Source organism: Cyprinus carpio, chromosome A5 (genome assembly GCF_018340385.1).
Source record: "Cyprinus carpio isolate SPL01 chromosome A5, ASM1834038v1, whole genome shotgun sequence".
Lineage (NCBI taxonomy): Eukaryota > Metazoa > Chordata > Actinopteri > Cypriniformes > Cyprinidae > Cyprinus > Cyprinus carpio.
In genome coordinates, this window is record NC_056576.1 from 4,963,807 (window position 1) to 5,027,373 (window position 63,567).

Genomic DNA, 63,567 nt, shown 5'->3' on the forward strand with positions numbered 1-63,567 from the left:
GCCCATTCACGAATGATTCATTCTTTTGAGTCAATTCTGTTTAAAGGCTTGATCAAACCAGTTGGTAAACCAGTGAATTGGTTCGCGAATCAGTTTGAATGATTCGTTCAGTTCCCTGCCGCACGCACTGAGCGTCTAAAGCGGTTCACTCAGAGTTGTAACAGAAAGTTTAAGAACATCAAGAGCGTTGAAGACCTGGCTTTGGATCTACAGGCAATTGAAAGCAAATCTGCAAAGGCTATTGTTTTCTAGAGATGAAGATCTTTATTAGATGAACACAGTGTGTGCTGTCTACGGTTCAACAGGTATAACATAGGCTACATTCGATTACAGTACACGGTACCACTATGACATTACCAGTTTGTTGTACGTTTAACTTATACATTAAATACAATGTATAATTTTTACATTAAATAAGCTCTCACAGAGTATGAAATGAATACCCTCTAAACCCGCGTTAGCTCTGTTCCAGGAGAAATGCCTTCGCCTAGACACAGTTAATATTGATTAGATTAGATTAGATTAGATTAGATTCAACTTTATTGTCACTGCACATGTAAGGTACAAGGCAGCGAAATGCAGTTAGCATCTAACCAGAAGTGCAATAAGCAGTAAGTACAGAATATACAAGGTCTACAATATGTACAATAACTATACAGATAAGTATTATGGACAAAACTTACAGATTTTAAATACTATCAGCATGATATACAGATAGGTGTACTATGAACATACTATACAGATGAAATATGTGAAGTGTATGTACACTATAGGCAGAACTATGAACATATGAACAATTTACACTATTGCAATGGAAGTAAAGTGCATAGAAAATATTTCAGTATGTAAATGGGTTAATCATTGTTCCTGGATGAACAGACAGTAGTGCAAGTAATAGCAAGTTTGCTGTTTTTGCTTGTTGTAAATAAATAAATAAATAAATCGGTCAGATGTAGTGATGAAGTGGGGGAGGAGTCTGTGTGTATGGTGTGGGGGGTGTTAGAGGGCAGAGTTCAGTAAGGAGACAGCTGTAGGGAAAAAGCTGTTCCTGGATCTGCTGGTCCTTGTCCGGAGGCTCCTGAAGCGCCTTCCGGAGGGCAGGAAGTTAAACAGTCCATGGTCAGGGTGAGAGGAGTCCTTAAGAATGCTGCGAGCTCGACGTAGACAGCGTTTCCTCTGGATGTCCTCAATAGCAGGAAGTGGTGTCCCTGTGATGCGTTGGGCAGTTTTCACCACCCTCTGCAGTGCTTTGCGGTCAGCCACATCAATATGATATTCATATTGATATTCGTTATGTTCAGATATTCGGTAACTTAGCCGTCGTGTGAGGAGTTTTCGCTCTTCTCCATGTCAGAGGTTATTTATACATATATAATACATAATTAATATACTTTAAAATATAATTTAATTCAGTGATGCAAATCAGAATTTTCATCAGCTGTTACTTCAGTTTTCAGAGTCATATGATCCTTCAGAGATCATTCTAATATATTGATTTATTACCAGTGCTGGAAACAGTTTTGATGCTTAATATTTTTTGGAACCTTTGACAGTTTGTTTAGGATTCTTTGATGAATATAAAGCTTAAAAGAATGTCACTGATAGTAAATTAACATATCTGAATGATTTCTGAAGGATTATGTGACACTGAAGACTGGGGTAAAGGCTGATGAAAAAAAAAATAATAATACACACACACACATTACATAAATTGTATCTATATATCAAAATAAAAATAGACTATAGACTATAGTATATACAAAGTACTATGATCCATCCGAAGTTTAGTCTACTCAAGTAACTATTCAGACTATTCCGATACTTTTATTTGACCTCCTTCCAACAGAAACCTAAGATGGATCATCACTATTCAGACATATTGCTACAACGACGCGGTTGCAGACTTTTACTTTTATTTGAGCCACCCAAATATTGTCAAGCTCTTGTTCTCTCCCAGTGGACTTTTATGCTCTTTACTTGATGTACTACAAGTTTTTTGGGTACTCAGCCACCTCTGCCCACAGCCAAAACCAGCCAGGGTGAGCCCAACAGTCTACTCACTGATGCTTGCCTAGCCCCCCCTTAAAGGAATAGTTCACACCCACTAAAGAATCAAAAAATTTCAAAATCACTCTCACGGACTGTTTATCTGCTGACTCCCAGGACTTTATCATTTTTAAAAAAGATGTAAAGACTGACTTTGTTTGCACTTAACAATAGACTAGTATTATCTTTTCTTTTGATTGTCTTTATCAAAAAAAAAAAAAAAAAAAACTGGTACAGTTCCGTACTAGCACTGTCTGTCAGTCGTACCAATGCTCGTTGATCTGATGGTTACTGTTCTCATTTGAATCGCTTTGGAGCGTGTCTGCTAAACATAAATGTAACCGTAAATGTAAATTTGAGTAAATATTTCTATAAGTACTTTTACTTTTACTTGAGTACAGTTTTTGGGTACTCTACCCACCTCTGCCCACAGCAAAACCACCTGAGCCCAACAGTCTACTCATCACTTTTTATTAACCAAAAATGAAATATTTGATTTTTATCTGCACCCCCAGGACATCCCAAGATGTAGGTGACTTTGTGTCTTTAGTAGAAGACAAACATTAATTTTTTTTATAGGTCCGTTGCAAGTCTGACACTGTACAAGCTTGGCAAGTACAGAATCTATGAGATCAAATTTTTTAAACCCTGTGGCTCGTCGAGACATTGTAAAGATACAAAACGATCGGTCCGAGACACTGAACAGTAGAACTCTTGATTCAATGCGCATTCACTCTTGTCAATGCGAACTGTTAGAACTCTTGTCAATGCGCATTCACTTATGGTGGAACGCAGACTTATAAGTGCATTACCACCACCTATCACTCAAGTGAACCATTGACACTCCTAATTGAGATTGTAGATAGAGTGTTAATGGTCCATTTGAGAGATAGGTGGTGGTGCACCCTGTGCATACTTTTAATGGAAGTCAATGGAAGATTATGACTAGTCGTAATAGCTATGTAGATATCTGGAATGTGTATTATGACTAGTCAAAATGACATTGTAGATATCTTCAATGCATATTATGACTAGTCATAATCACATTGTAGATATCTTAATTCCAATTACGACGAGTCATAATTGCAATAGAGATATCTGGGATTACAATTGTGACTATCCGAAATTATATTTATGAATAGTCAAAACAAAGTTTTAAATGTTAAAACGGCTTGCCATATACGTTTGTCTGTGTGTTTGTTTCAACATTTTTGCACACCAGTTTACATTTATCCGTCATCATAGCGGTAACAAACTTTACTATGGTAAACTGCGTTGTCGTTTCAAACGACTTTTGTCAGCTTATTGAATTACTGAATTAAAATTACTTTTAATGAGCAACGCTTATCTTGTATTAACATTAAGTTAACTAATGTTAAATTTTGTTCAGCTGTTAGTAGTTAATGTTGGCCAGTAGCCTATTGAGAAAATAAAATCGTATGTTAGCTAGGTTAAACAAGTTTTATGGCTAGCTGCCTTTCTAGTTTTAGAATTTTTTTGTAATAATTTTTAATGGAATTTAAGATTTACTGCATTTTTTGTATTTGTGTTTGAAAGGCAACTGCAATGAAGCATTAAGAAAGAGATGAGCAGGTAAGCAGCCATGATGATGATGATTATTCATGGTAGGAGAACTTTTGTTTTTTTGAATTTTTTTATTATATATGGGGTTTGCCTTTTAAAAGTGTGCCATTTCTACTTGTTTTTCAGAAAAGACATTTCTGTCACTAACAAAGTGGATGGGGAGCAAAGGTGGTGGCCATGTTTTGGAGCAGCACCTGGGTTTTGCAGATGGCTATGTATTCTTTGGGTGCTTATCTTTTTCCCCCATTATGTTTCTGTTGCCTAAAGATTCTTTGTTAGGATAAATCCAGATGATACAACATAATGCACTGCAAAATGTCCTAAGACAGAAGAAATGAAGATGCACTGTTCCAGCATTGGAAGACTTTATTTATAAGTGTTATACATGCAATGTTTTAAATAAAGAATTAGATATTTTGTAATTATTGTGTCTGTTTTAATTGAATGCCAGTAGTACCTATGTAAGGTAAAAATAAAATGAATTCTATATAAAAATGATAAAGTCTAATGAATTAATTACAGTGGTAATAAATTAAATACTAAATTAAATACTGATGAATTGGATTTATTACAATAATTTACTGTAAAAAGTACAGTTTGCAACTGTAAACCAAATACAGTTTGTGTAATGATTGCTCTGAGGCTGTGTGAGAATCCATTAGCAGAAGTTTATTGAGGGGACTTAGAGCAATCAGTAACGTGAGTTCAGGCAAGGGGTCAGAATCAAAGTAGCAGTCCGATCCGTCATCAAACACAGGGTTAAACCAAAAGGCAAAGGTGAGTAGACAAGCGAGAGGTCGAAGCACAAACATCAGTCCGATCAGGCAGTCAAGGCAAAAGGACAAATCCAGGAAACCAGTAGTCAACAAACAGGCAGAGTCATAAACAGAACAGGCAAACAGAAAACAATGGGAAACTTGGTAGCTTGGTAAGGCAGATGGGTGGGAGTCCCGTCAATATCTAAATGTGGTGGTGGCTCTAGAATGTTGGCTCCGGGGTCAGCATCCAGGTGGACCGGTTTGAGGAGAGAGACATGAAAGGAGGGAGAAATGCGCTAGTTAGTTGGGAGCTCTAGCTGGTAAGTGACCTCATTTATTCTTCTAAGAATCTTAAAAGGGCCAACATACCTTGGCCTGAGCTTTTTGCTGGGTGGCCGCAGCTTGAGGTCCCTTGTGGAGAACCAGACCCATTGTCCAGGTTGGTAAGGAGGATGTGGATGCAGTCGTCTGTTAGTTTGGAACTCCTGTGTCCTGACTGCTTGTTGAAGGCAAATGTGCGCGCTGTCCCACACCGTCTCGCTACGCTTGATCCAATCGTCCATGGCTGGGACTGAAGAAGGTTCACCTGACCACGGAAACAATGGGGGATGGAATCCCAGGACACACTTGAAGGGGGTCAGGCCTGTGGATGTATGTGTAATGGAATTTTGTGCATAATCTGCCCAGGGTAAGAACTCGGACCATCGAAACTGTTCACAACTGCAGTAGGTCCATAGGTACCTGCCGATTTCTTGGTTGAGGCGTTCAACCTGGCCGTTGGCTTGAGGATGATAACCTGATGTTAGGCTTACATTAATGTCCAAATGTTTGCAGAATGCCCTTCAGACCTGAGATGTGAACTGGGTGACACGATCGCTGACAATGTCCTCTAGTAGTCCATAAACTCGGAAGACTTGGTGGAATAGGGCTAGGGCTGTTTCCATTGCTGTGGGCAGTCCCTGAAGTGGTACCAGATGACAGGATTGGAGAATCGATCAATTATGACCAAAATGGTGGTAAAGCCATCAGAGGGGGGCAGATCTGTCACAAAGTCGATGTAGAGATGGGATCAAGGGCACTGAGGAATAGGCAGTGGGTGGAGAAGGCCTGGTGGCAGTTCTTATGGGGCTTTAGATTGTGCACAAACTTGACATGACTTGACAAAGGAGGTAGCGTTCTGGCTGGCCTCCAGAATGAATTTTGGAGCAGGCGTAGAGTGTGAGAGATTCCAGGATGGCCGGCACTTAATGGACGTGTGGACCCACTGCATAATCCATTGACGTAAATTGTTAGGCATGTACTGTTTGTTTGGGGGGGCAATAAGTAGGTGGAGGATCGTGTTGTTGTTCCCGTTGTAGTTCTTCCATGATGTCCCAGGTTACTGAAGCAATGATGACTGAGGGGGGTTGGGGGAGGATGGGCTCTGGCATGAGGTCTTTGGTAGAGGGATCATAAAGTCTAGACATAGCATCTGCCTTGCTGTTCTTACCACCTGGTATATATGTGATGGTAAACTGGAAGTGGGTGAAGAATAGTGACCAGCGAGTTTGGCGTGGATTGAGACGTTTAGCACTTTTGATGTATTCTAGGTTTTTGTGATCAATGATGACTTGACTTGAAATGGATGGACGGCCCCTTCTAGCCAATGTCTCCATTCCCCGATGGCAGCTTTCATGGAAAGGAGCTCCTTGTTACCCAGGTCGTAATTATGTCCCGCTGTGGTCAGTTTTCTTGAGAAGGCGGCACATGGAAATAGTTTGCCAGGTTGGCCGTGGCATTCCAAGAACACAGCTCTGATTCCGCAATCAGAAGTGTCCACCTCCACTACAAAAGGTAAATTGGGTTCAGGATGTTTTAGGATCGGTGCTATGGTGAATCTTTCCTTTAGAGTGGAGAAGGCAGTGTTTGTCCCCTCCGTCCATCTTAATTTCAAGGGTTTGCCCTTGAGGAGGGATGTCAGTGGGGCGGAGACCATGCTGTAGTTATGGATAAACCTTCTGTAAAAGTTGGCAAAACCCAGGAATCGTTGAAGTTCCTTGACTGTAGTTGATCGGCGCCATTCAGTGACAGCTTGAACCTTTTTTTCATCCATTCTCACTCCCTCATGACTGACATGATATCCCAGAAAACATTTCTCCACCTTGACATATAGCTGGTTTCCGAGTAGTCTGGATAGAACTGTTCGCACATGGTTGATATGTTTACGAGTTGTCCGGGTTGACATATCTCTTCTTTCAGATTTGTCTGGTTTTTGATGTTTTCGTATTGTTGATACTTGGAGTAGATTAGGTTTCCGAGTAGTCGTAGCGGAACTGACTGTGACGTCTCCGTCTTGGGATTTGGATTGTTTTAGAGTAGTCTGGATGTAAGTGTTTGTACATGGTTTAATTTCATTCATAAAGGACTGGAAGACGGCTGGCGAGTTGGCAAGGCCATAAGGCATGACCTGATATTCGTAGTTTCATTAATGAATGGATGGAGGATGGCTGGTTGGTTGGGAAATAAGTAATGAATTGATTTTTGTTGTTAGTGCCCCGGATTTTCTAGTCATGATGAAAGCTGTTTTTCCACTCATCTAGTCGTGATGAAAGCTGTTTTGCCACTCATCTCCCTCCTTTATCCAAATTAGGTTGTATGCACTTCTTAGGTCAAGCATAGTGTATTTGTGTTTGTTGGGGAACCAGTGGAAGTAAGGAGATTATATTTTCAACGGCTCTTACTGTAGCGGAACTGTTTGCAAGAGAGATGTGGTGACGGTGTGGTGAGTCCCCAATGAGTAATTGACCCTTAGAGCGGCTTGTGAGTTCAGGCAACTGCGGTGGGTCAGAACGTAACAAAGTAGCAGTCCGATCCATCTATTTGCAAACACAGGGATGTAATCCAATGAAAAGGCAAAGGTAGGTAAAGTAGACACTGGATTCGTAGATGGTCGAGGCTGTGTGAGCACAGAAAACATCAGTCCGATCAGGGGCAGTCAAGGCAAATCAGGTCAACAAAGGACAAATCCAGGAAACCAGTAGTCAACAAACAGGCAGAGTCATAAACAGAACAGGCAAACAGAAGCGCTTGGAAAGGCAGATGTTGTCAATAAGTTACAGTAAAAGACTTTGAAATGTCTAACAGTGTTGTATATACTGCAGTGCTATTTATAATGCAGTCTGTACCGGAAAGAGAATTGATAAGTTCAACTCTCGAGTCTAACGTTTGAGTCGTTCGTTCTTCACGTGATCGCTTCTCTGCTCAACAGAAACACATTACATTAGTATATTATTAACTGTATGTTGTTATTATATGTAGGTATCTTATTTGCTTTATCAGTGTGATTTTCCATGTAATTCTGATAAAGTTTGAAGCAACCCCTTCACACAACATTCAGTGTTATAGAAAATAACAATCATGACAGAAATTCACAAATGTAAAAATTGTAAGAAATAAAACGCTACAGTTTGAGACCAGAAATGCATAGCATAACTGATTAACTCATTTCTGTATACTATACTGCTGTTACGTCATGTGACAAAAGAACGAACAACTCAGACCCGAAGACTCAGAGGTGAACTAATCATTTCTGCATCTGGTACAGACTGCATTATTCACTGGATGAAGAACAACTCGAACACGAACCCGAAGTCTCGATGGGTGAACTTTTCAATTCTGTTTCCTGTAAAGAACCTATAGGATGTTGCGCATGTGGGTAAACCCAAAATGAACGAATCATTCGATGAGACGACTCGATTTTCCCAAGTCATATGAAAGATACATTCAAACTGACTCTTGCAAATTGTATGGCAAGGGGAAAAAGTCTAGATATTTATACTGTAGATATTGCTATTTTAACTATAGGCTGATATGTGATATGCCCATCCCCGATACAACCCCGCCCACGTCCGAGTGTGACGTCGAAAGCCACGCCCATATCAAATACGTCACCTCTTGTGATTTCCCCACCCCATACTGGGAAACCCGGAAGTATGTCGAAGCAATTTATGGAAGTTTAGGGGATCTAAATAAAATAATATTGTCCTTCCTTTTACTAATACACGTTTTATTATTTTTGTAAAGGATGTCTAGGCTAAAATGGCACAACTTAAATCTACTATATATTTAATATGTCTAATATACGGAGCTGATTTCGTCATCATAACAACCTCTTAAACGCATGCATTGATTAAAGTAGGCTAATTGTTAATTAAAACTTTTAAACCTTACCTTGTTCATTTATGTAATGAGATAAATTCACATTTATTATGATCGATTTTGACCTACCCGAGGCAAAATTGAAATGTATCAAATTTAAAGGGGACAGTTAGATTTTGGTATTGTAAAAGTATGCAAAATTATTGTAAAAGTTAGTATTGTATAACTGTCATTTAACTTTCTAGAGATGTAGTCCACTTATTATAAATAATAATATAATATAAATATACATAATATAACATAAAATAATATAAAGTATTCCACATACTTAAAGATGAATGAAAAAGACATCCATTGTTTCATTGGGTATTTTATATTTATTATTTTACAAAAATAATAAAATGTGAAATTTTATTTAAAAAAAAAAATACACCACCTGTCTAAAAATTTTTAAAAGTAAGATTTTTATTATTTTTTTAAGAAGTCTCTTCTCGTCACCAAGCCAGCATTTATTTGATCCAAAATACAGCAAAAACAGTAATATTGTGAAATATTTTTACAATTTAAAAGAACTGCTTTCTATTTGCATGTATTTTAAAACACAGTTTATTCCTGTGATCAAAGCTTAATTTTCTGCATCATTACTCTAGTCTTCAATGTATTAACATAATGATAATAATAATAAAATGTTTTTTTGAGTATCAAATCAGCATATTAGAATGATTTCTGAAGGATCATGTGACTGGAGTAAGTCACCTTTGAAATCACAGGAATAAATTACATTTTAATAGAAATATAGAAAATTGTTTCAAATATAAAACAGTTATTTTAAATAGCAAAAATATTATACAAATATTTTAAAATTGGACTGTTTTTGCTGTACTTTGGATTAAATAAATGCAGGCTTGGTGAGCAGAAGAGATTTCCCTGTCATCTCCCCAAAGAATAACCCACGACGACTCTGTACCACGCTGGACCAATGTCCCTTACAAACTTCCACTTTATGTCCTCTTGGTGCTCCTGTTAAAAATAGAGAATACATACGTGTTGGGGGTATATGTGTCCACTAAAAAGTATTTACCTCATCATTCTACATAAAGATATTTATGATTTTAAACCACAAAAAATCAATATCTTAAGAAATGCTCTCCCCATACCTCCATGCACCACTGCATGGCTTATGTGGTCTTCCAAGTGAACTGTAACAAGTAATTTTCTTTACTGGTGAAACTGCAGCAGGGACCCCTTAACCCGGGAGGAACTGCCCTGCATCAGGCTTGGACTGAAAATGTGTAGAATGCTGTAAAACATGACAAACAAACATGGATAAACATTATGTGATCTTTCCATTAATATAGAAGAATACAAAGATAATGTGTGACATACACAGAGTTATCCAGCAAAACATAGTGAAATGATGCGGTTACTGTGCATGGGTACTGTGTATATGATACAGGGTATATGATTAAAGATGTCATATGTATGTGAGTGTTTTGTGTGAGTGTGGAGTGGGGGGATGGGGGGGCAGGTAAGTACATATGTGTGAGAGGGATGAAGTGTGTGTGTGTCTGAGTGGGTGAGATGAGTGTTATGTGTGGGGGACAGGGTTTAAAAAAAATGCACATTGATTCAGAATTAATTTTATGTTGTAAGACTTGTGCCTTCTATCTATCTATCTATCTATCTATCTATCTATCTATCTATCTATCTATCTATCTATCTACACACATGCATGTATATATCTATGTATTTGCACACATTCTTAAAGTTATCAACGTTTTAAGTCTTGGTAAAGACCAAAGATATTTTTTTTTACTTACCGACACGGCAAACAACAGCTTCTTTTTTTAGCGGTTGGCAAACAATACAAATTATCGTCTTTTCGATGCTTCTTCCTGTTTCAAAATGAATGCAAATGTGACATATTTTGACATGGGCGTGTTTTGTGACATCACACTTGGATATGGGTCGGGTTGGATGTCCACCGCAGGCTGCAGCGAGACGCTCCTCGGCCGGAGTGACGAGACATAAACATTTCAACCCATTATAAATGTGATATAAACATGATTTCTATTCGTGTACTCTTTTGGAAGGCCAAACAAAGTAGTTTTGTAACAGCGTCACACACCGTGGCCTTGAGTGAGCCAAGACCGGAGGCCTAGAGTGAGCCGCGGCCGGCTTGAGTGACGCAGAGGCGTATGGCTTGAGAACGGCGTGGCCGGCGAATTCGACGAAGGAGCTTGCAGCAACCACGTGACGACCCCGGGCTGGACTCTGCTTCGTCCACGGTGAAAGCCGATTCAGCAATCCACAGTGCGAAGTTGATGTATTTCCTCAGCGACCAACACGGATCAGCTCCAGGCATGACGAAGGGGATATCGTCCTCTTTTGGAAGGCCAAACAAAGTAGTTTCGCTTTCACAGTGAAACACACAGCGTCTATACGACATGGCGGCGACAACAATACTACAGTGATAATAAAAGATGATATGAGAAATTTTAAGATTTAGCATTGTGAAGGAAGTTTTTGTTTGTTTTAATATGCACTCACGCCACACATCACATTTCTCGCGCAAAAAAAAAAATCTAATCTTGAGGCGAGAATCGCTCGTTCCTTTTCAAACTCCCCGATCATAGATGGCGCTAATAAGCGTCACTGAACCCTATGCGCTGCACCCTGAAGCTGAAGCAACACTCCAAAGTTGAGTGTGCACACTTCGAAGGCCACGGACTTCGAAGACCAGACCTCCGAAGTGCACGAAGGGTCCTCCGAAGTGCGTGAAATGCTCCGCCTTCACAGGATTTCCTAATTCCGTCACGAGGTGTTTCCGATTAGCGCTCTGTCGCAAAGCAACGGTGAGAGAAGAGCGCTGACGAGAGGACAGTCCTGCCAGGATAAGTGGAGCCAGAACTGCTCGTTTTTGTTTTTATGATTTACTCATAATGGAGGAGACAGTGATGAACCTCAGGCTTAGCCAAGACCGAGGCCAGGTAAACTACACTGGTTTGCTGCGATCTTCGTCGGATTACAACTTTAAATCCAGGTACTGGCTTGGAGCTTACTTGAATAATGTAATGATACATATAAAAAAACTACAAAATACACACATAGCAGTTCAAATGCTGACTGATATCTTACAAAGGTGCAATTTTATGTAGTTTATTGTCTTGACCATATGTAGACAGGTTTGCAACCCGTATTTTTTTAGTTTTCTGGTTGAATGTTCAGCTCAAGTCTAGAAGGCCCTACAAGTCTTGATGCCAAACATGAACCAGAATTAGTTCAGGTATTGCACATGGGTGCAAGTGTTCTTTAGCAGACCACCCAAAAATCCACTAGAATGCAGGAAATCACATCTACTTAATTCAAAATGTCCTGGGATTGGACCTTCAGCTATGTTTGCTTCACAGAATGTAACCAATATTGTCTATCTCTAATAAGCTGCCCCTAGCTTTGGACCCCCCACAAACCACCAGAATGCCGAGGACCGAGGACCATTACGTAGGGACAACGAGCAGCCAGTGGCCCATTGGTTTGTCTTCTGTATTGACAGTGTAAACCTCCAATCACAATGTGCTATAGACGGAGCGACCAAGTATTTTGCTATATAAAGGTCGCTTCACCCTAACTTCTTCCTCGTTGGCTTTTCCCATGTTTTCACAGAAGATTTATCAAGAACAGGCTTGCTCTACAGTTAGTGATGCAGGCCAAAGAGCCAGGCAGGAGGAGGAGAGGAGAAAAGTTGAATCGGTAAAGTGCTTGATAGGGACTAGCAACGGAGGCATGCATCTAACCTATCCTAATATGTGCTCGCGCCATGATTGTAGAATACGTCAACTATTTTTAATAAAACATTAATTTGTCCCGTGAGATTTTTTTTGGCCAAGTCAAGTCAAATGTGTTCATAGAGGTTTCCATTGGCTAATACAAATAAATCTTGATTAAAATTAAAAAATACACGATATTGTCAGACCTGATGTTTTATTCGTATCCAAAACAAGATGTGATATGAGTGTGATACATAGGCTACATACATAGCCTACACTACCAGTCAAAATTTTTTGAACAGTAAGAAAGATCCAATAAAAAAGATCCAAAGATCAGCATTTATCTGAAATAAAAAGCTCTTGTAACATTATAGGCTACATATACCATTCAGAAGTTTGGAGTCAGTATATATATATATATGTATATATATATATATTAATATATATATATATATATATATATATATATATATATATATAATATATATATATATAGGTAAATGATAGAAATTAATACTTTTATTTAGCAAGAATGCTTTAAATTGATCAAAAGTTACGATAAAGACATTTATAATGTTACAAAAAATATATTTCAGATAAATGCTGTTCTTCTGAACTTTCTATTCATCAAAGACACCTGAAAACATTCTACTTAGCTGTTTTCAACATAATAATAATAATAATAATAAATGTTTTTGAGCAGCAAATCAGAATATTTGAATGATTTCTGAAGGATCATGTGACTGGAGTAGTGATGCTAAAAAATCAGCTTTGAAATTGCAGGAATAAATTACATTTTAAAATATATTCAAATAGAAAACTATTTTAAATATGAAAAATATTTCACAATATAACTGTTTTTGCATCAAATAAATGCAGGCTTGGTGAGGAGAAGAGAATTCGTAAAAAAAAAAATCTTACTGTTCAAAACCTTTTGACTAGTATAGTGTGTGTGTGTGTGTGTGTGTGTGTGTGTGTGTGTGTGTGTGTGTGTGTGTATATATATATATATATATATCTCGAAGTGGTGGTGGGCTGCCTGGACTAAAAAAATGCCACGGCCGATTTTTTGTCTCAGTCCAGCCCTGTCCCACATAGTGACGTAGAGATGTGGGGGCGTGTTAGAACGAGCCGTTTTAGGGGGTGTGGTTGACTCTTAACTTTGATAAAGAATATCTCTTTGGATTTGAGACTTTAGTTTTTGCAACTTTACAGATCTTCTTTATGCACCAAGAGCTTGTAATACTCCAAAGAGAAAGGAAAAAAATGAAATCGCATCATAATGTGTAATACTGCGATACTTTAATACTCACATTCATGGGTGTTTGTATTTTCTGCCATGGTTAGCACTGCAGATGTGAAAGGGGAGCGTGCATCACCTTTAGTCACTATAGTTTTGTATGTTAACTTAGCTGAGTATTAGACTGCTAGCAACTGTTAGGCTATCAGGAGCACCCCATTATTATTATAAGCCAGAAAACTGTATGCTAAAGGACATTATTTATGGTAAAGTTACATTAATACATTTAGCAGACAGATATTCACATGGATTTATAGTTTAGGGAGGGAGAGCAGACAGCTACACAAAAATATGAGTCAATGCAATAGTGTGTTGTGTTCAGTAGGTTATTAGGATTTTTCAATAAAGGTATTGTACTAATTTTTATAAATAGGGACTTTAAACAAATTTAATTTAATATATTTGTATGAAATATAGGTTTGTTAAATCTTGGGTATTTAAGTCATTTTAAGAGAAATAAGATTCTGTGCAAACAAATTACAATGAGGTGGTTGTTTTGCAACTAGGTGGACACAGATCTGTTCATAACAGTAGACCTGCCGGTGAAGAAGTGACAGTTACAAGAAACACACACAGACACAGACACAGACACACACAAGGGATGGACAGAGATATTGGGGAAAATTAAGAAACGGAAAATTAAAGTGAAGGTGCAGTTCAAGAACTTTTAATTATTTTGGTTAAAGGTTTAGACCTTTGTGATGGCCATCCAAGTAATAGGGTTGTCTGAGGTTTCAGAATGTGTTGTGGGTATATATTTTTTTTACGTGTATAAAGACCCACTTCTGCTGTGTGAGAAAAATGTTCATCATATTATAAGTATAAATATAAATTATTTTAACTAACTTTTTTATTGTCTTTTAAATTTCCACTGTACTAAAGCCAAAGTAAATTTAAGAAAATATTAAGTTACTTTTTTCTACCCACTTGCATAAAATAAAACACTGAATTCAGATTTATCTATAATGAATATAATTCCAAAGCAACTTGAAAGTTATTTTTTTATGCAGAGTTGGATGGATTAAGACATTGGATTAAACACCGCCTCGGTGGCATCAGGAAAATTGTGCCCAGCGGGCACATGCATTTACAGTAACTCTATGGCAGTCTGGTTTTAAGGATTCAGCAAATAAAGGGTTAATCCAAACCATCAAGACTATGAAAGGACACACACACACACAGAACAATATATAAAACTTTAGTAACACTTTTAATAAGGTTTCAGTTATTAACATTAAATATATTAATTAACATGAACAATAAGCATGTCAATGTCAGTTAATAGTCAAAACTTAAAAAAAAAATGTATCTGTTAACATTAGTTAATGCACTGTGAACTAAAATCAACAAACATTAATAAATTCTGTGAAAATATATTGTTCATGTTCATTTACTAATGTTTACAAATTACACCTTATTATAAAGTGTTACTAAAACCTTTATTGATTTACACTGTGTGCACAATTATTAGGCATGTTGATATTCTGATTTTTTTTTCCCAAGCATATTTTTCACCAATTCCCAACGACATCAATTTAATAACTACCATTAATTTTGTATTCAATCATTTATGAGTGATATATAATTGTCCCTGAAGGCTGGAAGAGAAAAACTCCTTATATTCAGGTGTGCAGAATTATTAGGCAATTCTTTTTTTTACAGATGAAATGAGCCAAAAAAGAGTTGTAACTCAGACTGAAAAGTCAAAAATAATTAAATCCCCATGATAATTATTCAAAACTAATTGCAATACAGAAATTGACAGGTGGAGAAAAGACACAAGTTAACTGCAAAAGAATTAAGAATTAAGACTTTTCAGAATAGAAGATGGAATAAAAATTAGCTTTTTAAGAGTAACTTTATGGAAACTAAAATAGACAAATATGCAACTAACCATCATAAAAAATATTACATGATGCTGTTTACACATTACTTTCACTGAAAAAAAAAAATCTACAATATATATCCATCTTTACCATAAGGAACATTCAAAAACCCTCTCTACAAAAAATAATTACTTTCATGTGATATGTTATAACATCTGCAGAACAGTATGTTATTTTTTTGGCTAATTTTATCAGTAAAAGAAAAACATGCCTAATAATTCAGCACTCCTGAATATAAGCAGTTTTTCACTTCCAGCAATAATGGACAATTATATATCACTCATAAATGATCAAATACCAAATGTATAGTAGTTATTAATACTGATGGGATGTGGAATTTGAAAAAATGTGCTTGGAAAATATCATCAGAATATCAAGTGCCTAATAATGATGCACGCCGTGCATAGCATTTTTAATGATTTTATTGATCTATAAGCATTTGTGAAATATTTTTTTGCTGGCATTACAGCTTAGTCTTCATCTGTGAGCTGAACTGTTTTACTGTTACATCACGAGTTTGTGTAAATTCAGATACATGTCATGTCACAGGATGTCATAGGTCAGTATTTAAATGAGTTTGAAATTATTATTATTATTATTATAAACCTATGCAATTATATATATATATTAGGGGTGTATTGATTCATCGATATGGATCGATGCATCGATAGCACCTAAAAAAAAACACCTAAATAACCTTTGTAAAATCAAAAACGATTAAATCTATATTTAGTTTTAAACAGCGAAGACTATGCAGTTATTTACATTTGATATATTAGGGGTGTATTGATTCATCGATATGGATCGATCGATGCATCGATAGCACACGTACAATATCGATATCTGTTATATAAATAGGCAGCTTATTTGACACTGTCTACATTTTTACATAATGTCCGTCAACGGGTGCATTCTCGTTCAAAGCTCACCGATTAGGACTCGGTATAAGGCACAAGGTGAGCATATAAAACGCCTCTGGATTGTTCGCGGAAAAGTCGAGCGCTGTGTGAGTTTTCACCGCACACATCTGAAGCGCGTGCACGCACACAGACAGCCGCACGCGCGAATACTAAACTGAGCTCTCTTCGCTTTTTTGTGCATGGATCAATAAATACATAATTACATCTAAATGCGCGTTTTGGGGAATATCCTAGTAAACACAGTCGGTTAGGCATATTTCTTAACGTTAACAGTTCAGAAAGAAAACGCATTTGTATATTAAACCCGTGATTGGTTCTTAAAGTGAAAGCAAACTAATAATAAATCTAATGCTGTCAAAGAAAAATACAAGTGCTCACTGCTTCTGACTAAATAACCTTTGTATGGAGTCAATATAATATCACATATATACGCAAAAAAATAAAGTTTTGCAAAAGAAAATAAAGTTTTGCAAACAAAAATTAAAGTATTGAGGAAAATAATTTTGATTTTTGCAAACAAAAATAAAGAATTGCAAAACATAAATGATACCGCGCGCGAAAGCAATGATTTTGCAATACATATTTTCCATGGTCATATCTACAATTTTATTGCAACACTTATTTTATTTTTGCGCGCGTCAGTCTAGTTTGAGCTTGCGCCTGCAGTTTTTCCTGTGCGCTTCATTTTTCTGCGCGTCTCGCTTTGTGGCGCTGTTTTGACGTGGGGGTGGAGTCAAGGGGCATGGGGCGGTACAACATGCCTACCCTGGAAATGACGTCATCGGACCGAGACGCAGCTCACTGATCCAGGTACTGTCATGATGAGCAGATGCATGCGAGTGGATCGCTTCCTTTTATTCACTAGCATTAAAACATGCATGGTTTCATTTTATTAACTTTATTAACAAATGTATATGTGTATTAGCAAGCGTTTGCTCTAGTTAAAGAAGTTGTTACCATGCACATCTTTTGTTTATTTCTCTCGATGTGCACTCTTTTACTGGCATAAAGTTGGCTTGACGTTGGACGTTCGATATTCGCAAATCTAGGGACCGTCTCTAAAGTTACATGCGAAACTACTATACACTTCTCTAACGTCAATAGCATGCAAGGAGAATGACTAACAGTCATGAAAACAACTGTTAACTGTTCATCCAGGTGTCAACTATAATGCACACCTTTTATATTTTTTGATAATTATTAAAATAAACTGTAAATCATATGTAAAATATTGCAACTTTTCATTACACTTTTCATTAAAGTGCACTTTAGAGGATGAATTTAACAATAATCGTATAATAATAAATACTAGAATTATAAATGAATAATTCGCTAGTTTCATTTGTAAATGAAAACACTAACAAAGAATGTTAATTAGGTAAGCAATACACGAATTAAAAGGGGAAATAAGCATAACAATAAATATAAAAATATAGCCCTATTTAATATAATATTATTATCAATTATTATATACGGTTAGCCTATATGAATAAATGAATGATGCATTTTATATAGCGTTTTATAATGTATTGTTGTACACCCAATTCGCTGTACGATCATGTGGGGGGTCTCTCCTCAACCACCAGCAGTGTGCAGCATCCACTTGGATATATTATATATATATATAATGATAAAAAATAATAAAAGCCTTATATGCACATATATTACATAAAAGACACGATCAACGGACTGTGGGATGGATAAAAATATTTGATCAATCTCTGATAATCTCAGGTTGCTATGGTCACGCGGGTTTGTTTATGCATTAAACTCGTGGCAAAATTAAACCAAAAGGATTCGAGCTTCATTTTTTTTTTTATATTACAATGACAGTCATTTATTACTTTATGCCAGGACTTATGTAAATGAAAAAAAACGAAGTCGAGATCGATATAAAAACTTGAGTCGTAGACCTCTTTAATGATGTACGTTATAGTTTTTTATGAAGTGAATTGCATAATTTTACAATTAAAACTAGCAGTAACTCTGAACTAATGTGAACAAAGAACGCTTCTGTGCGCTGGCGTCCTCCCACAGGTTCAGAGATCTTAAACAAACACTGTTAATACACATGCAGTTAACCAAATGAAACAATACACATTTAATGCTATAACAGTGTGTGACTGGCATAAAGTTGGCTTGACGTTGGACGTTCGATATTCGCAAATCTAGGGACCGTCTCTAAAGTTACATGCAAAACTACTATACACTTCTCTAACGTCAATAGCATGCAAGGAGAATGACTAACAGTCATAAAAAACAACTGTTAGCTGTTTATCTAGGTGTCAACTATAATGCACACCTTTTATATTCGTTGATAAATATTCAAATAAACTGTAAATCAAATGTAAAATATTGCTACTTTTTATTACCGGATGGGCTCAAATTTAAAATATGCCATAATTTGAAGCTCAATAGCATTTGAACAGAATGACTCACTTTCATAAAAACATACTATAAAGTGTTCATCTAGGTGTCAACTATAATGCACACCATTCATATTTTTTCATAATTATTCAAATAAACTGTAAAATCATATGTAAAATATTGCTACTTTTCATTACCGAATGCACTTAAATACAAATTTAAAGCTCAATAGCATTTGAACAGAATGACTCACTTTCATAAAACATACTGTAAAGTGTTCATCTTCGTGTCAACTATAATGCACACCGTTCATATTTTTCATAATTATTCAAATAAACTGTAAATCATATGTAAAATATTGCTATTTTTCATTTGAGCTTTTGAGCTTTAAATTAGTGTTTACGTCCATTTGGTAATGAAAAGTAGCAATATTTTACATATGATTTACAGTTTATTTTAATAATTATCAAAAAATATAAAAGGTGTGCATTATAGTTGACACCTGGATGAACAGTTAACAGTTGTTTTCATGACTGTTAGTCATTCTCCTTGCATGCTATTGACGTTAGAGAAGTGTATAGTAGTTTCGCATGTAACTTTAGAGACGTTCCCTAGATTTGCGAATATCGAACGTCCAACGTCAAGCCAACTTTATGCCAGTAAAAGAGCGCACATCGAGAGAAATAAACAATAGATGTGCATGGTAACAACTTCTTTAACTTGAGCAAACGCTGCTAATACACATATACATTTGTTAATAAAGTTAATAAAACGAAAACCATGCATGTTTAATGCTAGTGAATAAAAGGAAGCGATCCACTCGCATGCATCTGCTCATCATGACAGTACCTGGATCAGTGAGCTGCATCTCGGGCCGATGACGTCACTTCCAGGGAGGCATGTTGTACACGCCCCTGCCCCTTGACTCCACCCCCACATCAAAACAGCGTCACAAAGCGAGACGAGCAGAAAAATGAAGCGCACAGGAAAAACTGCAGCGCAAGCTCAAACTAGACTGACACGCAAAATAAAATCAGTGTTGCAAATAAAATTGTAGATATGACCATGGAAAATATGTATTGCAAAATCATTGCTTTCGCGCGGTATCATTTATGTTTTGCAATTCTTTATTTTTGTTTGCAAAAAGCAAAGTTATTTTCCTAAATACTTTAATTTTTGTTTGCAAAACTTTATTTTCCTTTGCAAAACTTTATTTTTTTGCGTATATATGTGATATTATATTGACTCCATACCTTTGTAACATCAAAAATGATTAATCTATATTTAGTTTTAAACAGTGAAGACTATGCTGTTATTTACATTTGATTTTTTTCTGATTTTTTTGGAAAAAAAACCCTATGGAGTCAATATAATATCACATTTATACGCAAAAAAATAAAGTTTTGCAAAAGAAAAATAAAGTTTTGCAAACAAAAATAAAATTTTGAGGAAAATAATTTTGCTTTTTGCAAACAAAAATAAAGAATTGCAAAACATAAATGATACCGCGCTAAAGCAATGATTTTGCAATACCGATATATTTTCCATGGTCAGTATCTACAATTTTATTTGCAACACTGATTTTATTTTGCGCGTCAGTCTAGTTTGAGCTTGCGCTGCAGTTTTTCCTGTGCGCTTCATTTTTCTGCGCGTCTCGCTTTGTGACACTGCCCTTTTGACGTGGGGGTGGAGTCAAGGGGCAGGGGCGTGTACAACATGCCTCCCTGGAAGTGACGTCATCGGCCCGAGACGCAGCTCACTGATCCAGGTACTGTCATGATGAGCAGATGCATGCGAGTGGATTCGCTTCCTTTTATTCACTAGCATTAAAACATGCATGGTTTCGTTTTATTAACTTTATTAACAAATGTATATGTGTATTAGCAGCGTTTGCTCAAGTTAAAGAAGTTGTTACCATGCACATCTGTTGTTTATTTCTCTCGATGTGCACTCTTTTACTGGCATAAAGTTGGCTTGACGTTGGACGTTCGATATTCGCAAATCTAGGGACCGTCTCTAAAGTTACATGCGAAACTACTATACACTTCTCTAACGTCAATAGCATGCAAGGAGAATGACTAACAGTCATGAAAAAACAACTGTTAACTGTTCTTCCAGGTGTCAACTATAATGCACACCTTTTATATTTTTTGAAAATTATTTAAAATAAACTGTAAATCATATGTAAAATATTGCTACTTTTCATTACACTTTTCATTTAAAGTGCACTTTAGAGGATGAATTTAACAATAACCCTATAATAATAAATACTAGAATTATAAATGAATAATTCGCTAGTTTCATTTGTAAATGAAAACACTAATTTAACAAAGAACGTTAATTAGGTAAGCAATACACGAATTAAAAGGGGAAATAAGCATAACAATAAATATAAAAATATAGCCCTATTTAATATAATATTATTATCAATTATTATATACGTTTAGCCTATATGAATAAATGAATGATGCATTTATATAGCGTTTTATAATGTATTGTTGTACACCCAATTCGCTGTACGATCATGTGGGGGGTCTCTCCTCTCACCACCAGCAGTGTGCAGCATCCACTTGGATATATTATATATATATAATGATAAAAATAATAAAAGCCTTATATGCACATATATTACATAAAAAGACACGATCAACGGACTGTGGGATGGATAAAAATATTTGATCAATCTCTGATAATCTCAGGTTGCTATGGTCACGCGGGTTTGTTTATGCATTAAACTCGTGGCAAAATTAAACCAAAAAGATTCGAGCTTCATGTTTTTTTTTATCTTACAATGACAGACATTTATTAATTTATGCCAGGAGTTATGTAAATGAAAAACGAAGTCGAGATCGATATAAAACTTGAGTCGTAGACCTCTTTAATGATGTACGTTATAGTTTATGAAGTGAATTGCATAATTTTACATTAAAACCTAGCAGTAACTCTGAACTAATGTGAACAAAGAACGCTTCTGTGCGCTGGCGTCCTCCCATAGGTTAGATCTTAAACAAACACTGTTAATGCAGTTAACCAAATGAAACAATACACATTTTAATGCTATAAAAGTGTGTTGACTGGCATAAAGTTGGACGTTCGATATTCGCAAATCTAGGGGACCGTCTCTAAAGTTACATGCGAAACTACTATACACTTCTCTAACGTCAATAGCATGCAAGGAGAATGACTAACAGTCATGAAAACAACTGTTAACTGTTCATCCAGGTGTCAACTATAATGCACACCTTTTATATTTTTTGATAATTATTAAAATAAACTGTAAATCAAATGTAAAATATTGCTACTTTTCATTACCGAATGGGCTCAAATTTAAAATATGCCATAATTTTGAAGCTCAATAGCATTTGAACAGAATGACTCAATTTCATAAAACATACTATAAAGTGTTCATCTAGGTGTCAACTATAATGCACACCATTCATATTTTTCATAATTATTCAAATAAACTGTAAATCATATGTAAAATATTGCTACTTTTCATTACCGAATGCACTTAAATACAAATTTAAGCTCAATAGCATTTGAACAGAATGACTCACTTTCATAAAACATACTGTAAAGTGTTCATCTTCGTGTCAACTATAATACACACCGTTCATATTTTTTCATAATTATTCAATAAACTGTAAATCATATGTAAAATATTGCTATTTTTCATTTGAGCTTTTGAGCTTTAAATTAGTGTTTACGTCCATTTGGTAATGAAAAGTAGCAATATTTTACATATGATTTACAGTTTATTTTAATAATTATCAAAAAATATAAAAGGTGTGCATTATAGTTGACACCTGGATGAACAGTTTAACAGTTGTTTTCATGACTGTTAGTCATTCTCCTTGCATGCTATTGACGTTAGAGAAGTGTATAGTAGTTTCGCATGTAACTTTAGAGACGGTCCCTAGATTTGCGAATATCGAACGTCCAACGTCAAGCCAACTTTATGCCAGTAAAAGAGTGCACATCGAGAGAAATAAACAACAGATGTGCATGGTTACAACTTCTTTAACTTGAGCAAACGCTGCTAATACACATATACATTTGTTAATAAAGTTAATAAAACGAAACCATGCATGTTTTAATGCTAGTGAATAAAAGGAAGCGATCCACTCGCATGCATCTGCTCATCATGACAGTACCTGGATCAGTGAGCTGCGTCTCGGGCCGATGACGTCACTTCCAGGGAGGCATGTTGTACACGCCCCTGCCCCTTGACTCCCCCCCCCACGTCAAAACAGTGTCACAAAGCGAGACGCGCAGAAAAATGAAGCGCACAGGAAAAACTGCAGCGCAAGCTCAAACTAGACTGACGCGCAAAATAAAATCAGTGTTGCAAATAAAATTGTAGATATGACCATGGAAAATATGTATTGCAGTGTTGTTGATTTAGTTGTGTTTCATTTATTTTTTGCAATTCTTTATTTTTGTTTGCAAAAAGCAAAATTATTTTCCTCAATACTTTAATTTTTGTTTGCAAAACTTTATTTTCCTTTGCAAAACTTTATTTTTTTGCGTATATATGTGATATTATATTGACTCCATAAAACCCCACCTAAATAACCTTTGTAACATCAAAAACGATTAATCTATATTTAGTTTTAAACAGTGAAGACTATGCAGTCTATGATTTAAAAAAAAAAAAAAAAAAAAAAACACATAGCAACAACATAAACAATATCAATTTAAAATACTGATTTTTTTTTTCCTGATGATTAAAGAGATGTTTAAGTCTCTCTCTCTCTGGATAGCTTGATATCTCTCTCTCTCTCTTTCTCTCTCTCTTTCTCTGTCACACACATACTCTCAACACACACACATTCTTCAAAGGGCAATGGCAGAGTCATCAGAGTGACTCAGCCCCCTCCTTTTTCTCACACAGAGAGAGTGGCCTCAGAGTGATATCAGATGACTGACAGTTTTTTAATTTTCTATTATCCATAGAGCATTGTAATGTCGTGAAACTATGCATGTTTGCTCAGAATGACTTGTCCTTTGGAAGCTGCACTTTAAGAAATATAAGACAATTTATGTTTACTTTTTTACTGTTATTTCAATAAATCACTACGGCGAAAGCGTTCAAGCTATCCAAAATCCATTCGCAATTTAAGTTCCTCAATGTTTTGGCATCATGTAGACAAAGTTTGGTGTGTATACTGTAATTCTGCTCTGAGCAGTATGCATTAATTCACAGCTATATTTTTTCCAAAAATCCATATTCAAATCAATATAACTGACTTCCTGTTGGTCGTAGCTGATGACTGTAAATGAGAAAGTTGTCCGTCTTGATAAGAACAATTTATGTACCGAGTTTGGTGTCTGTAGCTAAAACTAACCCCCCCACTTTTGACAAAAGGTGGCGCTATAGAGTGGCTCCTCCACGCCCGTTCATGAGCTTTTGCCAGTGTCTAGCTATCACTAATACTGATATGTGTTCTGAGTTTTATGTAATTCTGAGCATGTTATCTGCCTCAAAATCCCCAGAAAAGAATATTCAAGTTTGAAGCGTTGCCATGGCAACAATATGTTAGATATCAATATCCCCACAACAGATTTACATTGGCCGTGTTTTATCATTATTCTGATGAAGTTTGAAGCAAATCGAGTAAAAATAAGATGCTGAATTCAAAGCATTTTGAAAATGACACACTTCCTGCTGCCAGTTGGTGGCGCTGTAACTTTGACTCCTAATAGTCACATATATGCGATCGGCATCATACATCGAACAAACCGATGAAGTTTGATCTAAATCAGGTAATGTATGTGAATGTTATTAGACATTTCCTGTTACTCATTTTCTCGCCATAATTTCAACGCCTCGCCACGGACAAACCGTTCGAGATATCAAAAATATCTTCGCAATTTAGCATCCCCAATGTCTTGAGATCATGTTCACGCGAGTTTTTCGTGGCGAACGGGTGGAGTTCCTCAGAGGAGTATATCAAATTCCAGAGCATGTGTTTTTCACAAAAAAAAACCCTAAATAGCCAACTTCCTGTTGGGCGGAGCTTATGACATGCAGTGCGAAAGTTGTTTGGTTTGATGAGGTCTACATGTGTACCGAGTTTCATATGTATACGTGCAAGTATGGATGATATATGGCCCTCAATATTCCAGGGGGCGCTGTAGAGCCCCTGTGCCACGCCCATGTACCAGTCTCTGCCCGCCCTAATGGCCGCAGATTCCAAGGTGTGTGCAAATTTTCAAGACTTTTTAAGCATGTTAAGGGCCCCAAAAGCCCCCAAACCCTTGGAAAAAAATTAGAGGAATAAAGAAAAAAAAAAAAAAAAAAAAAAAATAATAATCCTAAGGAAAACAATAGGGCTCTTCGCCCTCCAGGCTTGAGCCCTAATTATATGTAGAACTGTAATGAGGTCAACAGACCTGGAACAACCTGTCATGCAGATCTGTCAACCAATTTTAGAGTGCACTGCATTAATATTACTAAATTACTATATAAATTAAAGTTTTTTTAAAAAAAATTTTTTGGTGGGGTAGGCTGGGGGGTTGGGGGGCAACTGGGTAATAGTAAACCACTTTTTTCTTTAGGACTACACCACTGGGAGGGATATTGACAATCACCCCTGTTACCTGAAGGAAGGCTCCCACCTATATTCTGCAGCCAATTACCTAAGAGTGACCCCTACTAGACACATACCTACAAACCCAATTGCAAAAAAGTTGGGACACTGTACAAATTGTGAATAAAAACAGAATGCAATGATGTCGAAGTTTCAAATTTCAATAATTTATTCAGAATACAACATAGATGACATATCAAATGTTTAAACTGAGAAAATGTATAATTTTAAGGGAAAAATAAGTTGATTTTAAATTTCATGGCATCAACACATGCCAAAAAAGTTGGGACAAGGCCATGTTTACCACTGTGTGGCATCCCCTCTTGTTTTTATAACAGCTCTGCAAACGTCTGGGGACTGAGGAGACAAGTTGGTTCAAGTTTAGGAATAGGAATGTTGTCCCATTCTTGTCTAATACAGGCTTCTAGTTGCTCAACTGTCTTAGGTCTTCTTTGTTGCATCTTCCTCTTTATGGTGCGCCAAATGTTTTCTATGGTGAAAGATCTGGACTGCAGGCTGGCCATTTCAGTACCCGGATCCTTTTTCTACGCAGCCATGATGTTGTAATTGATGCAGTATGTGGTCTGGCATTGTCATGTTGGAAAATCCAAGGTCTTCCCTGAAAGAGACGACGTCTGGATGGGAGCATATGTTGTTCTAGAACTTGGATATACCTTTTTAGTATTGATGGTGCCTTTCCAGATGTGTAAGCTGCCCATGCCACACGCACTCATGCAACCCCATACCATCAGAGATGCAGGCTTCTGAACTGAGCGCTGATAACAACTTGGGTTGTCCTTGTCCTCTTTAGTCCAGATAACATGGTGTCCCAGTTTTCCAAAAAGAACTTCAAATTTTGATTCATCTGACCACAGGACAGTTTTCCACTTTGCCACAGTCCATTTTAAATGAGCCTTGGACCAGAGAAAACCCCTGTGCTTCTGGATCATGTTTAGATATGGCTTCTTTTCTGACCTATAGAGTTTTAGCTGGCAATGGCGAATGGCACGGTGGATTGTGTTCACCGACAATGTTTTCTGGAAGTATTCCTGAGCCCATGTTGTGATTTCCATTACAGTAGCATTCCTGTATGTGATGCAGTGCCGTCTAAGGGCCCGAAGGTCACGGGCATCCAGTATGGTTTTCCGGCCTTGACCCTTACGCACAGAGATCGTTCCAGCTCCTTTCTGATATTGCTCCACTATTTTTCGCCTATCAGAAAGGAGCTTCTCAGAGAAAAATTGCAAAGAGTTTGAAGTTATCATCATCTACAGTGCATAATATCATCCAAAGATTCAGAGAATCTGGAACAGTCTCTGAGCGTAAGGGTCAAGGCCGGAAAAATAGGTCATTGGGGGAATTGGTGATCCTCTGCCCATCTTGACTTCTGAGAGACACTGCCACTCTGAGAGGCTCTTTTTATACCCAATCATGTTGCCAATTGACCTCCAGCTGTTCCTTATATGTACATTTAACTTTTCCGGCCTCTTATTGCTACCTGTCCCAACTTTTTTGGAATGTGTAGCTCTCATGAAATCCAAAATGAGCCAATATTCGGCATGACATTTCAAAATGTCTCACTTTCAACATTTGATATGTTATCTATATTCTATTGTGAATAAAATATAAGTTTATGAGATTTGTAAATTATTCCATTCCTTTTTTACTCACAATTTGTACACTGTCCCAACTTTTTTTTGGAATCGGGTTTGTATATGACAAATTTGTAAATAAAGACTCCAAAAAAATGGCTCCTATAAAGATACTCATTTGAAGTGCATGGAGTATTCAGTTCGGGCAAATAGACAGCATAGGCTTGTAGACTTGCCTAAAGATCACACAATCATTATTAAACAGTGCTACGAGATCCAGTGAAGAGAGAATAAATACAGACTGAATGAAAGACAGAATATAAGATTAAATATGTATGGCAAGCTTGTAAATCTAAGATGTACAGTATAACTACATACTGTGTGGAAATAATGCAATTTTTAATTACTCATCATTTCAAGATATTTTTAGGTATTGTTTACGCAGAGTGCACTAAACACCAATATATCTGAATCCTTCTTATTCTCAGCCTCCTAATCACAAATATCTTCCTACAGAAATCAAATGAAATGTGAAAATGAAGAATAGTGTGTTCACTGGAATTTAATGTTTGTACAGCCTTTTAGCTGATAAACCGCAATGTACCACGATGGCAAACAAGAAATAATTTAGCATCATATTTACATGGCAACACAACAAGTTCATTCACAGTTCCAGCACAAACAAACATAACATACATGCAGTGCAGCTGTACATGTGTGTGTTTCGTCTTCAACAAAAACAGCGGCCTGTTTAAAGCTGAATTCATATACAGAAAGGCAAAACTGATGCTAGATAAATAATACTCTCAACAAAGACAAGCAATCACTATCAAGAGTTTTAAACAATGTTTATGCAAATTTTTCCTTGTTAAAGGTCATTGTGACCCACTATTAAACTAAAAAAACCAGTAATATTTCAGGTAGAAGTACAGTATATGCAAAACTCTATTATGAAGTCATATGATTTGAATGACATAAATGGATTACTTTTATGTTTTTGAAATCAATTTCATTGTCGCTGTAAGGAAAAAGTTGCACGAAGAAACTCTCAAATTTTTCCTTTTGTGTTTCACAGACAATAAATCATCAAACGGGTTCAAATGACACGAGAGGGAGTAAATAATGACAAATTTCATTCTGGAGTGAATGATTCCTCTAATTCAGTTTGGTATCTGATTTCTGAAGCTGATCTGAATGTGTGAGATTCTGTGTGTGGATTGTGTGTTCAGTATTACAGATGGAGAGTCATTTCTCTTTCAGTGAGACGCACAGCAGCTCTATAAGAGTTAAACTTCATTCAAAGACAAATGTGCTTAAAACACACACATCATCAGCAAACTTCATTACAACCATCAGTCCTGCACAGAATGAAGTATGAGAAATAAATGACAGAAAACTACAGTGCTGTTCTTTCACTCGATTTGAATGAGCATCTCAAACCGGCATTGTTAGCTGTGGTCAGACGTTACACATTCACAGCTGAACTGATAAAAACAGACATATATATATAAATATACTGTATATATCTTCAAAATCAATATTCTTTCAGTTCCACGTCATTGCATATATTCAAGCATTCGGCAGCATTGATGCATGCAACAGGATAAACCTCATAAAAATGTCACACCAAAGATCAAAAAATAAACAAAAAAAGAATTGTTTTGAATAAAGAAAATTGAACCAATTCTTATGTATTTTTTTCAAACTTGTGACATTATTTTCAAGTACATTTTAAGCACAGTTTAACTGTATTAAAATAAAAAAGTGCAATAATAAAAAAAAACAATTATGCATAAATTAAAGGAAGTTCAATAAATATGACTATGAAATATAAATATTCAAAATTTAAATAATGTGATTTTGTTTGTATTAGAGTAATGAGAATTTAAGGGTTAAATGTGTTTGATTGTCATGAAAATAATGACAAAACACAAAAAATATTAAAAATAGGCTTAGTTTCCTTTAAGCAAAATATTATTAAACTCATTTTGTTCTATTCATTTTGGGGTAAGATATGACCCGGACAAGTTTTTGACAGGTTTTTTGAGATTCGCCCGGCAAGTTAGCGTGAATGTTTAGGATTTCCAAAATATCAAAAAAGTTCATCATCAAAGCAGTTCTTGTTTTTGTATGATGGGCTGAATGGAAAATAAGCTTGTGTTATAAAAATGGTATTGTCTCTTTAATGTACAAGGAAGGAACCCTATCAGATGTGACAAACCCAAACCTTTTGCTTTTGCACAACATATTTCAGCTGGTTTAAGTTGTGAGCAAAACCTTCATTTGACAGGAAAGGCCTAATAATTTGTTAATACTTAAAGCCCAAAAGAAGCTTTCACGAGTATAAAATGACTAAAACAGAAAGTGGATTCAGAATCCCTGATGTCAGAGAGTCACACAAACCTCCTTCAACCGGCATCATCACATCATAACATTAACCAGAAATCAAAATCACGGTATCATTAGTCTGTAACTAAACGGTTTAGGTCTTCATCTTTTTTTCTGATCTAGCTGTGGTTTGTTTGTTACGGCTCTTTGTAGGAGCAAATGCCTGTTAGTTTGGCTTTTATTCTTATGCTACAGGTGGCATGAGTTCTCTTTCACACTGAAACTCACTTATATCAGCACAAAAATACCTATCTCAAGCTTCGGTTTAATTTAATTCCCATAATGTACTTCACTGAAGCCACACAAACTCCTTAAGATCCAAAAGTCTCCATTGAGAAGACCTGATGGAGCTGGAAGGGACCAGATTTACCTGCCTTCCTACTGTACCACATACTAGTGTGCAAACCTCCGGTCCGGCTCTGTAACAGACATCCTGATGTTAGGTGTGTCCGTGGGGCTCATGGAGGGCCAGTGGTTCAGTGGACTCTTCAGCATTGAAGGGTTTTTGCTCTTTCTTTGTCCTTTTGCTGAACCAAACACGATCTTCTCGATCTCTGTAGGCCTTTGGCACTTTATAAATGTCTTCAGGCAAGAGTTACACAAGTCTGTTTACTCAAACGACATGAGATTCGCTGGTATCTACGAGAGCAGAAAGAGCGTTAAGCATTTATACTGTAGTTGTTCTCAGTAGCTGAACAATGTCACAACTTGCTGCATTACAACAGAACTCTGAGTCAGAAGTATTTTTTGATAATATTAAATACATGTCAGTTAATATAAATATATACACTAACATTCAAAAGTCTGGGTAAGATTTTTGTCCCTTCTGCTCACCAAGGCTGCATTTATTTGATCAAAAATAGAGTAAGAACAGCAATATTGTGAAATATTAGAATTTAAAATAACTGGTTTCTGTGTGAATCTATGTTAAAATGTAGTTTATTCTTGTGATCAAAGCTGAATTTTCAGCATCATTACTCCAGTCTTCAGTGTCACATGATCTTCAGAAATCATAATAATATGCTGATTTGCTGCTCAGGAAACATTTCTGATTATTATCAATGTTGAAAACAGCTGTGCTGCTTCATATTTTTGTGGATTCTTTGATGAATAGAAAGTTGAAAAGAACAGCATTTATATGAAATAGAATCTTTTGTAACATTATTAATGTCTTTATTTTCTCTTTTTTTTGTTTTTTTTTGTGTATTCTCTGTGTATAAGAGTTTTTTTTTTTTTTTATAGGGGAAACAAAAATCTTACTGACTCCAAACTTTCGAACAATGGTGTACTTATATTGTGCACATACATTTATGTATATAAACAAATAAAAATATAAAAAATATATCTATCTAGTAGGTACAATACCATTATTGTGAAAAAATATTTTGTTAATGCTATCGCGTCCTATCGGAAGCTAAGTGCATGGAAATAAGTGGATCAGTGGTGGTTGATACCTGAGGTCTTCTTCTCCGACACGCCTCCTCCAGGTGTTTGTGCCACATGATCGCAGTGAACCGATCGCTAGTCTGAAACTTGTAAACATTCCCTGAGAAACACAGAGATTCTGCTCCAGTTAAGTGGATAAAATCATTTAACAATGAATAGATGTGTCATATAAAAGCACTAAAGGAAACCCTCTGTGAGTCAGGTTTACCTTTGTCAGGATGGTTGAGCTGAAAGATGTTGGGTTGAGTCGGATCATCCGGCAGCACCACCATCCAGCCCAGAACACACACTTTCTTACACGCCGAAGACTTGTACTGTGTTACACAGAGTGAGATTCCATCAAATGTTATTTTCATGTCAAATTATTCATTTTTCGTCTTAAAATAATGAGTTATGTCTCCATTAATGTTGGCATTTTTTATTTATTTAAAATAAATTTTAATAAAATGTATTTATTTTTGTATTTTTTAATAAAAATATAGAATTGCTGTGTGATTCTTTGCATCACTCACATGTTTCCGTTCTGTGGCTCGCAGGGCTTTGGATCCGTAGAATAAGAGAGTGGAACCACAAAGTGTGATCCAATACCGCGTCCACGAGGAGAGCTGAAAACAAAACAAAAAACATGACATACAAACATGATGCAAACTCAACTCAGACTGACATGAACTAAACTGGGCAACACTCGTACCATATAAATATCTAGGGAAATTACTGTAGCTCAAAGAAGATGGTGTGGTGAAAATATGTGTTCTTGAAGGGAGTGAATGAATTGATTGATCGATTTTTTATTTGGATAGAAGCATCTGACAAATTCATAAATGTAACTGTAGAGAAATCCTTTGGTGTTTTATTTTTTATTTTTAGAAGATGAATGAAGAAACAGACTTTGGAATGATCTTTTTTGATGTTTTGTGTTTGTACGTGTTGGCCACTAGATGGAGTGCTTGAGTCAAATATTCTGTTCATTCAAAGCCACTGGGACACACACCTGTTGGTCAGTGTGAAGGTTTTCTGAAATGTTGTTTGTTCACGATGCTTTTAATATCTCATGAAGGACCTGAAGTTGGCTGTAATGTCAATAAACTTTTTTTTCATAGATCTATCTATCTATCTATCTATCTATCTATCTATCTATCTATCTATCTATCTATCTATCTATCTATCTATCTAACTTTGCCCTCCATATAATTCAATCTATAAACAAACATTCAAATGTCACATTTGAAGAAAAACGTGTGCTGTCTTTAATGCATACATATTTGAATAATAATCAGCAAAGCAACATACTTTACAATAAAAAAAAATAAAATAAATCTTATTAATACTAAGTACAGTTTCTGGAGCCGTAAATGTCATGCATGCACCAATTCAAAGCAAATGCATACTGAAAAATATTTATGTATTGATAATTGTTGATTCTTTCTTTTTCACTTTTGGTTTCCTGCCCTCCTTCAGCAGGGTTTTCCTCTTCAGCGGTCCCTGCATCGTGACTCCGCCTGACTCTCCGTGAGCCAGACTGGGCTCTGCTACTGACGGACTGCACAGAGGGAATCACATTAGACCAACACCTTCACTAAAACAACAACAACCAGCCCTTGTGTGTGTGTGTGTGTGTACTGTTGCTTCTCATAGCATGTAATGAGGCCTCAGAGAGCAGATGTTCTAGCTCACATCTGCTGTGAGGATGTGATGGAGCTGCTGGAGAGCTCAGGCTGAGGTGAAGTGTGAGTCTGAGAGAGTAAAGAGAGCAGTGACGCAGGACAGAAAGGTTCCCCTTCACCCGGCAAACACCCCACTCACAAGATATCGGCTCTGTTTCCAAACCTAGAGAGCTGCCTATGTAGGATGCATTTTCATATGCACACTCTCAATGTAAAGACAATATAAACGGTATAATAATGCAGCCTTTAAAATACTCTATTCGTGCCAAATTCCTCAAGTGTTTAAGTGTTTTTTAAATGTTTAAAAGACCATTTAATATCTGACGTTCCAGTGAAGACCTGCACTATCCCTCAAATACATTGTTTTAATACATTGTGAATGGCTAGAAATCAATCATTTTGTATTATACCATCATTATATAATCACTGTTGCACTCTATTGAGTCGAGTCTCCTCAAATACATCACACTTGCATTGTTTTCTAGAATCTTCATTCAACTAAACCACGGTCAAAGGCACTTAAACTTCATGTTGCTTTGAATAAAAGCCTGATAAATCGGGTTTTTCAATCTTCCGGATACCACAGACCCCCAAATATGATTTTAAAGGCTGCTTTAAAGTTGTATGTATAAAGAACAAATTTATAAAGTGTTAAAAATTATTATTATTAATATATGTGTAAAATGTTATTTGGAGAGAAAAAAATCCCCATGTATTTTTATTTAAAATCTCTCTTAATATTTTTAAATTGGTTTTAAAATCAGATTTAATTATATTCCATTATAATGTTTTCCCTACTCACTTTAGTACTGTACTGTTTAGATGTATTTTAATGTATGTATTTTTTCATTTTTTATTTTTAATCAAATTCACGAATCCATCTAATTCTTTAATTTAATCTATTTTTATATGATTTATTTATTTGAACCTAATTGTTATTGTTTATTTTAATCTTATTCATTTCTTTATTTTAATTAAAAAATAATTTCACCTAATTGTTATTGTTTAATATATTTTTATTATTTATTTTCTTTTTAATAAATTGTTGGTTTATTTATTTGTAATCTACATTTTTTATTTATTTTAATCTTTTTATTATTTGTTTACTTTAACCTAATTGTTATTGTTATCATTTATTTTAAACAGTTTCTTTATTTAATGTTATTTATTTATTTGCACTTTTTTAATGCTGTTTTTCTTGAAACGTTTCTACAGACCCTCAGTTTGTGCTAAATGACTGAATGTGAATGCAAATGTGAGGAGCTCTATTTGAATGTTGTCCATGTAGTGTGTCACACTAGTTAGGATGCTGAAGGAAGCCGTCTAGGCAGACAGGACAGGAGAGTGGGCTGCAAGCTAGCTGGTTAGGTTTTGGAACAGAGCCTTTCTCTTCTATAAATACAGTAATTCTGTACTATAGACATCCTGAAATGATGGCAATCTGATGTCTGGATATAGAGAGAACAGATGACAGACATGACAGTCTTCAGACTAAACCAGAAAAGAGAGCGAGACTGGAATGTTAAAGAGGAGACGCTGCATGCCAAGACAGGTGAACCTGATGCCCCAGAGGAATGGAGGAGGTGACCTTTGACCCAGGTAAGGGTTTGTACCTGTGGGCATGGCTGCTGCCTCTGGGGGAGCTGCGGAGAGGAACCCTCCAGTTAGGGCCCAGAGTCGCGTACATGCGGCCCCTGTTTGCACATTCGCTACAATGAGTTTGACTGATACTGACACTACACTCAAACTAGTATTTAGGCCAAATTCTGTATTGAACTGCATATAAAAAATTTTTTATCCATTTGATTTCACAGTTTTAACATAAACTTAATGCGATGCATGTTTGACAGTCATACAGTGAGTTAAACAGGTAAGAAACAGGTCAATTTTCTGCACACACACACACACACAAAAATCATGGCTTATTTTATTACGAACTTTATGCATCTATTTGATCTAATTTAAATTATCTAATTTCAAAATGCATTTATTCAAATGGCTTAGAATCAGCATAAATCAATGGAAGTCTTTTATTCTTCCTGTTCTGATATATAAATCAGAATTGCATTTCAAATTCAGAATTTGGATTTACATCCAAATTTACATCTCGTAATTCTGACTTCTTTCTCTGAATTCTGAGTTGAAAACATGAATGAAAAAATGAAAACATAACTGTGACTTTTATTTCACAATTCACAGTTTATATCTTGCAAATCTGACCTTTATTCCTCAGACTTGTGAGAAAAAGTTGTGAGATAAAAAGTCAAAATTGTGAGATAAAAAGTCACAATTACCTTATTTATTTATTTATTTTGATCCCATTTCCATATAAGTCTGTTTATTGTCTTCGCAGTTAAACATTTTGAACATGGTTAAAATATGGCTAGCTGTGGATCAAGCAAAAAAATATATAGATTTTTTTTGGATGGTAAATAAATAAATCTGGTTATTATGCATTTAAAACACATTAGTTTATTAGTACATAAATCTAACCAGTTTAATTTATGTATAGTTGGCAAATATGCATCACATTCAATTTATTAGTTTATTAATTAACATTTCAAATGCAATACATAAATCTTACATTTAGGCCTAAATATTTTTTGAGCATATTCACTGACTGATTTAAAAAAAAACTGAATAAAATTACGGAATCTGTGCAAATGTTAAATATGTGGATAGTTCACATAACAATGAAAACTTACAGTACAGTGATGACTTTCAACTTTCAAAAAAAATGCAATTTCACAGCTCATATGATTTGTGCACAATATCACAAGAAATCATATGTTCCAACACAAAGGACTTGTGCAAACTGAAGACTAGCGCAAAAGTTGTTTGCATCACCGTTTTGGTTCTTGAAAGCTCTCGGTCACTGTCTGCTTTTACTGCTTGGAAAAGAGCAGCATGAACATCTGCTAAACGTTTCCTTTTGTGTCTCACAGAAGAAAGGAAGTCATAACATGAGTGTGAATAAATGACGTTTCATTTTCAGGTGAACTATGCCTTTAAAGACCAATTTTTATTGTAGTTGTTTTTCTATTTGTATGCATATAAATGCGTTCTCCTGTGGAATGGACATATAAAGATGTAAAACATTTATAAACATCTATAGCTGGAAACCATAGGCTAAATGTACAACAAAAACAAGTACTGTTGACCTATGAAAAATGAATAAAAGTCATTCATTTTAGAAATCTCATTTTTAACTTACAGTATGAAGTAGTTACATGGCAGTTCATCTTATGAAGATTATACCGTAACACTTTACAATACGCTTCATTTGTAAACATTACATCAGTTAACATGAATGAATGAATAATGAAAATACTTCTACAGCATTTATCTTAGTCTTAACCTTACTTAATGTCAACATTTAGTGATACAATATTGATGGACCTGAACTAACAGGAACTAGCAATGAACAGTTGTATATTTATAAACAAAAAATAATAAGTACTGTAACAAATGTATTGCTCATTGATGTTAGTTTATGCATTTACTAATGTTAACTAATGAGATGTTACTGGTCAGATTCTTTTATTAATAATCTCAGACTGCCAGGCATGGAAAACCTTTCCTTTTCTCATAATAGTTGAGTTTTCCTCTAAGTCATACTAAAGCTGCAATGTGAGCAAGGTGATGTTTAGACACAAACACATGACAAGACAGACAGAGTCTCACCTCTCGAGCCCTGGAGAAAGATCATCACAGAAGGAACTCTGACTGCTGCCTGATAAAACACAAACCAAACAAACCTCACAACCGTTTCCAGTAGAGCACACAGTGAGGCACAAAAGCAGTACAGTACTGGGGCTGCAAAATAGTTACACTTAAAATCACTGAAGACATACAGTTTTTATTAAAATGTTATTAAAATTAGAATTATTCGTTATTATTAGAAATTGATAACACAAAATTATTTCAACTTGCTATGGAAGTACATTGGGTCAGGCATTAAAAAACACTGAAAGCCACAAGACTTTATTGCATGAGTTTGCATGGGATTTGTGTGGTAGAAACACTCACTGATTGTCTCTTTGCAAAGTTATATTTAGTCTTTCAACTCTATTGCTATGGCGACATAATGGCGGTTCAATTCCTTTTGCACAAGACATGCAATGATACCAGAAATCTAATATCTACAGCATATCTGTTTGATTGCTTATAATGTTGCAAAACGCAAAACGCAATTGTCCAGCTCTAATCTGCTAAATGCAACTATAAGGCATGAAGATATTAAGATATGTGACCCTGGAGCACAAACGCAGTCTTGAGTCGTGGGGTATATTTGTAGTAATAGCCAAAAAAACATTGTATGGGTCAAAATTATAAATTTTTCTTTTATGCCAAAAATCATTAGGATATTAAGTAAAGATCATGTTCCATGAAGATATTTTGTAAATTTCCTACCGTAAATATATCAAAACCTAATTTTGGATTAGTAATATGCATAAGAACTTCATTTGGACAACTTTAAAGGCGATTTTCTCAGTATTTTGATTTTTTTGCACCCTCAGATTCCAGATATTCAAATAGTTGTATCTCGGCCTTCACATTTATGCTTTTAAATCCTCGAGAATGCTGGGTCAGTTTACTTCCAAGTGCATTACTCAAAACCATTTTTTATGTATTTTCGAGGGCTGATTCTAAATGATTTTCAGCAGTAATCAATATAATGCTACAAAGATGCATTAAACCCTGGCACATTCCTTAAATAGGATGTGCAGGGCTTTGGTAAAATGCCACAGCTTGTGCTGATACCTATAGAGATGCCGTTGGACACGGATGAGCTGTGTGGGTTGTTCCTCGCTGGACTCTGGGACTCTAGGAAGCTGTCGTCCAGCAGGTGACGTGGTTTCTCTGTGGGGAACGTCGCACTTTTACTCTCCACCACACCGAAATGCCACATCATACTGCGAGACAGAGAGAGAGAGAGAGAGAGAGAGAGTCAGAAAACCATCATGGGGCATGAGATTGTGCAACACCGTAAGTTTCTTTGGAGGGGTATGTATTTTTGAAAATATAAGAAGAAGTGGTGCTTAATTTTTTATTTTTTGTATAGTTTTACTAATGTTCAAGTTTGAGGCTGGTAAGATTTCTTAATGTTTTTGAAAGAAGTCTCTTCTGCTCACCAGGTCTGCATTTGTTTGACTAAAAATGCAGTATAACAGTAATTTTTGTCAAATATTTTTACAATTAAAAAAAAAAGGTTTCTATGTGAATATATTGTAAACTCTAATTTATTCCTGTGATGCAAAACTGAATTTTCAGCATCATTAATCCAGTCTTCAGCGTCACATGATCCTTCAGAAATCATTCTAATGATCTGCTGCTTAAGAATCATTTCTGATTTTTATCAATGCTGAAAACAGTGCTGCTTCATATTTTTCTGGAAACTGAGATACAGATGATGAATTTTTCTAAACCTAAAAAAAAGAAAACTAAAACCTAAAAACCTTAAAAAAAAAAAAACTGTGTTACTTTAAATAAATTAATAAATGTTAAGTGGAATTAAATAAAATATAAAAAGGAAACTTTTTTGTCAATTTCAACTAGTTGCCAAGGTTAACTTGATTTACTAAAATAAATACTAAAACTAATTAAAACTGGGGGGAAAACATCTATAGAGGTTTATATAAAGGTCCACAGAGGTTAAAAAGAAAATGGAAAATATAAATATAAGAATAAAAACTAATCTAATTTATGTGTTTAAAATGTTTTTATTAGGGAATCCAACAATTTGATAATCAATGTTACATCGCTTTTTATGATTCCTCATTATAAACATAAGAGACAAAGAAAATACGTAATAAAATAAAAACAAAAAGCAGAACACAACTAACAAGAAAGAAAGAACAGTTCCCATTACTACCCCCCCCCACCCTAGGGACATAAGTCATATCACATTAATGGGAATCAGTACTACACACTTGGCCTACTTAAACACGTCAACTTAAACTATGCTATCAAGGTAGCGGAAAAGGGGAGACCAAATCTTATCAAACTGATCCAGTTTGTTTGATAAAGAAAAACGAATTCTTTCCAGATGTAATAACCTAACCATTTCATCCAACCACATTTTAACAGGGACATTGATGTTCTTCCAAAACTTAAGTATTAGCTTCTTTGCACTAATCGAATTTATTAATAAAAATATTATAGTATCTCAATGACACTAAAATAGCATTGGTAGTAAGAAAAAAATAAATAAAAAATCTGGATTTTATAGAATAATTCATGCAAGTGCAATAATAAAAATAGCTTCACATTTATGCTTTAAATCATCCAGAAAGCTGGGCCTTGGTACTTCCAAATGCATGACTTTAAATAAATTATATTTACTTATTTTGAAACTGAGGGATGATTTTAAAGTTTAAAGAGCAGCATTTATTTGAAATATAAATCTTTTGTAACATTATTTCTTTACCGTCACTTTTGATTAATTTAATGCATCCTTGCTGAATAAAAGTATTAATTTCTTTAAAAAAAAATCAAACTGACCCCAAACTTTTGTTCAAAATACAGTATGTAAGTGTGTATATGTAAAAAGAGACAAAACAGACGTGTTTCCAAGGCTGTGGCTCTTCCTGTGGCGTGAGGGCGGCGGGGTGGGAAAATGCACCCCCATGGTGGCATCAGGGCAAGTGGGCCGTCGATTATACCTGACCGATAAAGTCAACTCAGACGGACCTGGACGAAAGGGACAAAGAGAGAAAAGCAGAATGAGTTTTTCTCTGAACATGCCTGATTGTTCTCAGCCACTCAGCGTCCCACTCACTGAAACATAATGAAAGAAAACACGTGGAGACTCTGTCAGCGGAGCCTCTGCTTTAGCAATCACAGCCGCAACACAAACGTTAACATTCTCTGGTCCTCTTGAGGGAGACAGATTCACCGCTGCGATGATTATTCAGTCCTGAGAGAGGAAAACACAGAGGATCCCCAGAGTAACGGCATCCACATGTTTCTTTCCGTGAGTCAGTGATGGAGCTTCACAGCAGCTTTCTTTTAATCACATGCTTTCTCAGCTGAGACCTCGCTCGTGGGATTTTCTTCTATTGCACAAAGAAGCTCTATAACTTTAGAGCCTTTAGTGAACAAGTATTTTAGTATTGTTTATATACTATTATAGTATTTGTTTAGTTTTTAAGTCAATGCAAGCTAGCAACCACTAAGCTAGTTTGCATATTAGACTAGGTATTAGCCTTTTTTAATGTTTCTATTTGGTTTTAATTTATAATTTTCCTTCAGTTTTTAATTTAGATGGCACCAGTGCTACTTTAGTATCATTTATATAATATTATATTTATTAAATTTGAGTTATTTTATTTTTCAGATTTAATTTTTGTATTAGTCGTTTTGTTATGTGCTTTTGTTATTTTTTATTAGTTTTTGTTATATTAATATTTATATTTAGCTTTCATTTATTATTTTATTTTATTCTGTTTTTACACGCGGCCAGTGTTATTTTAGTATTATTTATATATTATAATATAAATTAATATTTTAAATGAGCTTTTTTAAAATTTTTATTTTAATTATTTTAAGTTCAAGTAAATTTTATGTGCTTTTCTCATTTTAATTAGTTTTTTTTTAAATATATTTTTATGTAGCTTTCATTTAGTTTTATTCCCGTTTTGCATTTTTATATTTTTCGTTTTGTCATTTTTCTTCTTTTTAAATTGCATTTTTTCTATTTGGTGTTAATTTATTTTTATTTCAGCTTTGTTTTAGGCAAGATTTCTAATTTTCATTTTCTTTTGGAAAACTGTTTGGAAACCATCATTAGCACTGCAAAGATGAAGGAAGTTTTCTCTTTCAGTTGCTCAAAATTAGCAGTATTATACTTTGACATGTTACTAATGGTGCGGTTTAAATGTACATTTATGCATTTAACAGATGCTTTTATCCAAAATAGAGCAGATCTGTTATTTGTGCTAAAGGGAAAAGTCTGAACAGTTTACATGTTCGTGTGGGTAACTTGACATAGTTACCCACTTGTGATAGTTCATCCAAAAATGAAAATTCTGCCATGATTTCTCACCTTCATATTATTCCAAACAATGACTTTCTGCCAAAATATCTTTTGTGTTTGACACAGAACGAAGGTCATAGTTTGGAGGCAGAATTGTGTGAGTTCATGTTTGGGTGAACTATCTCATCACATGAACCCATCAAAACAGGCGATCAGAGAGACTCAAGGGCTCATTACAGTGGACAAAAACACCTTCAGGCATCATGGGAGAGTGGAAACAATGTAGGACAGCATGCTGAGACACTTACACTCCAGAAGACACATTTAATGGAGCAACTGGAGCCTTAAACACTGATCAGTCTCTTCCAGTCTGGCTCAGACGACTGCTTTACACCTTGTTAAAGGTTCTTGTTAAAAGCTTCATTAACGAGTCTGACTACCAGCACATGAACTGAACGCCACATTCGAAGAGGATATTCCATCTGACAATGAAAGCTGCACGATGGGGTGAGATCTGATTTGAAGCAGATGTTGATGGAATTAGAGCACAGAATTTTTAAGTAGTATCAGCAATTAAATGTAAAATGAAACATGCTTTGTTTGAGAGCAACATGAATTATATAGCAATTAAAAAAGACAATAAGAAAATAATTGATAAAATGATCTCAATTTGATCTCAATTACACACCGTATGTTTGTTTGCAGAAAAAAGTAGCACTTGACTAATGATAATGATGCAGATATCTTACATACATACATACATACATACATACATACATATTAAAAAATTTGAACTTAATAAAAAGTATCTGTAAAATAAATTACAGATTTATGCTTGATACAGCAACTTTGCTGGGCTCTAAGCACTTTAAAATAAAAGTCCCTCGCATGACACTTTTGGGTCTTAAAATTAAAAAATTAAAAAATACAAAATAAAACAATGGCGTATATGTCAGCTTTGGCAATATATCAGTAGACCACAACAAAAACGAACTCCATACTTCAATTCTTTGCAGTTACAGTAGAAAATGTTCTCCAGACATTGAACTGTGGTGCTTTTTGGGACACCCAGATCGAATCCGACCTGTGTTATGTCCTGATTTCATCTCTAATTCATAATTTCCTGCCTTGAAACAAAATGTGGCAAAAGACTATGATTTTCAAGCTTCAGAGGGAAAGCTGGCAGCACTCGGGGAAACTACAGAGCGGCTGCATCACTTCCAGAGCTCAATACTGCAATCAGATGACTGGCTCAAACCGTGTTTGCAGAGATATTATGCAGATTCTACTGGAAAGACATACATTATTAAATCTAATATTTAGAGCACAGCTGACACTGGAGGCAATTCCAGGTCAATCATTTGACCACTCACGTTCATAGGACATTCTGTCTCGTTTTGTACTCGGCTGCTCCAAAAAGTTTACCATGCTTTAAAAGTCAACATTAAAGTACTCAAGTTACTCCAGTGTTTAGTACTTAAACATTTAAGAAGCTGTTAGGAGAAGGAGGTTTTTTTAAATGCGTTTGTCTGGTGTCTTCCGCACCTGCTGACTCCAAATCTCTCTTTTCTTCCTCTATTAAAAGAGAATGTCAGACACATGCTTTGAGTTTAGCAGTACATGTTAGCAATCTATCTGGCCCTGTCTGTACGCACTGATTCATATGTTTAGCCACATATGTTCCTGTGTGGGGGTCAAACTGTTCGGTATGAAAACATAACTCGTGTGTTTCTTTTGTTTTTACAACTAAATGAGAGATTTGGGTGACGTTAGAGCCTCTTCTGCTCACTAAGGCTGCATTTATTTGATCAAAAATACAGTAAAATCAGCAATATTGTGAAATATTATTTCCATTCAAAATAACTGATTTCTATTGTAATATATATTTAAAATGTAATTTATATCTGTGATCAAAGCTGTATTTTCAGCATCATCACTCCAGTCTTGAGTGTCACATGATCTTCAGAAATCATTCTAATATGCTGATCTGCTGCTCAAGGATTCTCTGATGAATAGAAAGTTCAAAAGAATAGCTTTTATTTGAAATATAAGTCTTTACTGTCACTTTCGATCAATTTAATGCATCCTTGCTGAATAAAACTCACCCCCCTCACTTTTGAATAGTAGTGTGTGCACAAAACTAAAATATGACAGAGAAACACAATGTGCAAAGCTCAGAACAGCATCTAAAGCAGCGGACGTGAGCGTGAGACGTCTCTGTCATGGGTCTGATTGTGATTAAGACCTGCTGTTACCAACATGAACGTAACCGGCTGCTTCCAGCTAATAATAGTTTCACAGAGATGTATTTGAGAAATATTGTGCATGTGTGTCTGACTGTGACACAGTACAACAGGTACAGTATGTCCAAACACAGCCTGGACTTTCCCATCTAAACACCTTTATGACTTATTTTCAGTGTCTGTCTGTCTATTGGTTTATCCATCCATCCATCCATCCTTCTATTAATCGTACCATCGTTCTATCATCCATCTATCCATCCATTCTTCTATTGTTCTATCATCTACATTTCTATCATCCATCCATCCTTCTACTGTTCTTTCCATCTATCATTGTATCATCCATCCATCATTCTATTGTTTTATCAATCTGTTGTTCAATCATCCATCCATTGTTCTACTGTTCTGTCCATCTATCATTCTATCATCCAACAATCCATTCATCCATCCATTCATTCTTCTATTGTTCTATCTATCTACCATTCTATCATCCATCCATCCTTCTAATGATCTATCTATCATTCTATAATCCATCCATCCATCCATCCTTCTATTGGTTTATCCATCCATCCATCCATCCATCCTTCTTTTGGTTTATCCATCTATCATCCATCTATCATCCATCCATCCATTATTCTTCTATCTATCTTTCTATCCATTTACCATTCTATCATCCATCCATTCATCCTTCTTTTGGTTTATCCATCCATCCATCCATCCATCATTCTTCTATCCATCTATCATCTATCCATCCATCATTTTTCTATCTATCTTTCTATCCATTTACCATTCTATCATCCATCCATCCATTCATCCATCCATCCTTTTTTTGGTTTATCCTTTTTTTATTTATTTTTTTTGGTTCTCTATATCCATCCATCATTCTTCTATCTTTCTATCCATTTACCATTCATCGTCCGTCTATCCGTCCATCCATCCATCCTTCTACTGGTTTATCCATCCATCTTTTTATTGGTTTATCCATCTATCATTCATCCATCCAATGTTCTATCCATCTATTGTTCTTTACATATATCATTCTATCATCCATCCATCCTTCTACTGGTATATCCATCCATCCATCCATCCATCCTTCTATTGGTTTATCCATCCGTCCTTTTATTGGTTTATCCATTCATCCATCCATCCATCCATCATTCTATCCATCTATCATTCTATCATCCATCCATTCTTCTTTTGTTCTATCCAACTATTGTTCTTTCATCCACTCATCCATCCAGTGTTTTATTGTTTTATCTAATGAAAATGTACAATTCAGTAGTGTTTAAAAAGCATCCTATGAATACGCAGAAAGAGCAGAGCTGGAATCTAGACAACTTGGACATTTGTTTTGATCGGTTGAACGTGTTTTGGTCACTACATCATGCTTCAGTCTGTATTTCATACTTTTAATGACTTTACTACGATTCTTGAATGTGAAAAATAGTCATCATAAAGAGAGAGTAGGTGTGTCTGAGCGGCTGTTCCATGTTTTGCTCTGTTTTCTGGCCTGATTTTCATGGCAAGATCTCATTTCCTCGGCTGGACGTCTTCAGAAATACATTTAGCGGGTTACATAACAGCCAGTCACCCCGAGACTTTAGGAAAGACCTCGTCCGTCCAGTCCTCGCTGTGATGTAACCACGTGGCCACAGGCATCTCATTCAATAAATGAAAATTATATATATACAGTATATATATATATATTATATATATATATATATATATATATATATATAATATATATATATATATATATATATATATCTCAAACGTTGCTTCCTGTCACGCATCGGCATTCAAGAATAAAATGAAAAGGAAAGAATGACACATCAAAAGCCAAATGGTCCTAGTATCCCAGACCTCTGTGTTATATTACACTCGGTCAGATCATCTGGTGGTGATATTTAGATGGACATGATGCTTCATAGGGGAAAAATGTTGACATCTTTATATAACAATCAAAAACTTTCTGACTACAAATGTTCTAGACGCTCACTCCTGGCCTTGGAATGAGAGTAGACGTGTTACCAAATGGCAAGAAAGGTTGCCTTGGAAACCCAACAAACTAAAACTTTTATGAACATGGAAACCAATAGATCTGGTTACACAGCTTAGGAGCAAATGCTTACAAACAATACTCACGGCGAACTTACATTACTAAAAACACTGTTGGCTCGTCATGTCGCACGACTAGACCTCACGGGCAACAGCCAGGCAGCGTTGTATAATGTCAGTATGTAACATACAATATTTACAATGTAGCCTAAGGCTTTGAGCAGTTCAAAGAGGACTAGAAGTCCACACCTACTGTATAAGTTCATTACATGGCTCACATTCACACTGAAAGTCACCCAGACTATTTAAATGTTCAGATATACTTGTCATGAAATAATCTCATTACTGTTTTTGGCAGTGAAAACCAAAAGTACCTCAATTAGAGGAGTTAATGATTATGTGATGAAATAGCACATTAAGCTAATCGACTATTGTATGTTCAATTTCAGCACAAATGTGCTCATGTGAGCTGTGGGCCAAAACACACAAGGTAATTTGGGCTAGTACAAATTTTGTGTACAGTTATTATAATTATTATAAATATAATTATCACTAACCGTAGTAAATTCGTGGTAAACTAAATCCCTAAAACATAACATTATAAGATATGTAATTATACAATTTCTAATGAAAATGTTGATAAAATAAATGAATATATATTTTAGGCCTTTTGATGATGCCAAATATATTTAATAATTATATAAAACATTTTTTTTTTCAATCAGAGGAAGTATCATTCCAAACAGTCACTGTTGTCTAGAGGAATCAAAATGTTTAAATGCAAGTAACATACAGTTAAAACCTAATTTTAAAGCTATTTTTAAGCTAATTAAATTATATATGAGATATTATATAATATTTTAACCACTTGAATTTATTTCCTTAAATATTATTTTCTTTTTTTACACTAACAATTGTGAGTGAATAGATTCAAAACACTAATTCCATGATTCATATGTATAGCAAATGATTGAATCAGTATTTTATTTCAGATCAGACATGTTTTTAAACTCCTTCTTAGAGCTCTCATACACTTCATTTAAAAGTTTGGGGTTGGAAAGATTTTTATTTATATTTTTTGGAAGAAATTAATAGTTGTATTCAGCAAGGATAAATTACATTCATCAAAATTCATCAAAATATTTTATATTTAAGTTATGTTCCCAAAGGTTTTTGCTTTAAATAAACACTGTTCTTTTGAATTTTGTTCATTCATCAAAGAACCCTGAAAAAAAGTATCACAGTTTCTATAAAAGTATATTTATTATAATTTTTTTTTTTTGGCATATTAGAATGATTTCTGAAGGATCACGTGACACTGAAGACTGGAATAATAATGCTGAAAATTCAGCTGCGTATCACAGAAATAAATTACATTTTAAAATATATTACAGTAGAAAACATTTTTTCAAATGGTAATAATGTTTCCCAATATTACTGTTTTTACAGTAATATTGGAGATGGATCTTGAGAAGGTCGTTCAAAGCATTGCTCAACGATACGGTTCATCACTGTTTTCTGGCCTCAATGAGTGATGCCTGCATGTGGAGTTGTGATGAAGATTTGCAATATTGAGATTATAAAGGCTCCGTCGAGAGCCATTTATGTGCAGTTTGTTTTCTCAGTCCACATTCTGTTCCTTTTGCCCTTTCAACGGGTCAAAGAGGAAGGGGCCCCTCAGAGCCCTTCATTTACTCTACCACCAGGGGCCAGGAACCTCATTCAGATTGGACACAATGGATGCTGGGGAAAATGACTACAATGTCTTCTGTAAGTTACTACAGTTCAAAATTTGGGAGTCAGTAAGTTTTTTTTTTTTTTTTTTAAAGAAATGAATACTTTTATTCAGGAAGGATGCATTAAATTGATCAAAAGTGACAGTAAAGACATTTATAATGTTACAAAAGATTTCTATTTCAGATACATGTTTTTCTTTTGAACTTTCTATTCATCAAAGGATACTGAAAAAAATATGTATCAGAGTTATTTTAAATTGTAATAAAATTTCAATATGATCAAATAAATGCAGCCTTTCTTAACAAAAGAGATTTCTTTCAAAGACATTTTAAAGGTTTTGAACGATAGCATACGATAGGGCCTCATGGCAAAAAAATATATATATTTCGACAACAAAATGCAGATATATTAGAAGTAAAGTGTAGAAATAAGGACATTTAGGCTGTTTTACCTGCGAGATCTTCTTTGGATGTGGCCATGCGCGGCGAGCTGTTCCCTGGTTCAATTTTCAGAGACAGTCTGTAATGGAAAGACAAGCAAAAGTCTCACCAAAAACACTCCACAAGTGCCATGAAGTTTCAGGGTGGTACATTTAATATTTCAAAAGCAGCTAATTTTTGGCTGAAGGTACAGGGTTTGAAGATGAATTTAGTTGAATCGGATCTGCCATAAACCCAAAAGAAGACATGTTAGTGAAACCACCACATCATTTTACCCTCAACATACAGTGGCACCTTAAACACTCAGTTTTACAGTAAGAGACGTCTCTTTTAATTTAAAACAAGCATATAATGGAAAACGCGATTTTTCTTACTCTTTTCTATTAAGAGAATAGCTCATGAAAATTTGCTGAAAATGTACTAACTAGCAACATAACTTGCTCACCAATGGATCCTCTGCAGTGTAAAAAAGTGAAAAAGTCTATCCCCTGTCATCTTTTCACATTAAAATCCACCCACATATTTGTTTAGAGCTGGTTTGGACTGTTTTGGCTTGTAAACGGTGCTTGATCTGTGTAGATTTCTCTCCTAATTCAGACCACTTTTTCACTGAAGAAAGCAATATTATGGATCATGGACTCATATTTTAGCCGGAAGCAATGTTTTGAAGTTAAAAATGCCTTGTTTCTTACAAACACGCAGCTTTTGGCTTCTCTAGACATTAACTGATGGACTGGAGTGGTGTGGATTATTGTGATGTTTTTATCAGCTGTTTGGACTCTCATTCTGACGGCACCCATTCACTGCAGAGCATCCATTGCTGAGACAGTGATGCAATGCTACATTTCTCCAAATCTGATGAAGAAACAAACTCTATATCTTGGATGGCCGGAGGGTGAGGACATTTTCTACAAATGTTCATTTTTTGGTGAATTACTCCTTGAAATGTTTGATGCACTATGCATACTTTTGCCAAGTGCAAGAAGATTTCTTAAATTGAAACTGCAAAAATGGCTAAAAAAAAAAAAAAAGATTATGACATCAAAACCACAAGCTCATTAACATATGACTGCCCACATTTACATATTAACACCTAGTCAGTATTCCGCAACTTAACCTGCCCTGATGAACGACAGACTATGTAAATTTTCATCACTTGCAAAATGCCTAGAGAGACTAGAAATATCATACAACACTAAACTATAAACAGTACACCTTTCAAAAGCTATAAAAGCACTTACAGGCCTCAGAGGTGATGTAAAATATTCATGCATGCATTGTACTTGACCTAAAGGAGACACTGAGAAACCCAAATGGGTACTGCTGGGCTGATAACATTTCACGTTTTTATAGGGGACCAGAAGGGACTCATTGTTAAAAATCCAATAAACTGAACTGCAATCTCTTATTTCTATAACATCAACTGATTTGACATTCAGAATGCACAGAATATGCAAAAACAGCCTTTAATGGTGTTTTGGCATGATGTACGCTGAGCTTTAGAAAGGAGCATTCAAAATAAACACAGCATGCAGCCAAGTTTCTGTCTCTCAAACAACAAGGCCAAGGTCATGGGTTCGATTCCCAGGGAATGAATGAGTTGAATTTTTTTTTAGCTTGAATAAATTCGCTTTAGATAAAAGTGTCTGCCAAATGCATAAATGTAAAAAATATGTATAATTTGTCAACTACTTGTCAGTCTCAACAAAAATGAGTTTTTTGACTATTTTGGTCTGAAGTTTTGCTAAATACAGATTTTTGCATGATGCTATGAGCAAACCAGGGTTATTAATTAAACTAAAAAACCAAAAACACACATTTTACATTTTTATAAAAATAAAATAAACTTTAACGAATGAAATCGATAAAATACAAAAAATAATAATATAAAATAAATAAATATAAAAACCTTGACCTTATTTTATGCCAGATAGTTGCCAAAGCAACATTTTTTATTTTGGTAATAAAACTGAAAAATCTATACAAATAATTACATGAACAAAAACTAACAGACAAAATTAGTAAAAAAAAAAATTAACTACAATTGCAACAACTTTCCTACCCCAAAATATGTACTAAAGTTATAATAATAATATTATATAATATAATACAAAACAAAATGTACAAAAATGCATTATCAAAAATACATAATAATTTAACATAAGTAAATTACTTAAGTTACAGTTAAAATATAGTACAGTTACATTATCTGTTATTGTTTATAAACAAAATAAATCTCACATCAGGGATTTGTTCAGTCATCTTTATGTGACGTTCCACATTTATTTAGGTGTGGGACAGTCAGTTTACTCACCTTAAAAGCAGCTTCTTGGCTTTTTTTTTTTTTTTTTTTTATTTTTGATAGATATAGATTAATTTGTGTTTTTGTTATTATAATATTTTTGAACATATGTGGAGATTACATCCAAAGACCTCCAGGAAAATGAACCGGTTTTAACACCATGGGCACACTGAAGAAAAAATCCTCCTTAAACAACACAAGACAGATAGCAAGTACTGATGGCCAAAGAGCTTAATGAAACCGCCAAAAACAGCAACTCAACAACCTGAAACAGAATTCGGGGGATTTGTGAAAGAAAAGATCAGGTTCTTTCTGGATACACACTGTTTTAGGGAAGTTAAAATATTCAGAGTCCAGATAACCGGCCGGTGTGTGTGGAGAAATCCCTGGAGAAGCACTTATGACAGCAATCAATCTTTCACTGCTAATTTGCACATAACAGCATTTCTCAGTCACAAAAACAAAAAAATTCACTGATGAGACTGGAGTGACTAAACATAGCTTGAGAGTTCAGAATCCAGACAATGTCAAACTATTCCTAACCATAACAAGACTCCTGTGCAACGGCTGTTTCCACACGGTAGGCAGCAAAATTATAAAGCAGCACCAAATGCATCCGCTGCAAAAAAGCCAATCCCAGAATGCACTGTGACCAGCTTCATGTGAATTTCTGTGAGTACTGCAGAGTTGCACTACAACAAACTGACAGCACGTCTAATTCAAAAAAGATTATTTCAACCAATTTCTGCCATGGAATAAAAAATCAAAACGGTTACTTTTTTAAAAGGCAACTTTTATCTCACATTCATCGTTTTTTTCTTCTACTTATAATTCTGAGTTTATGGGCCCTATTTTAATTATCTAAACGCAAAGTGTAAAGCGCACGGCACAGGTGCACTCAGGGCATGTCCAAATCCACTTTTGCTATTTTACGACGGAAAAAGGGCAAAAAAAAAACGACGGAAAAACGGTTGGCGCGCCCGGGCGCATGGTCTAAACTAGTTGTCCTTATTCTCTTAATGAGTAATGGGTGTTTTTTGGGCAAAACATGCAATAAACCAATCAGAGTCTCATCTTCCATTCCCTTTAAGAGCCAGTTGCGATTGTGCCATGACGGATTTGCTATTTACACGGCGGAATTTGGCAAGCGCAAAGACAGAACGCGTCTCCGAGATGAAACGGAGCTGCTCGTGTGCGAGCAAATAGATAGCCTAATTCTGATACATGCGATGACTATCCATTATGACATGTAGGCATTTTTATGTTTAATTAACCTACAAAAAATTCTTATGCATTGCAATCCTTTAATTTGTAATATTTGGCATGTTTGTGTGCTGCTGTGCAACCCTGTGTTTAATAAACAGCATTTACGCGCGTTGTGGACCCGCCTGTACTAACACGCTCTTTAAATAACAAAGAAAAAACATTGCGCCAGACTTTAGACCAGGTTTGAGTTGGTCTATGGGGCAGTCTATTTTCAGCTCCTTAAAATAGCAATGCGCCAGAACACACCTCTTTTTTAGACCAGCACGCCCATGGATGCACAAATGGTCGCAAATGCATTTGCTAAGTAAAAGACGTGGCGCTGGACGGGAAAATGCGAACGGTGCCGGACTGAAACTAGCAAACACACTTGCGCTGCGCCTTGCGTAGCATTGCACCGGGTGTATGATAGGGCCCTATATCTCACGATTAAGACTTTTTTTCTTGCAATCTGGTGAAAAATCCCAGAATTGCGAGATATAAAAGTATTCCAAGAAAAAGTCAAAATTGTGAGATGTAAAGTCAAGATTCTGAGAAAAAAGTCCACGTTGCGAAGTGTAAACTTAGAATTCTAATAAAAGTCAAAATTGCAACATTTAAAAACCGAATTCAGAGAGAAAAAAAATCTAAATTACAAGATGTGAACTCAGAATTCTAATAAAAAAGGCAAAATTGCAATATTTAAATTCAGAATTCAGAGAGGAAAAAAAATCTAAATTACAAGACAGAAATTCAGAACTGAGGAAAAAAAGTCCACATTGTTTAATGTAAACTCAGAATTCTAATAAAAGTCTACATTTCACGATTTAAACTCTGAATCCAGAGAAAGAAAAAAAAAATCTAAATTACAAGATGTAAACTCAGTATTCAGAGAAAAAAAGTCAACATTACAAAATGTAAACTCAGAATTCTAATAAAAAAAGTCAAGACTGTGTGACGTAAACTCAGAATTCAGAGAAAAGTCAAAATTACGAGATTTGAACTCAGAATTCAATAAAAAAGGTTCAAATTGTGATATAAATGTAAAAGTGAGAAAAAAGTCTGAATTGTGAGATAAATTGTCGCAATGACCTTTTAACATTTTTAAATCTGTGGTGAAAACAAGTTTTCAAAGTAAATATGCATTTACATTTACATTTACATTTAATCATTTAGCAGACGCTTTTATCCAAAGCGACTTACAAATGAGAACAGTAGAAACAATCAGATCAACGAGAAAACAACAACGGTATACAAGTGCTATGACAAGTGTCAGTTAGTCTAGTACAGAACATGTAGCCAGGGTTTTTTTTTTTTTTTTTTTTTTTTTTTTTTTTGCATATGATAGAAGAGAAAAAGAAAAAAAGGTAAAGTACTAATATTAGTTAGTTAAGTGCAGGCGAAAAAGATGAGTCTTTAGATGTTTTTTGAAAATGAGTAAAAGACTCAGCTGTTCGAATTGAGATCGGAAGGTCATTCCACCAGCTGGGAGCAGTCCAGGAAAAAAGTCCGTGAGAGTGATTTTGAACCTCTTTGGGATGGCAACACAAGGCGTCGTTCACTTGCAGAGCGCAAACTTCTGGAGGGTGCATAAGATTGAACTAGTGAGTTTAGGTAAGTTGGCGCCGTGCCAGTGGTCGTTTTGTAGGCAAGCATCAGTACCTTGAATTTGATGCGAGCGGCTACTGGTAGCCAGTGTAACCTGATGAGGAGAGGAGTAACATGGGCTGTTTTCGGCTCATTGAAGACAACCCTCGCTGCTGCATTCTGGATCAGTTGCAGAGGCTTGATAGTACATGCAGGAAGGCCCGCCAGGAGAGCATTGCAATAGTCCAGTCTGGAGAGAACAAGAGCTTGGACAAGAAGTTGGGTGGATTGCTCTGACAGGAAGGGTCTAATCTTCCTAATGTTGAATAAGGCAAATCTACAGGACCGGGTCGTTGTAGCAATATGGTCTGTGAAGCTTAACTGATGATCCATCACAACTCCTAGGTTTCTGGCTGTCCTGGAAGGAGTTATGGTTGACGAACCCAGCTGTATAGAGAAGTTGTGATGAAACGATGGGTTAGCTGGAACCACCAGCAGTTCAGTCTTAGTAAGGTTGAGCTGAAGGTGATGGTCATTCATCCAGCTAGAAATGTCACTCAGACAGGCTGAAATGCGAGCAACTACCGTCGGGTCATCTGGTTGGAATGAGAAGTAGAGTTGAGTGTCATCAGCATAGCAGTGATAGGAAAAGCCATGCTTCTGAATGACAGATCCTAATGACGTCATGTAGATGGAGAAGAGAAGCGGTCCAAGTACTGAGCCTTGAGGAACCCCAGTAGCAAGTTGTTGTGACTTAGAAACTTCACCCCTCCAAGACACCATGAAGGATCTATCAGACAGGTAGGAGTTAAGCCACTGGAGTGCAGTTCCAGAGATGCCCATCTTTCTGAGGGTGGATAGGAGAATCTGGTGATTAACAGTGTCAAAAGCAGCAGACAGGTCCAGCAAAATGAGCACTGAGGATTTTGAAGCTGCTCTTGCCAGTCGCAGGGCTTCAGTAACCGAGAGCAGGGCAGTCTCAGTTGAGTGGCCACTTTTTGAAGACAGATTGGTTGCGGTCCAGGAGGTTGTTCTGTACAAGAAACATAGAGAGCTGGTTGAACACAGCTCGTTCGAGTGTGTCTTTGCAATGAAATGGAAGAAGGGACACGGTCTGTAGTTTTCTAGAAGTGCTGGATTTAGAGATGGTTTCTTCAGCAGTGGGCTTACCCGAGCCTGCTTAAATGCTGAGGGAAATGTTCCAGAGTGAAGAGAGGAGTTGATAATGTGAGTAAGTGAAGGTATGACTGAAGAAGAAATCGCTTGAAGGAGGTGAGTGGGGATCGGATCCAGTGGGCAAGTAGTAGGATGACTGGAGAGGATAAGCTTGGAAACGTCCGTCTCTGAGAGTGGAGAGAAGGAGGAGAACGAGTGAGCATTAGTCGTTGTGAAGTTATCCTCAGTCTGCAGTGTGGAGAATTGGTCACTGATGTTTCTTGTCTTATTTGTGAAGAAAACTGCAAAGTCATCAGCTGTAAGAGTCGATTGAGGAGGAGGTGGAGGCGGATTAAGAAGAGAAGAGAAGGTTTTGAAGAGTGTCCGAGCGTCACAACAGTTGTTAATCTTGTCGTGGTAGTATGATGTTTTAGCAGTGAAGACGTTTGCAGAGAAGGAAGAGAGAGAGAGACTGATACACACTGAGGTCGGTAGAGTTTCTTGATTTAAGCCATTTCCTCTCTGCAGCCCTGAGTTTAGAGCGATGTTCACGGAGTACATCGGACAGCCAAGGGGCAGATGGGGTGGTGCGTGCTGGGTCTAGACGACAGTGGGCAAAAGTTGTCCAAGCAAGAGGTCAGAGTGGAACAAAAAGTGTCCGTAGCACTGTTCGTGTCCAGAGCTGAAAAGCTGCGAGAGTGAAGGAAGTGAGGATGCAACCACAGAGGATAGGCGAGATGGAGAGAGTGAGCGTAGGTTCCGTCGAAAGGTGACCCGCGTTGGAGCGTGTGCCGCTTCAGGAGTAAGTGCTAGATTAGCAGTAATGAGGAAGTGGTCTGAGGTGTGCAGTGGAGTAACTAAAGTGTTGTCCACTGAGCAACAGCGCGTGTAGATGAGGTCCAGTTGGTTGCCCGATTTTGTGAGTCGCTGTAGTAGAGAGTCGCTTAAGATCAAATGAGGCGAAGCAGAGTGTTGAAGTCAGCAGCCTGGGGTTTATCTAGGTGGATGTTGAAGTCACCAAGCAGTACCAGAGGAGTACCATCTTCAGGATATTTGATAGTAGCACGTCCAACTCCTCCAAGAAGTTTCCCAATTGACCTGGGGGACGATAAATGACCACAAAGTGGATTTTAACAGGGTGGGTTACAGTAACAGCATGTGATTCAAATGAACCGTGACCTGTAGGGGGGTTGAAGATCAAATTTCCAATCTTTCGATATAAGGAGGCCAGTACCTCCACCCCTCCCAGTCGTACGAGGGGTTTGGGAACAAGTGAAATGAGTGGAGAGGGCTGCGGGAGTGGCAGTGTCCTCAGGTTTGATCCAGGGTCTCAGTCAGTGCCATGAGGCTGAGACCAGAATGAGTAGCAATAGGAAGAAATGAAGTCTGCTTTGTTAACAGCGGACTGGCAGTTCCAGAGACCAACTGGAATAGAGAGCGTTGGAGTAGAGGTCAGAGGGACAGGCCTTAGATTCGTCAGGCAGGCCTTCCTGTGACGTACATAGCGTGCTCTCCGAGTGTTAGTAGTGATAGTAGAGATCTGAAAGCACATAGTGAATACAAGTGTCCAAAATAAGTATTTGAGGACGAGCTGTATAAAAAATGAAGGGGAGAAAAGCAATACTCAAGTGCCCTGTCGGTGTCCTTGCTCGGTGGAGTCGCGCAGGTAGAGTCGATGGTCTTTTCACCTTGTCGGTCTTCACACGAGGAGGCTTTCACACGAGGGCTGCCGCGACCGCTGTGCCGCGTTGACACCTACCACTTATATATTTGCCTGATTACCTGGTGGGGATTTGAAGTCAGCTTGTCACGCCTCCCTATTTAGAAGACCGAAACCGTCCAGTCCCGCGATAGGCAAACGCAAAACCAAACGCCACAATTCACACACGTATTTACCAGGGTCAGACACACAGTAATTAAAGCAAAGTTTCCCTAGCAACGATGATCACGCAGTAGTCTAATGAGAAAACGAGGCAAAAACACTTACAAACTGCTGTCCTTCTCTGTCGCTCGACTGTTTCTTCTGCAAGAAGAATATGCACGCAATTACCTTTTAACATTTTTAAATCTGTGGTGAAAACAAGTTTTCAAAGTAAATATGCAAAACACAGAGTTCAATGTTAGTTGTTTGTGAATTTTTTCCAGATCTGTGGACCTGCAACGCGAAAGCCCTCGAGCCGCCTGCGTCTTTCATGTTCGCAACCCATCCAGAATGCTGGCTGCGGATCAGAAAGTGAGATGGCCACCGCTGATGAGGGAGGCGGAATACAGCTAGCAGCATGATGTCAATCCTGGATGAACTTCAATAGCCCACCCTACGGCTTCAGTGCGTTTGAGGCCGTGCGAGGTCGTAATGGGGTCACAGACGAAATGTTACCATGTACACCACATGAGAACCGCCGACTATCATCGAGATTTGGAGCTGAGCCCATCTCACCCGCAATAAACCAGAGCTGAGCTGTGCAAAAAACACCCTGGAGATTTGAGATACGGCAAACCACAAATAACATCATGACAGACGCTCAGAGTCCCTCTGTTGTATAAACAAAGATGGAGGAGCTACTTTAAAAATGTGTTCATCTCCAAAATGACAAATGACACTGACTGAACTCTGACTCGATCCACAACAAAACATAACCAAACGTAACCGCAGTCTGATTATTGTAGTTCTTTTTTATGTGACTTTTGGTTACATGTGTAGCGTACATGTTTTTCTTTATGCCTAACATCAAACAACACACAATTAGACATCAAATATTTGGATTTCTGCAGTGTACTGTACTGTAACATTGTTGTGTGCCAGTTGTTTGTATTTAATAAGTTATGAATGTAACATTATCCCACTGGATTAAGTTTTTGCTGACAAAACAAGAATGGTATTTTGTTAGTTTTGGAAGTTTAAAATAAGTAGAAAAATACACAGAAAAATCTGTACTGTTTCACACTACACGCAGCATCGCTTACAGCAAAAAGTGTTTATGAATTTATAGCTTAAATTACGTTTTCTTATTAAATAAAACAACTTTATATGATAAATATAAACTTGCAAAAATATAATGCATATATTTTCAAAATATGTAAAAGCCTAACTTTAAATAATAATAAAAAAAATTATATATTATTTTCATCATGCTTTCATGCATAGGCAGAGGGGGAACCAACTCCAGGGTAAGGCCTAAAAGCAGACAAATCTATTAAATACAAACATCATTAAACTTGTCTTTTTTAGGCAAGAACCAGACATGGGTGTCATGTAAAATATGTTTATAATGGGACTGAATTTGTATTTAATGTGATTACCATTTAATTAAAACATTAGAAATTGATAACGTTTCCTTCCCACGGTTATTCAAACAGCGAAAAAAATATGTACAGAAATTACATTAGCACTAACACGGTTATTCAAACAGCGAAAAAAACCAGAAAAATAGATTTAATTTTGTGCAGGGGCATTTTTTTGTCCAATTTTAGTGGCAATTTAGCTTAGAGAGCCTATTGTGTGTGTAAGTTACTAAATATTAACTTCTTTGTTTTATTCAAACGCAGTATAAAATCATACATTTGCAGTTGTGCTGGATATTTGGGGGAAAACCAGCACTCTTTGTGTGATATTGCTACACTATATGTATATAAAAGAAGAAAAAATCATACAGGGGAGGGGAATTTTTACCCCCATATCTTGCTATCACGCAGCAAAACGTGCAGTCTAAATGCACATTACTTTAAATGATGAAATACAATTTTCTTTTTTTCAAAAAAATATGCAAAAATCATCATTTTAAAAATGACACAAATAAAACAATACATATATTTTAAGAAATATGTAAAAAATCTGACTTAAAATTAAAAATACTGTATAAACTGGTATAAATATATATTATATAAATACAGATTTATATAATATAATTTTTTATCAAAAAAAATGCTAACAATGCAAAACCATATTTTAAATGACAAATACAAACGTGTGTGGGTATATATATATATATATATATAATATATATATATATATACATACACACACACACACACACATTTTAAAAATGTAAAATCTAACTTTAAATGAAAAAAAAAAAAGAAATGTATATAAAATGTTGGCAAGTAAAAAATGACTAGGTCAGCAGAAAAGAAAACCTTATTGTTGAGCCTCGAGTTCCTTTCTCTCTCTCTCTCTCCTCCCTCTCTCTCTCCCTCCTCTCTCTCTCTCCGTCGTTTTTGTATTTTGTTACGTATCACCATTTAAGACTGTTTCTCTCCAAAACCTGTGTATAGGACATGTGAAGTGTGATGGATGTATTCCCTGGGACTGCATTGCATGAAGCGTTGAAACGTGAAGAACTCTGATTAAAAAGACATTTAAACAACCGATCGTCCATCGGTCAGCACAGGATCCGCTCCAAATTCAGCGAAGTGAGTGAAGCCAAGAAAATAATCATTTTTCAGACGAGCTAAATGAAAGATTGATGCTGGGAATTGTTTTTAATGTCTGAGTCGTCACGGATGACCACCACAGGAAACAAAAGAGAAAAAAGACACTGGCTTCTCAGACAGGTACAAAAAGGCCATGAAACCATGATGTTATTGTTTCAAAACCTCTGCTAAAGCTGACTTCTTACCAGTTGATGAAGGATATTTCAATTTCATAAACAACACAAACGAATATTTCATTAAAAAATTTTGTGCTAATATGATTACTTCAGCAACAAATGGGGGCTTTTCTTTTCAGCAGGGGTGATTATCAGGATATTTTTTTTTGGACTCGTGATCACGTTTCCTCTCCCCTGGCTAATGTACTTCTGATACAGTGTGGTGCTAGTAATTACCACGGGCTCTTCAGCACTGAGACGAGTGTCCCACAAATAATCACTCATTCCCGCAGCATAAACACATTTCAAAATCCAGCATAATCACAGTGATCTTTTAACTCACCGATTCAAGGATAATGGGCTAATTGTCCACAATCATTTCTCACAGCTGTTCACGATGGTAGGATTGTGGAAGAGAGAAACTCAGAAGTTCACATTAAAACTTTGAAACAAATTCTAAGTTTACATCTCGTAATTCTGGCATTTTTTCTTAGAATTCTAAATTTACATCTCGTAATTCTGACTTTTTTTCTCAGAATTCTAAGTTTTCATCTCATAATTCTGGCTTTTTTTCCCGCATAAGTCTAGTTTACATCTCATAATTGCTGACGTTTTTCTCCTCATGAATTCGATGCTGTTTCTACTTGGTTTCCCGCTCGGCATTGCCGCAATTCTAAATTTAGAGCGTCTCGTAATCAGTTTTTTTTTTTTTCCAGAATTCTAAGTGACAGCGTCTCATAATTCTGATTTTTTTTCTTTTCCCTTCAGAATTCTAAGGTTATATGTCTCATAATTCGGATTTTTCTCACAGATTCCTATTATGACTTTTTGGACCCCACCGCAGAAGTCCCTAAAGTTTACGTCTCGTATTCCTTACTTTTTTTTTCTCAGAATTCTAAGTTTACGTTTGGTCGCAGAATTCTGACGTTTTTTTCCCCCTCAGAATTCCTACAGTTTACGTCTCAGAATTCTGATGTTGTTTTTCCCTCAGAAGTCTAAGTTTACGTCTCATAATTCTGATGTTTTTTTTCCCCTCAGAAATTCTAAGTTTAGCGTCTCATAATATCTACTTTTTTTCTCAGAATTCTATTCCTTCCTTTGGGGGGGTTTTCCGCCAGAAATTCTAACAAAAAAAATTTACGTCCTGCGTAATTCTGATTTTTCTTCTCTGCTCAGAATTCCTAAGTTTATGTCTCGTAATTCTGATGTTTTTTTGTCTCTCAGAAGTCGAAGTTTACATCTCGTGCATCTGACTTTTTTTTTTTCGCATAATTCTTGGCTAGTGTAGAGAAGACAATGCAGGATGCACTGAGCGAGTGGGTCTGACTTTTTTTTTTCTCAGATAGTCTAGAGTTTTTACATCTTCGTAATTCTGGGCTTTTTTTTTTTCATCGAAGTGTAAGGTTACATCGTGTACTGCTGGCGTTTTTTCTCTATATTGTTTTTTTAGTTATGTCATTTTTTTAGATTTATTTTGCCAACGGTATGAAAAAAACTGTCCCATGGTCATTTAAGATGTTGCACAAGGGATATTAAATAGTCGGTAGCGATAACATCCACTATCACTCACATGTGGCTTTTCTCTTCTAGGCGAGAGTGTATGAATCTTATACTTCTGCTTCTGTTTTTGTTCTCTCAGAAGTTGCGAATTGTGTGTCAAATGCTGAAATATAGAGGTCGAGTGACACCGGAAGCATGTGGATGCAAGATTTAAATAAATTTGCAATTAACCTTTACACCACAGCAAGGAGGAAACAGGACGCCAGGGTATGAAAAGCATAATCTGTCGGAGTACGGAAGGAGTGGGTCGCTTCTGAATCTGGACAACACCGACTGCGAGGTTCTACCGCAATTACTGATCATAACCAATCACAGAAATCAAACACCATAACACTTTGCAAAAATAAGGCAATGCACTTACTGCACTTTAAAAAACAACAATACTTTGTACTTTTACATTTAAGTAAGAAAATAAAATAAATAAATGAAATACATATTAGGGGTTGGGTTTTTAACAGTACACAAACAGTGATGTTCCAGTACAAATTGTGAAACAACAATTCCTGGCACAGGTTTTCTGGACGCGGTTGTGTCAGATGAATGACACCTTTATGTTTCAACCACCACCAAGCGCATGTTATGGTGTGGGAACAACTGCAGTAAGGATTTATTTCTCATCTGCACTGTTGGGTTTCCAACTCACGTGAAGGGTTTGGACTCAGTTGGCCTAAACCAACCCCTGTCGAGGAAGCTTAAGCAAAGAGGTTGCTCAAACTCCCGCAACACTCCAGTGATTTTAAGAAAGACACATTACATTTTGTGTCACGACACTATTTAATGGCACATACAAATAATGTCTAAAGGCGGTTACAGTTTCACCACATTTATGTGATGACTTTGCTGCTCATTGATGCCGACCACCCAAAAATCTAATCACCTGTTGTTTGCCTATAAATGCGCGGCGCCTGTGGAATTCCCAGTGTCAAATGCCTTGTATAGGAGCCATCCATTCGCCACCGAAAAAAACACAAATTTCATCTCCCAATTCCTGTTTGCTAAGCCGTTAAATCATCCGAGCAATCCGGGTCGCCCTGCTTCGGGCCTCTGGCAGTGCCATGCGTCCTGCTAAAGGTCATCATGCCGTTGAAGTCATGAGCTCCACTGTAAATTACGTCCCTTGGCATATTACCTTTGAGACCTACGTAGCTTTAAATTGTCGTCTTCCACGAACTTCTGAAGCTCCTCGAGTGCGAACATCCATCAAGTACTTCTGCTCGCATGCCGAGGGTCACGAGGGGTCTGTGAGGAGGATGTCGAGGGTCAGATGTGTGCATGTATTATACTGTAACACACTTGTAACTGAAATCCCCTACAGATTTCACCAACTAAATATCCAGCGAAGCTGAATAAGAGATAATGAACTGACCCGTATGTGCAGGACAATCTGGAGGGTCAAGAGATCACCCGCAGGATGTTGTTTCATCTGATTGGTTCTCTGCTGGGTCTCAATGATAGCTAGTCATAGGCAGGATAGTGCCGGTGTCATTGGAAATGCGCAAGTGTCGACCGCAGGTAGGAGAAAGCCAACATGTGTATAGAAGTCTGAGACATTAAAGATAAGAGGGACTGTAGTAAGTTATTAGGTTAGATTTATCGGATTCACTGAATATTTGGCAGTGTAGGATCTGATATGATAGTAAAAGGTTATAATGGACCCCGGAGTTGATGTACTCTTTAAGAAACGATTAGGTGCTTCAGCTGACGGGGTAAAAAAAACATTATCTGGCTATTTTCTCTGGCTGACAGCTTATTATTTAAATAATTTTACATAAAATTAAATGTTTTAATAATTTAGTTGAAATTGTATTAAATTTAAGAATGAAATTGATATGTATTTTAATAGTAAATGAAATACAGACATATATTTATAATAATTTATGTTGAATTTATTTAATTTAATCTATTTAATTTCAATAAATAAACAAATTTTATTTCATTTAGACTTAATTAATGTGTGTTCATTTAATCCCCTAGGCAGAGCCGGTACTACATGTTGATATCGGAGGTTACGCAGAATACCTCGGATAATAACAGCAGAAAGTAGACTCAGGTATTAACTCTATCGAATAAATAGATTTGAGATAAAGCAGCATCCAACACACAGTAACAATGGGCATTTAACCAGCCTCAGTCAAGCTGGGATACACATGATAATTACTGACTAACAAGAGCCAGATTTTTACTGCCCGGAACAAGGGACACTATCGACCTTACCCAATTATCCCCGGAAGGCATCTTGATTTAGGGAGGGCGAGGCAGAAATTACATATCTGCATGGCATTTACAAGTTATTGTTTTCTACATCGTCTATTGGATGGTTCAGCAATTTTGTCAAAGGTTAAAGGATTGATCTGATAAGTAGGCCAGGAAATCGCGTGCAAGTGGCAAATCTTAGGCAGGTCAGTCAGGCTTTTGGGCTCCGGTAGCGGGAGTAACACTACCCAGTGGTAGCAGTTGCCTTTACGTGGGCAGGGTGTTTTGTAATGACGGATAGTATGCTAACTACGAACACAGCGTACATGTTCATACTCCTTCATCGTATAGTTTGTAAGAGGGCACCACACACGGTCGTATGAAGTGAAGGCGGGCACAGTCGGGTTGTGGCGACGCTTACGAGGTTGGTAAAGCGTGTTCTGGCCAAACGGGAGGGGAGCAAGAAGAGAGAGTAAGGGTAGCGAATCTGGTTCATCTATGGTAAGGCGGGGTGGGGGGCCGGTGGTGGTGGTGTGGGGGGGGGATTGTTGTTCCAAACCTGTGGACTTTCTTTTTTTGTGTGAACACAAAATTAGGATCTTAGACAAAGTCTAAGTCTACGCTCCTGAGAGTGGGATTCCTTATCATGAAACGCAAGCTGCCAAAAAAAAGAAAAAGAAAAAAAAAAAAAGCAACATAAAAGGCCGTTTTGGAAACCAGATCATCCACCATGCTACTTTTTGTTCTGCATGCAAAACGAGGCATCTCAAACATATAGGAGCCCACATTTTCTGCCACATGAAAAATAAAAGTTGTATTTAATAATGTATATCCCTTAAGTACACTGAAAAAAAAAATGGGTGCGAAAACCAATTTCACTCGGAACTGCTAGTAGAATTTCACAAATTAGAATTACAAAAGAAGCGTCAAGTACCAATAAATTCAAAAATTTTTTTTTTTTTTGAAGTAGAAAACTGAAATAGTATTTTTTGTTTGTGTACAAATGTACTCCTATAACATGTTTTATTTACACTCTTGTGTAGATTGGGAGGAGGGATCGAAGAGGTGGGGTCGATCAAAACATTTTTTTTTTTTTTTACAGTGTGCGTGTTTTTTTTTTTGAAATTAGTCAGTATTATGATTATTACATTGATATGATTAAATTATAAGATATAAATAAGACATTAAACGTTATTATTTTGGCATTATTTTTAAGTGGAAATTTTTTCATTCTGATATACTAATATGTTAACACTAATTTATTTCACCTTTGGCTTTTCATCTCATAATTTACATTTTTTATATTATAATTATGGCTATTTTATCTCCTAATTTTGATTTTTTGTCATAGTGGTATTTTTTTTTTCATGCTCATGGTATGTATCTGCAAAAGCTGTTTTTAGGACGATTCTGTCCTATAGTATCTATAGCAATTCCTATGTTTTCATGTACGAACATAACACAGGACATGCACAGTAAGGTGATTATATGATGATGGGGAAATGTTAATTTTTGTTTGAATTACTCCGTTAACTAGATTAACGTCCAGATAAACAAACTATTAACCTCGAAAGAACAAACTACTGAGAGTTAATGAGAAGCACAGCTGAGATTGACTGAAGAAGTTCAGCTGGTGGAAAGAATGAAGAAACTCGTTTTTCCACAACAAAGGGGGGGGGGCGTGTGGTCTCTGGAGAGTGAGAGCAGATGTTCAAAGGCATCACAAAGCATGTGGCATCACTGTGGAGGAGATGGCATGGGAATCATGCAAACCATGTTGATTGGATTTCAGTAATGCACACAAACGCAGCGATAAGGTTCGTGTTGTACAAACACACCGACACCACAATGGTGTATTTCTTATGCCAGCATACACAGATGTTGTTCGATAAAAAGTAACCAAGGGAACCAGCCAATGAAATGTACCACGAACCAACCAGGGGGACAAATGAACAAAATACAAACCACGAAAATGAACCAAAGAACCAACCAAGAAACCATAGACAGAACCAACCACAAAACCAAACCCCAAAAAAAAAAA

General features: G+C 36.2%; 1 protein-coding gene across 2 annotated transcripts; it reads right to left on the reverse strand.

The window, feature by feature from the left end:
- Window positions 1-27,494: 27,494 nt before the first annotated feature.
- LOC109096113 (ras-specific guanine nucleotide-releasing factor RalGPS1) lies at window positions 27,495-60,542 on the reverse strand. Of its 2 annotated transcripts, XM_042757281.1 has the most exons (11): window positions 60,481-60,542; window positions 46,913-46,980; window positions 39,015-39,141; window positions 37,213-37,364; window positions 36,133-36,181; window positions 34,062-34,142; window positions 32,219-32,324; window positions 31,297-31,389; window positions 30,993-31,098; window positions 30,793-30,884; window positions 27,495-29,977 (listed from the first exon to the last, which is right to left on the reverse strand). In XM_042757281.1, exons 1-11 carry the CDS (start codon window positions 60,528-60,530, stop codon window positions 29,948-29,950), a joined length of 954 nt encoding a protein of 317 aa, XP_042613215.1. In that variant the 5' UTR covers window positions 60,531-60,542; the 3' UTR covers window positions 27,495-29,947. The 2 variants fall into 2 exon arrangements, with proteins under 2 accessions (XP_042613215.1, XP_042613216.1); XM_042757282.1 differs by lacking the exon at window positions 34,062-34,142.
- Between the last annotated feature and the right edge of the window lie 3,025 nt (window positions 60,543-63,567).

Coding starts and splice junctions, on each gene's coding strand:
- LOC109096113 (XM_042757281.1), bottom strand. CDS start 60,530: ATGTTCGCACTCGAGGAGCTTCAGAAGTTCGTGGAAGACGACAATTTA. Junction 46,981..60,480: donor GTGGAAGACGACAATTTAAA/GCTACGTAGGTC, acceptor TTTCCATTACAG/ACTGTCTCTGAAAATTGAAC. Junction 37,365..39,014: donor AGCCACAGCCTTGGAAACAC/GTCTGTTTTGTC, acceptor TCTGTCTCGCAG/TATGATGTGGCATTTCGGTG.